This window comes from Cryptomeria japonica, chromosome 9 (assembly GCF_030272615.1).
Source record: "Cryptomeria japonica chromosome 9, Sugi_1.0, whole genome shotgun sequence".
In the NCBI taxonomy this organism is placed as follows: domain Eukaryota; kingdom Viridiplantae; phylum Streptophyta; class Pinopsida; order Cupressales; family Cupressaceae; genus Cryptomeria; species Cryptomeria japonica.
The window spans coordinates 592,714,300-592,786,388 of record NC_081413.1 but is presented as its reverse complement, the minus strand read 5'-3'; the positions used below and the strand labels follow the sequence as shown (position 1 = coordinate 592,786,388).

At 36.4% G+C, this 72,089-nt stretch overlaps 3 protein-coding genes across 4 annotated transcripts; 2 read left to right on the top strand and 1 right to left on the bottom strand.

The window, feature by feature from the left end:
- Window positions 1-11,437: 11,437 nt before the first annotated feature.
- Window positions 11,438-50,040, bottom strand: LOC131030139 (dihydroneopterin aldolase 1). Of its 2 annotated transcripts, none has more exons than XM_057960824.2 (3): window positions 49,733-50,040; window positions 11,932-12,177; window positions 11,438-11,736 (listed from the first exon to the last, which is right to left on the bottom strand). In XM_057960824.2, exons 2-3 carry the CDS (start codon window positions 12,126-12,128, stop codon window positions 11,526-11,528), a joined length of 408 nt encoding a protein of 135 aa, XP_057816807.2. In that variant the 5' UTR covers window positions 12,129-12,177; window positions 49,733-50,040; the 3' UTR covers window positions 11,438-11,525. The 2 variants fall into 2 exon arrangements, with proteins under 2 accessions (XP_057816807.2, XP_057816805.2); XM_057960822.2 differs by having other exon boundaries at window positions 11,932-12,172; window positions 49,733-50,038.
- Window positions 30,522-30,968, top strand: LOC131030131 (uncharacterized). Its single transcript, XM_057960815.2, has one exon. The coding sequence runs from the start codon at window positions 30,522-30,524 to the stop codon at window positions 30,966-30,968; it is 447 nt and encodes a 148-aa protein (XP_057816798.2).
- Window positions 34,414-36,353, top strand: LOC131069109 (uncharacterized). The gene is made up of 4 exons (XM_059211811.1): window positions 34,414-34,888; window positions 34,997-35,332; window positions 35,466-35,538; window positions 35,641-36,353. The coding sequence occupies exons 1-4, from the start codon at window positions 34,496-34,498 to the stop codon at window positions 36,168-36,170; spliced, it is 1,332 nt and encodes a 443-aa protein (XP_059067794.1). The 5' UTR covers window positions 34,414-34,495; the 3' UTR covers window positions 36,171-36,353.
- Window positions 50,041-72,089: the final 22,049 nt, after the last annotated feature.

Sequence of the window (72,089 nt, the reverse complement as noted above, 5' to 3'; positions counted from 1 at the left end):
CTATTGCTATTGATATGTCAAATAATCTGGTATTTCATTCCAAATCAAAACACATTTCTATAAGGTACAATTTCTTGAAGGAAAAGGTTGAAGCAAAGGAATTCAGATTGGTTTATGTGCCTACTAAGGAACATATTGCAGATATTCTAACTAAACCAATTCCTAAAGATACTTTTGAATATCTCAAAAATCAGTTGGAGGTCACCACCCCTCCGAAAGAGACTTAGAGATGCAGGAATGGATCAATTCGGTGAGCCTATCAGACATACTTTCTAATCCAGGTTGATGAGATGATGATGTTGCTCAGAGGGAGTAGTCAGTTGTTTGGTTTAGTGTTTTTTGGTTTGGTATTTGTCCTTTGTCATTGATGTCAAAGGGGGAGATGGTGTTCATGTGAAAAACAATTAATCTTTGGAGGAGATGGCATTCATGTTAATCTAAGGGCAAGAGATATTTCAGATCAATCTTTGGGAGATTGTTGGCATTCCTTGGCACTTGGATGTTTTTAACATTCAGTGTTGTCATCAATACCAAATGGGAAGATTGTTGGCAATATGCTGGATTTGATTAAGTGTTTTCATTGATGTCAACATTGTGGTTGGATATGGTTCTTCTATCCCAGTTAGAATTGGTGTTTATCTTGGTTTTGGCTATGATTCTGATCCGGTATGATCAGATCCCTGGTTTTGGTTTTGGATGGTTATATGCTTGTCATATTGAGTTGGTTCATTATTTTGTGCTCTGGAAGTTATCACTTATGTTCCTAGTTGGTATTTCTTGGTACCAGTTAGTGATACTTGATGATATGATTTGATGTTTCTAGTCTGGCTTATGGGAATGGTTTCTAACGTGCTGAAGGTGTTTTTAGATCGTGTCCCAATTGTTTGGTGGCTTCACATTGGCTAGTGTGCTGATATGGTAGTCCTATTTGGATCCGGTTGGATATTTTGTGTTATTGGACTGAGGGTTTCTACCGGTTGGTGAAATGTGTTGGAGATTGGTCTTAGTGTGATTTCTGACGGATATAATTGTTTGGGCATTTGAATTAGGTCCATTCTCTGTAATGTAAATCATAATATTGGTCTAGTGATATTGTGTGATGTAATTTTTGTAATTATGGGTTTAGGGTTTAGTCGACCTTATCATAAGATTGATGATCTATAATTATAGGTGACTTATTCATATATCAATGGTATGGTATGGGGTCGATGGTTATGTCTACATTTTTAGAGGAATTTTATGTGCGAGCAATGATATATCATTCAGCATAAGGTTTTTTGTGTTGCAGGGCAGATGTATGTGCTTAACCAGAATTGTATCAAGCATTAGGAGATGCTATTTTCACAGTTCATTCTTTCCGGATTGTAGTCTGATACTTTTGTAAGTTATTGAGACTTCTCTTTTGTGATGAGCAGTGAGCTCTAGGCTGTTGGCCTGATTGTAAGTACAATCCCTATTGTAATTATTTCACATACTGCTTCAGAAGTATTATCTAATTATGGGTAGGGTTTCCCACCATGGTTTTTCCCTTTACTGGGTTTTCCACGTCAAAATATTGGTGTGGTGTGTATTGTGCTTTCATGTTTAATCTTTCATTGTGTTGGTTTCTTTGTTATCTAGTATAAAGGTTATAATTTGCAATAGTTCTGATTGTTGATAGAAAATTGTTTCACCTCCCCACTCTCAGTTTTCTCTCGGTATCAGATCTGTATAACAGTAGTCCTCTTTTTTATTGTGTTTTGAGCAGTGTGCTCTAGGTAGTGTGCTTGAATGCATGTGCATTCCCCATTGTAATATTTCATATACTTCTAATAGGGTATCATCATATTGTGGGTAGGTTCCCACTATGGTCTTTCCCTTGATTGGGTTTTTCATGTCTCAAAAATCTTGGTGTTATGTGTGTTATTGATGTGGTGTTGATTTATGCTTTCAATATTGTTAATTATCAGATCTGAAGTTGTGTTTGAGTTAAGTAAAGTTTTCAAGAAAACTGATTCACCCCCTCTCCCCCCCCCCCCCCCTCTTAGTTTTCTGCCTTGTTGCCAACATTCAAATGTTTTCATTGTATTGTCAATTACTCCAACTTGTTTTGATTGAATGACCGGTTGGAGCAATTTCCAAAGAGTGGCCCAAGTTCAAACTCACTTGCCTTGCTACCACATATAATGCAAGATTAAAATCATAGTAGATCCAAATCAAAACATATTTCCTATTATTGTGCCTATTTTTAAAAAAATAAGATTCATTTCATGACAACTATCGTAGTTACAATTTGAAATTTAAAAAAAATAAAAATTAATATATTATTGGAAAAACATACTTCTTTGATTATTTTTATAACTATGTAAAACAACAACTAACATTTTTTTAACACTTGTGATACTGGACCAGTTGTACAATACATATGCGTTTGGTATACAGAACTAATTCTCATTTTTTTATTACATTTGTTCAATTTTTGAATACAATATATTATTTCCTAAGTATTGCATTTCTTTAATTTTTAAATACAATATATTAGTTATCTTTACAATTAAAAAGAAGATATGTTTATTTACAAAAAAAAATGGCTCATGTTGCTGATTTTGATAGCTAAACCAAAGGTAAACAAGAAATCACATCTGACTATGATATTGTTTTGACAAAGGAGAACTTATTTAGACTACAATCATTTTCTTATATTGTTGGTGATTGCTTGTTCAATAGTCTTTAAATTCTGCTTCATTTTCGTTACGTTTCAAATGAATTATGAAATGCTTTAATTGATTATTCCATGTTATCAATATAAAAAAATGATATTGATGCTTTGCAAGCATTTCATTATGAATTGCATCAAAGTATTTTGAATGAAATGCACAGTTTATATGATGTGACAAACTATTTAGAAAAAATGTGAATGTCTACCTCAACTTCTTTACCAAAATTAGAATGAGGACTTTAGGGTAATAAATTTTGCATAGAATGGCTATCAAAATAGTTAAAGATATCGATTGCATCGTGCTCAACAACTAGAAAGAAAAAATATTTAGATTTTAACAACTTACAAAAAACATACATATTCTATTTTATTCGACAATGATAACCCTATTTGTGGTCATTATGAGCCACTAATTTGTAGGAAAACTTGTATATATTATAACAATACAACATCAAATTACCTTTCTAATTTTTGTCAAACATCGGAAAGTTATTGGCAACATATTGAACCAAAATTGACGATTCATGGTCTACAAAAGAAAATAATACTAATAACAAATCGTGGTGAAAGTATGTTTACTGCAATATGCTATTTAATGGGTGGAGAAATTGATATTGAATCTTTAGGAATCTACATTGGACAATCATTTTGTAATGCAGAGAAAACTAATGTCATAAATGTAAACAACTACATAGATGATTACTTAACATAAAATGTGCTTTGAACAATCTCATCTACTCATAATTGAGAAGAATATATTATCAAATTAGAAATGCCTTATTATGAAGGCAAAATTGAAGGAGGTCATTTCTATCTATATTGGATAGAAACCATATTCAAAATTACTATTTATTTATGGTCTTCAAATACTAAACAAGTTAAATAAGTTTTTGAACTTGAAAAAGCCATCAACAAATAATTCAACATTCAAATAGAGAATACGCATATACACTAAGGGATGCTCGTTGTAGCACATATTATGCAACCATTTCAAACAAATTGTTCAAGTTCTACAATTCCATTATGAAAACAATAACAACTAAACAAAGAAAAAGAAAAACCAATACGTTTTCTGAACTAAATAATAAAATAGTACATGAAGACAATATAAATCAAAACAAAAAAATGGCATTCCATGAATTTAAAATAACACTACAAAATTAATAAATAAATAAAACGTTTGATATTATAAATGTTGATAGTGACAACAAATGTAAACAAACCTCTATCTATTTTGTCATCTATATCAAAACTTGAAGAAAGACTTATATCACCACGACTTTCTTTTGCACAAATTAGGCAATGTGAACATAAAAGATCTCAATTGGGTTAACTGGTTCCATTATTAATGTGCCTACGAATATAAGCATAATACAAAGATTGATCCCGCAATCAACAGAAGACACAATCACAATTGTTGTTGCACTAAAATGAAAACTAAAATACAAGAATCCATATCAAGTTAGAATCGTTCATCCTAATCTAATAATGAAGGCATTAAAACTTTTATGGGAAAGACAATTATATAGATAATAAAAAAATTTAAGAGACAATACTTGAAAAAAAAAAGAAGATAATAATGATTTTAGAATACAAAATGCATCTATTGAAATTGATTCAAATAGTGCAGATATCAAATCTAGTCATGAATTAGAAACATGTGGTGATATTCTTGTACATGGATTTACAAGATCTTGATCTATATATGACTTACAAGATAAAATTATTACAAGAGCACCTAGCGAAGGAAATCAACCTCTTCATATTTTCAAGTATACATATGCTGAAGAAATGAACTTTCCTACTCTTTTCTTCATTGATCCACAAGATGTAGACATAACAAAAAAAATTATGTATCAAAAAATTGCAAAATGAGATTTTTTTATACTTAAATGGTGATTTTTCATGTCATACTAATAATCTATTTTTCAAATCAATGCATATAATCATTGACTAAATTATGTCAAGTATATCAATACAAATTTGTAAGAGTCAATTAAAAGGAAATACCCTACTTGCAAAAGTTGTTATACACAAGCCAAACTTAGACTAAATTTTAAAATCAAACAATGGATATATGGATTTTAAGCACATCCTATATCTCTAGATTATCCACATCAAACCAAAATAAACATGTTTGCAATGATAAGATAGTTGGGACCTCCAAAATTCTTTTTGATAGTCTCAAGTGTGGAGCACGTGGTATTAACAATCACTACATTATTAAAAAACCACCAAAAAAATGGGAAATTGAAAAACATGAACCTAACATTGATTATCTCATTTGAAAAGATCCAGTCACTTATACTTGTTATTATAGACATAGAATCAATTGTCTAAAAAAAACTATTATCTAAGGATGACACAATTATATGACATGTCAATGACTTCTTCTTTGTTATTGAATTCCAAAACAAGGGAAAAAAAACATGATCATGCTTTAGTATAGGTTAGTGATGCTCCCATATACGAAAAATCAAATAATTTGCAAATTTAACAATTTATTGACAAGTATATTACATGCAACACAAAATACTAAATCGAAGACTTGGTAACCTACATTGACACTATTATACAAGAAGTTGCAAAAAAAAAAACATTGTAGATATAATATCCCTCTTCCATCTATGAGAAACATAGTAATACTTGAACCAATTGTATCAAGTGATGAGAGTACCATGCTTAATGCAATTAACATATCTAAATTTATAGAAGAGCATTATGAAAAAACACTCACTTCTAAAATTTCTTGAATCAAATTAACATACAAGAACATGATTATATACAAGCAATACAATCAACACTAACAAAAGCAACATTTTTCCTTAAAGAGATCCAACATATATTTGGATAACAATTTTGCAAAAAAAATTACTATACTATGCGAATCAAACAAGGATGCACAATTTATGCTAAATGCATATGTTATTGCAACATATTGTTCATCATACACAACAAAAGTAGAAAAGTCTATGACAACTTTTAGACGTATACGAAAAAAGCATGAGACAACAAAAATTAATGTCAATTCGTAGCCTTGGAATTTCTTTGTTTAACCTACAACTTGCAATACACAATTCTATCACTACCTTAACCAAGTTCATGATCATGTGTATTTATAAATACATCTTCTCATGGAGCACACATTTATAAAGTCAAAATTACTTTTAAGCATTGAACTCAATTAGTCAACTCAAATAATGTGTAGATCAATTATAGATCGCTACACAATTCATCGACAAAAATTGAAAGAAATTTAACTTTCTTGATTTGCTTTAACATTTAAAATGAGTATAGAAAAGATAGTAAAGTGAAATAAATTTACAAGAATTACATTTTTTAAATACAAGAAGCACCTTGACGACAAAAACTATTATTGAGAAATAATGTTATTATATGTTCCTTTTCACAATAATGAAAATATAATAACAAATAGTTTCAAAACAATTCATGATGCATGTAGTTACTATGAAAATAAAAATGAGAGCAACTATACATACAACTTCAATTGAATATGGGAAGATTTAGACAACACAAATGAACAAGTTAAAGTAGACAAAGTTGCAAGTGATAATCAATTCAACAAAGAAACGAACAAAAAACCAATAATGTAAAAACCATATGAACTGATTTCAAATTTGCAATACCTACAACAATAACCTCACATTAGTAAATTTGATATTAGTTTCAATTTGTCCAAACAAAAACCTTCTATAGAATGTTGAATATTATAAACTAATACAAATGCTAAATAAAGAACAACAAACAATTATTAAAGACATTGCAATTAAGAAAATCAACAAAAAGAGACTATTGTACCGTCTACTCAAAAGTGGTACAAAAATGGGTAAAACTTTCATGGAAAAAATGATTTTTCAAATGCTACTTTGTATACACAATTCATGTCCAAATTCCGACCCTCTCAAGCAAAAGGGAATCATTGTGGCTTACACAAAAAAAAACATTCAATGCAAGTGGAATAACATTCTTGCTATGAGGCTATCGGTAACTCTATTGGTCATTTCTTGAAGTTCGATGATGCTACGTCTTCAATGGACCACACTACCTTTGTTCGCATCTTAGTTGATATTGACATCTCCTCGTCTCTTTTGGGAGATGTGGTTCTTATGGTTGGGGATCAACCTTGGACTCAACCGTTGGATTTTGAGGGCCTCCCCTTTCACTGTCGGAAATAATTCTATATGGGTCATCTTGCTTCGAACTGCTCTATATCATGCCACAAAGGTGTTGCTACTTGGTGGAAGGATGCTACTGTTGATCACTTGACCATCCATGTTGTTGATTCTAATTCAGATGGCTCCTCTCAAGATGTTGAGGTGTCTCTTACTACTACTGATGCTACTATCGATTCCACTATTATGGTTCCTCATGTCCTAGTGGATTCAAGCTCTATCGCATCTAACCTACAACTATGCTCTACACCTACTAGATCTATGCATGTTGTTGCTCCTCTGCAACAACCTGTTATTGTTCTATAATAGCCCCTTGTTATTTTGCAGCGGTCGACCACTATCATGCAGCAACACTCTGTAGGATCAACTAATGGTATCCAAGAGGGATCCTTACCCTTGATCATTCCCTTGATGTTCCTAATGTCAGGATCAGCTGGACTGTTGTTTGTTGCAAGCGAAAGGGGAAGTCTTCCCCATCCCCCCAAACCCCTCCTTGTCAAGGCTTGGGTGTCCCTACCCCTCCTTGAGTTGGGTCTGGCTTGTTGGTGGTTAGACAGATTTTCTCTTTCTTGTCTAACTTTGTTTGTTCGAGACTCGCTCCCTTGTTTTTGGTACTTGGGGTATGCCCTTGTTGGTTGCTGCTAAAAGTGTTATGGATAGTCTCTGACTATGTTAAAGGGTCGAGGCCCTAGTTGATGCTACTTTTTAATTAAAAACAATACAATGTGCATTGGTAATGACCTTTAACAAATCCACCTTTGTCTCGCCTAGCAATGAAAGAATAGTTTTTTTGCAAAAACATTATGAACAATTACATGCATTGCTTGTAGATGAGGTGTCTTTAATAGGTAGTCATTTTTTATGTTCAAATAACAAAAGAATGAGAGAAATTAAACAATGCAACAATTTTTTTTGGTGGTGTTGACATAATATTCAACGGAAACAACCAATACAAGTCAACTACATTTTTTAATCTCTTATTTTCAACAACAAAGAGTGTCATACACTTTATGGATAGATATGATGAAATACTATGAATTAGAAACAACCATGCAACAAAATAAATGAAAACTTCATTTCAATTAAACAAAATATGAACCGATTCTCAACTGATAGTGATATAGAATACATCAATAATATTTGCTTCCAGCTAGCCCCAATTGATCTCACATTCCTATATCTTTTCCACACAAACACGTGTGTACAATGGCACATACTAAAATGTAGCCTAAATTGATCACATTCCTATATATTTTCCAAACAAACACTTGTGTACAATTACACTATACTAAAATGTTGTCAATTATACCTGACAAACCAATAATCATATATGCAATATATGAGCTAGATGATAATTATGGTCATATAACAATGTATACAAAAAAAAACTACTACAACAAATAGCATTAAAAATCAACTTGTTGGTTGAATTGTATGTAAAAGAATATGACACAAAAGATAGATTAGTAAATGGTGCTCATGGAATTTTCAAAGCATACACAACTACAAACAAAACATTTATCTTGTGAATTCAATTCAATGACTTAAAAATTAGACAAAGCAAATTAATAAAATTTAGGACATCCATACACTAAAACATTTCAAAGTAATGGGTACCCATACTACAAATCACGAAGCATCTATCATTAAAAAATAAATCCATCAAAGATTACAATTCAAAAGCAATTTCCCATACAACTAGCATGTGCACAAACAATTCACAAATCACAAGGTCTTAAACTAGATAGGCTTGCATTTGACCCATTTAGAATCAATTGGCATAGGTTGGTATACACAACATTATCACGTGTTCGAGATGTTCAATCACTATACTTACTAAGTCCACTTACAAAACACAATTTCAAAGTACAAAATAAATTTTTTAAATGAGATGCATCGATTGCCCACAGAAGCAAAAAGGGAACTATCATTCACCAAATCTATAAGTAATAAAAATAATAGCATAAATATTATGTCACTAAACACAAGAAACTTTAAATCACATATTCATGATATTATCAATGACTATGACTGGTTAGAAGTCGATATACCATACTTACAAGAAACACGCACCTCACTTCCCTTACCAATAATAATTGAAACAGTTTGATTGTATTACTATGTATTGTGCTTATAAGCTCTTGTCTTCTATGAAAACGTATAGAAATTAAATATTCACAAGAATAATCTCCAAAGAATATCAAAATTCTACAAATAAACCTAGTGATTTATAACTTTTCAATATCATTATTTAACTTGTTTTCTCCACCAAATACAAATGTTTCTTCAATTATTGACATACTAATTCTTGGTCACTCCAAGTTCGCTGCCATGATCTATTCTTGTTGGATCTGCTTCTGCTGCTATTTCGCCACAGTCTGTTGTTGCTTTGCAACAACCCCCTGTTGTTGCTCTGCAGCAGCCCCCTGTTGTTCTGTTGCAGCACTATGTTGACACTTCTGAGTGTAACCCTGCGAGGTCCCTCCCATTTGATCTCTCTTTTGATGGTCCTAATGATAGCATCGCCTCGACCAGTGTTTCTCGTAGGCGGAAGGGGAAGTCTTCTCCCCTCTCCCAAGCCCCCCTTGTCCGGATTTGGGTGTCTCCCATTCTTTGATTGGAGTTTTGGGGTGTTTTCCGGTTTGACAGGGTCTTCTTTGCCCTATCCGATTTTGTTTTGTTTTTTGCCTTCGGGCTATGATTCTTGTTGCCAACATCATGACTTTTGATATTTGTTTGTGGTTGATAGTTTTTGACTATGATATGGGTCAGCACCCTAGTTAACGCTGCTTTACTAATCAAAAACATGGAAGCGAACAATAAAATGTTGTATGAACTAGAAGCATTTTTCAACAAAAAAAAATTAAAAAAATCTTGCTTAACAAAAACAACTTATTACAACGATCACTTATTGACCAAGCCTAGTAAAACACTAACAAGACATTTTATAAAATCTACAAAATAAATACATTGGACTGATCATGATTGCATGTCTATTCCTCGATGTGTAAAAAGAGAATACAATCAATGCAAGCACACTTTATTATATCTACTTTTTATAGTTATTACTTTTCTCATATGTTTGTGCACTTCTGTTCTTGTGTATCGGTAATGAAAAGTAACAAAAGGATTGAACGTAGCAAAAATAAATGAAAGGAGAACAAGTGAAGATGTAATTGCTTTGTGATTTTTATTACTTCTCAAAATTTTGAAAAAGTAGTGCTCAAGTTTAATACGTTTTCTAAAATATTATAAAAAAACCTTCTATTTGCTTTTTAGTCCAAAAAAGAAATTACAAAAACAATATCAATTGAGAAACTCAATGCACACAAACTCGGTGATATTTTTGAAAGCAATGTAATTATCACATACAAAAATCACCTTGATAAAACCAAAAAATGCAATTGAAGTTTTTCATGTTATGCTACCTTGACGGGCAACAAAGGAGAAATAACAATTACCCTGAATCTCACAAAATATTTTTTATTCAAATGTTTGAACGAAAAAATATTTCCAAGAGCAAACATTCGTGTTACCAATTTTTGAACTTTCTCCTAAAACAGGTTATGACCATGGGATTCTGACTATATTATGTTACTGATTGAGGCTCTAATGATAGAAAATATATCTTGAATATATAGTAATGACCATGGGATTCTGACTATATTCTGTTGCTGATCGAGGCTCTAATGATAGAAAATATATTTTGAATATGTAGTAAATATTTCTTCAATCCCAAAACTACCATAAGACTTATTCTATAAAGCACAAATCAATATAAAATTGGAACGATAGGTGCTACTATTGTTAGATCAAAAAAGAAACATTAAGAATACATTTTTATCTAAAAGATGAAGAAACAGAATTTGATAATGTATAGGTAAATTTTTAGAATCTCTTCTATTTCCTACATAGTACAAGTTTTATTGATAATACCCTTAAAATTTACAAATCAAATACACAAAAAATACATATACTTTTTTTTACAAATATCTCTTCACTCAAATCTGCTACAACAATTTATAAACATTGAACAACGTGTGCAAATCAAAGACAACCCTTTAGTCATATTAAAAAACATCGTTAGACAAACTGATAAAAAGATATTGCATTTAACACCAGCCAATTATCATCTATTGGACCACTCACAAACAAAGAAACCAAAGATCATCTTCATAAGTTGCTACATTCAACATACGAGGTGAGTTTCCCCAAATCCGTACAAAACTTTTCTATTACAATACATATTTAAAAAAATAATTGTTACTTAATTCAATTCAAGCTGAACAAATTTACAATTTCATTTAACGACACATTTTTACATGGTAATGAGAGTTGCATATGCTTTTTCCATATCACTCTAACCAACTTGTGCAAAATGCAATTACACCGACTCTAACTTTGGCACACTCAGTTACTACAAGTGCAATGAAGACACTATATACACATATACACATTCCCTCAAATGCACTTGAAAGAGTAATAAATATTCACATAATAAAAAAATTCATTGGATATCCCCACAAAAACTATTGCCATTAAAAAATATCATCAAAATAAATCTGCATAAATTTCTTAAATGACTGAAACAGTAAGCAACGTCAAACATTGAATGACGCGTCGCTTCTTAAAACTTAGCTTTGAGTTTGTACAGAGGCTTTAGATGTCCTGTAAATTTCTACTCCTAAATAATCGACAATGCCTAAAACTGCAACATGTGGTTTGCCAACCTTAACACGAATAGAATGAATTTGAGGAAATTTATCAAAAATAACAGATGTAATCAATTCAGCAACTGATTCAAGAAGGACATGAGGGGGACCTTCAATAATTTCTTTGACAAGGCTGTAATAGATCACAAGCAGTTCAAACAAAACCCATCAGTATGGATCTTTAAATGGACTACAACCATTTGAACAAGAGTAATAAGGTTAAAAACCAGTCACAAAGCAGGAAAAAATTTCTACATGTCAAGAAACAAATGAAGATTAATTTATAATCCAACTAAAACTATTTATGACAGGAAAATTTATAGTATACCTATAAATTTCAGCATAGCTAACAGTATCTTCCAGTTTATCTGATCTTCCAGCCTTCTTGAGATCTAACCAGGCATCAACATCCACCAAAAATTTCTGGCCAAGCTTTCTCTCCTCTTCAAGCACTCCATGAAAACCATGAAACCTTAGACCCTGCAATACAAGTTTATCTCCTCTGTATGCTCCATCATTTTCCATCCTCAATTTTCTTTAGTGACTGCTAACAGGATTTTTTCATTTATCTGCACTGAATCAAAACATAAAAATTAATTAGAGTTGTCGTGAAAGTGGGAATGGTGATAGTTATATTGTGAACTTTGCAGTTGCTTCTCTCTGTCCCTATCTGGTGCAAACATCTTGGGAGAATGGGGTTTGGAGATGACAAATGAAAGTTCTATTGTGGCATTTGTGTTGACACATTCTTGTATAACCATACGAACAGTAATTTTCTTGCAAAGGTCTGGTTTTGCACAGAGATAGTCATTGTTTACTTCATCTTCACATTTGCCTCAATTTTGGGCAAACTACAAAATGCTTGATCCAAAGTATTTGGCATAAGGAAGTCCATCTTAGCACAAAAAAGAGAAGATCTACTAATGTATTTAAGGATGCAGCGAAGTTCATGCATTTCCTCAAAAAGGCATGCAAAGTAATCAAGGAACTTAGTGGTGTATGACTTCTTAGTCTAATCTCCACATTGACACGATTAATGAAACTTCATGCATTCATCGTCATAATGTAAATATATAGATGGATGGATAGATGAGAAAGGTAGGCAATGTGAATAATGGATTTTGAAGACTACTTTCTGCAATTAAAAGTTTACTGATCTAGAGCTTTACATTAAGCTTAAATGATGGTCTAACTGCTTGTAATGTAAAGGTTGACAACAAAAACATTTGATTTTGAACACTACTTTCTGCAACTAAAACTTTACTGATCTAAGAATTCTTTATTTTAAACTTATAATCTAAAGCTTTAATAGGATTTCTGTCAAAAGAAAGCCAATTTTATCAGATCATTGACCCGGTATGAGAATACGGTAATTTTTTATTCAAGAAGCCTTAACAGACCATTTGAAAAATAACCACCAACAGTAGCACTGAAAATATGTAAAAATCTTAAAAAAACAGATTAGGGGTCATAAATTTATTGCTAACTGACGTACATACTCAGTGATTTGAATTGAAAATCAAAAAACATATAGTCATATTCTTTTCTTAAGGAGATTTTTCTCCTCCAGCATTGAAAAGTGGCATTCACAGGTTGACCAAATACTCCACTCTAATGGGTATCCAAAAATTGGTGAACCATTAGCTGAACAGAAGAAACACAATATCTGAGATTTTCTTTAACCAATGCACATGATCAGTGATTCCAATACACACACAGGTATAAGCCAATAAATATACAATTGGAATTTTAAGACATAAAAGGTCGCACGCGCAAGCAATTTGTAAAACACCCACCCACATCAGCATGAAACAAAAAATAAAGAATTGACACACCAAAAGACAATTCATAAAATATTTTGCATAACCCACCCACTCGCAATGCATATGAGTGCAAGACAGGTCATGTAAAAATAGGATTGTTAATACAACTGAAAAGTGGTATTCAGGGTCATTTGACATACAGTAAGTGATTAATCTACCTAGAAATGTAAACCATGTATTTACTATTACTAATTTGGGTTCTTCGAATAGATGAGGTTCATCAAACATTCCTAATCGCCACATCTAATGTATTTTGAGTGTGCACTCATAAATTGAAGAAGCCGTGACCGTAAAATATAGGATTTGGTCTAACCTGATTCACTATATAGCAAGAGGGGTGATCATTATACGAGAATAGCCCTTGCAACATTAAAAGGTCCAAGGTATGTGTTGATAGAATGTTCAAGGGAATGCCATCATTATATCCACCTTGCACCCAACCATTATTATCCTCATCCTTAATTCCTTCAAAATTTTCCACATGCCAAAGTATTTGTTTACACAAGAATAACAACCACATGCAACTACAAAATAATTTGACCCCTATAAAGATAGGAACTACAATTTACCATTCAATGTCATTTTGTAATGGAATACAAGAAATACCAAGTCATGTTGACATATACAAATATTACTCACTCACTGATGCAATACGAAAATCTCCCCTCCTGCACTTAATTAAAAATTCAAGAGTGCATAACATAATCGCAGAGACTCTCTTCTTACAATCCAACAAACAGATTGCAATAAGAAACAAAATTACATTCTTTTCAAATTTGCAAACATACAAATCACAATATCTCAAAACAAAACTCTCACTTTTAAACAGAACTGGTCCTCTCGTTGGCCTTTCAAATTCACACCAACTCACTCTCTATCTGCCTGTTAACTCCCTCAGCATACCTGTGCTATAGACTTTGAATCTGCAAACTTTAAAATCCCTTTGTTTAATTCTCATGCCGCCCCATCAAATATTTTGTCTTATATCTGCAGCAAACATTACATTATTTCTTTACACTTTAACAACAAACCTATGCAACCTTCTCTATGTCTCTCATTCATAAACTATACATTCATACTCCACTTTCCCTTTCTAACCTCACACACCCCTCTTCCTGTTCGACGCAGCCCCAACAGCTACTTCTCTCTTCTACAGTGGACCCAACCACTTTACACTTGCGTTGTTTCCTTTCTCCATGCAGACCCACTCACCACCAGTGATGCCTCTTCTTAACTTTATAATTTGCAAACACCTCCGTCTATTTACCTTCCTGGTTGCAGACTCAAGTGTCTTTTGACATTCTTGGGTACGCAGCCCTTTTATCTTTTCCTTGGTCTCATTACCCACATTACTACAGATAGAAGCCATTAAAAAAATTCTAAGTTAACAGTTCGGGTTCGGGATTGGGTTCGGAGACACGAACCCGGTTTGTGGGTTCAGGAAAATTTTGGGTTCGGTTCATCCGTACATGTATATATATATGCAAAAAAATAAAGAAATATTCAAAATTTCAAATCTAAATACATTTAATAGTATGCTACTCCATCATTGATCAATGCCAAATGCCAATTAGCAAGGGTGGATTAGGGTTTTTGGCCCCACAAAGGCAAAAAAAAATAGTTTTGTAATATAAAAATGTTACTTTATGGTGACTTGACTGGCCCAGCCTGTGGGTTCGCCTGGGTCCGCACCTGGGTTTGGCCAGGGTTCACCATTTTGACTGTGGGTTCATCCTGGGTTCGCCTTGGCGAAACCAAAGTCAAAATGGCAAACCCTGGCCGGACCTAGGGTGAACCCAACACGGACCTGGACCCGGTTCGCGTTTGGACCCCAAAACAGGCGAACCCGGTAACTGAGCCAAAATTGAATGCCTTGCGTTGTTTCATTTTATTTTACAATAGCTAGATACCCAAAATAGTCAATGCCTCTCCTAATGACTTGATTGGCAACATGTCATTTTCCTTTCCTTTATTCGAGCCCTCTTCTGCACTATATCGCATTCTCTACAATCTCATTAATGCCTTTTCTTCATTAATATTTGAGCATTGATTTGAAACAGTGCAGGAGATCTTTATTTTTATTTTTGTCAGGTCCCATCATTATCCTTGGTTGCTCCTGTATCACTCATAGAACTTAGAACTATACCTACATCTAGAAAACATGAATATGTCCATTAGTACTTTGACAAGTCATTCCAAGCCACAACTATTTAGATTAATGTCATATTTTCCACTTGTAACATGATACAACAAAAGCAACAAAGCTAACCAAAAAAACAGTCAGACAAGATCGTGTTTTAAAAATCAGCATTTAGATTGGCCCTTTGATTGCTCACCAGTTCTACTAAACTTGCCACATAATGATCAAATATCATCTCAAAATGATTTGGCATTTTAAGCTAAGGCACCTCACCACACTATCATAAAGTTATATATACATTCTAAATATTTGTTAAACTAAAATACGTACTAAAAGTTCCTAAATGTCACAGGAAGAATCATAATCATCTCAACAACTAAGAGGTCAATGATTGTAATGTCCCCTATTAGAACTTACTTTTCCCTAGAATTCCTAATTGAAGCTTGGATTAATGCTTTAATTTAGACCCTGCAACTAGGTTAATCATCAACAGAAAAATATACATATATTTCAACAATGTTCCAAAGGGAGTTCTACTCATCATTATAATACTCTTAATGTACATGAGATCCCTTGGGGCTTTTCCCAACATTCCTTCCACACTATGAAGCACCTAGGAGATCATACAAGGTGCATTGAGCCTATCCATCAAACCCAGGAGCTTGTTAATGGTACCCACCATTCAGCCTCCCAGCCCCACTCAGGGTTACCACTACTTGAATGGACCATTTTGCTAGTTGCCTTCTCCATATGTTCTACATCCCCTCCATAATGGTATGGTGGATTGGCTATAAACTAAAAGGAATCTTATGCACATTAATCATACATTTCTATTATTAACAATACATTTGAAGCAATAGAATCTCTGCAAACATTAATACTTCTTATCAAACCCCCCAATTTTTTTTGCTTTAAATGCAAAAGTTGGGATCATTTCAAAACCTCTTGTCGTTTCCCCTAACGATTAAAAAATAATGGATTCCAAACAACACAAATAGGCAAAGTGCCCAAAGTAGTCTAGGCAACACAGAATTGGGGAGTCACCTGAAATCCCTCAATGTTATCCCAACCCCATAGACGGCCATAATTGAATATGTTGAGAAAGGAAAAGCCAATGCCCAAAATGGTAATGACAACCTGCCAATCAGCCAATCCGCATCTAAACTACTCACCCTCAGCCTCAATTTAGTATATTCCAAGCTAGTTTGCAAAACGAACAAACACAAAAGAGTGAAAGAAGTGCTCAATGGTGATCAGACATCTACCAAAACTTACCTTCTAAGGTCGAAGGAGGGATCCGCTCCCTTGGAGGGCAATGAGGATCCTAAAATGGAATGTTAAGGATCTAAACGCCCCTAACAAGCAGTGTTTGACTAAATGGCATCAAAACAACTCAGTTGACCTTGTTCTACTCCAAGAAACTAAATTAAGTGCAACGGAAGCACGTTTATCAATCAATCGTTAAGGCTCAGAAAGCTTTGAAGCATTGATGTCCTTCATTCATTCATAGTCTTTTGGTATAGAAGGCAATGATTATCATGACACATGGGCTCTCAAAACTGTCACCTCATGCCCTTTTGGACTTTCATCAGTATTGCCACCAATAGATCTTCTAGCAATAGCATTTGTCTTCTTATAACCTACAAGTGACTGTCCTTAGAAACATGATTGAAAAAAACTATCATAAGCTTCTTCTTTATCATGCAAGGACTCATTACTTTTATGAAAAGGCTGTCTTTAATGGGCTGTAATCTGCTTTCTTTCAAAACTGACATTATATTTTGTGCCTTAAAGTCTTTGCATACCATTTGGTCTCTTTGGACTGTCATAAAATAATCCTATTCAATTATTTTGGTCTTGACTGCTAGGTTATTGCATTTGGCTTTTTCCTTTCGACAGGCTTTGATCTCTATCAGACACAAGCTATCCCCTTTTGGCCTCAAAAAATGCCTTGCAAACAAAAGGAGGTGTTCTCTCTTGCCACTGTCACTTATCATGCTAAGACTGTCACTGAAAAATAAACTGTCTATTGTTTCTTTCTACTTCAGCTCTTATTCTTGAGAAATGTGTATTATCTTCAAACTACTATCTCTCATATTTGCCACCTTATCTCTGTTTTCATGAGCATTTGTCCTTCTAATAAAGGTTTAGTAGCTTTGACAGGGATTTTGGTAATCATAAATCTTACTACCATGATCTAGAAAAGTTCTCATCATCTTCTTTGTGAGTTGTTTCCTATATTCAAACCAATGATAGAGTTTCTCTTTTAAGAAAATTTGTAGAAGCCACTCCTTTGTGTAAGCAAGAGGCTCACCGCCAACTTAAACTGCATACTCAATTTGTTCCCATTTGTAAACAAAAGGATGTGTTCTCTCCATTTTGTGCCAAAGTAGATTTTGTCATGAACAACTTTGATGAGTTAATTCTTGCATTAAAAGAGAAGAGAGCCAGACTTGAGGAAGTTCATGGCCAGCAAGTTGAAAGAAGAAGAGTGCAGCAACCTACACCCATCACACCTGAAGAAGCAACCCTGATTCATCAGATGAGAATGAAACAACCAGGCTCACCCCCTCCTCCACCTCATAGAACAGACGGTCTAGTGGAAGATAGACCTAGCTATGTGCCTCCTCCAAGGGGTGGTGTTGTGATAAAAAGGGTAAGAGAAGAAGTAAGTAGTGAAGAGGAGAGTAGCAGTGACAGTGGAAGGTTGGTGAGAAGAAATGGAAAGAAGATAATGAAGATAGAGCCACCCCCAAAGGTCCAAGTAAAACCCTTTAAAGGGATCAAGATCATTGATCTTGAAGGCTCGGACAAAAGTCCCTCACCACCTCATGTACCTTTTTCACCTCCAAGGCAGGTAGAAGAGCAACAGGAAGAAGATACCATTGTAGTGACAAATGTAGAGATGCAGATTGGTATTCCTTCTGTGCCACCCTCTTTAGAATTGGATCTCACTCCTTTGGATATTCAGGGCAGAGCCTTTAGAGATGCCAGGAAGGAGGCATGTGATAAATTTCTTGAAGATGAAGCCTTCGTAAGAAGCCCGGCCTTCCTGCAATTTAATGGAAAACAAAGATAGAAGAATACAAGAGGAGAAGCGACGAGAGAAAGGCCCAAAGACCAAACAGATCTGATCAGGAAAATCAGGAGGTAAAAAATGGAATGATGGAGGAATTTAAAGGAATTACTGCAGATGAAGGCAGGATGATTAATTCTGCTAGAGTGGGATATAGCTGATGCAGTGGCCTTTGATACAATCAGAAAATCGAAAGATCAACAATTCAATTCAGAAGAAGCAAGGTTGGCACTGAAAGGGTCAGAATTTGTAGATGATCATGCAACCTTGGCAATATGGGCACTAGAAAAGGGGCCTAAGAGGCCTAATATCAGTGATATAAATCCAAACTTGAGGAGAAGCCTTATTGTAAAAAGAGCCTCTGATACATCAAATGTTGAGGCCTCAAAGTTAGCTGTTGATGTGGCCAAATTGGCCCATGAAACTTCAAAGAGGGAGGCTAAAGAAAAAGAGGAGCTAATGAAGAAGTTTGAAAAGTTTTTCAATGATTATAATGCAGTTCAATAGAGGTGTGTGGAGCTGCAAACTAAGGTTCAACTTCTTGACCAGAGACAGATAGGAGCATCTTCTTCAGCTCCTACAATTGCACCAGTCCCATCAATGTCTAGGTCTCCACCTGTCTCACATGTAAAGGCAGCAATTCAATTTGACAGTGAGACTAATTTTCCAATTGCACCATTAGCGCCATATGTGGATGAAGAGCTTGAACCCACTAGATCAACTGACCCAACAAGAGTTCAAATTTTGGAGAAAGTAAATGAGTTAGAAAATAAGCTAAAGGAGTCAGATTGACTAGTCTGCCATTAAGCAAAAGGAGATAGTTAGCTCAGTGCTGACTCATTTGAATGAGAAGGTAGATAGTAGACTAAATAGCATAGTTGGACTACTCGCGACTCGGCTCGACTCGCCAAGCCCCTGGGAAAAAAACTCTAGAAAAACTCGGCAAAAACTTGGCGAAAAACTTGGCAACTTACAAACACGCTTAAATTTAATAAAAAATGCATTTTTTTTGCAAAATTTAATGAGAAAATGCATCCAATGAGTCAATAAATGATAACACAAAAGAAACGAGCTGATTCTAGATATATATAAATGCAAAGTGTCTACAAAATCACATCCTCGTGAGTAATGTTGATGGCTGGAAGCCTGGAAGCAAAATAGTAAATAGTTTTTGTAAAACCAAAAGTAAATACATCATTACAAATTACAATTACAACTTCCTCTTCCCGGCTCTAGCAAAAACTAGGGGAGAGGTAAAACTAGAGGGTCTAGTCCTAGAAGTCTGCAGTGGGCGTGACTGTGCCTCCTCGCTCGGTATGGCTGGCTCATCCTCCATCCTGGATGAAGCTATGTCTCCACCTGCTTGTAGCACTGGCAATGACTCCTCATCCTCATCCTCTTCCTCCTCAGTGTCATCCAACATGAAACCAAATCCACCCCCCTCCTCCTCCATAGCCTGCCTCTCCAAATCAGTGATGTCATCCTCAGAAAACAATGGAGGCTGCTCCTATGATGTCCAATCACTGTAAGGATCTATATCATCCAAGTCAAGTGGACCACCTGCTACATCCTATACCTTCCTTACACGCAATCGAAGATTATATTGCACAAAGACAAGATCATTGAGGCATTTTTGAGCTAACTTGCTCCTCTTCTTTGTGTCGATGGCTTCAAACAAGCTCTAATTGTGCTCACAACTGGATGAACTACAAGGTTGACATAAGATTCTTAGAGCAAATTTTTTGAGATTTGGGGTATTTCCACCCCAACTTTGCCACCAAGTATCTACAAATTAAAATTAGGTTAGGAGTAGCACCCCTCGCCGAGGTCTGAGGGTGAGAAAAAGAGGGGTAGAGAGATAGGTCTAGATCTTGGGGGAGAGAGGAGAGAGTGAGATGGAGTGTGGTAGAGAGGGGGATAGAGGAAAAGTGATAGGGAGATAGATAGGTCTAAAATTTGAGGCAGATAAAGTGAGTGAGATAGAGAGAGTGAGAGAATGTTGATAGGAGCATAATGATTACTGAAATTTGATAAGTCTGAAAAATTAAAAGATCTTCTAAAACCTAGAATTTGCATTATAACTCCTAGAGATCTGAAACCACTCTCAAACATCCTGCCAATATATACATGAAATATAACTTAAAGTATAAGAAAGGAAAAAGACATTGAAATGCCACTTATACTTTGAAATTGACTTGAAAAAACAAAAATTGATAATTTTTTGACATGTTTGGGCCTCTTTTTTTAGTCTAGCTAAGTTTTTGCTGCGAGTTAAAGTGGTAAAAACTCGACGAGTTTTTGAAAGCTCTGCGAGTTTTTGAAACTCGCCGAGTACTCTGCGAGTGTTCCATCTATGCTAAATACTATTCATTCTTTATATTCTTTATTGTTTAATGCTATTCAAAGTTTTGATAGAGATAAGGAAGTAGCAATCCCTTTGTTTACAAAATGGTTACAAAGGGGAAATGAACTCAAAGTAATGTCAATGGCTTCCAAATACCATGCTGAGAGGCCGCCCACACTTCAGGCAACCTATTTGTTGGTAAAATCAATGCAGGAGGCTCAAATGCTGCCAAAAAATATAGAAAGAAAAATAAAGGAGTTGATGAGAAGCTTCAGTGAGTTGAATGAAAAACTTCTACCAAGTATTGAAGATGAGAGTGGTGCAATCAAGCCTTTACAATTTTGGAAAGAAGAGGCAGAAAGAGTCATCAACACTCAAGTGGACTTGATTTGTGAGGATTTAGATACTGGCATGCTAGAGGACAACATGGACAAAATAATTTGTACAACAACATTCTTTGAATCTTTTGAGAGAGATGCAAATCAAGTGGCAGTTAAGTATACTCCATACAGAGCAAAAGCTGATGAAATTATGAATTTCAAATGGCCGTCAAATGAGGAATATGGCAAATGGAGTAATACTTACCTAAAGGAAGAGTAAGGACTGAAAACAGTTAGTCAGTTAACTGTTTGATGTAACAGTCTGGCAGGCGGTCTTGTCTCTTTGCAACAATTACTTTTTGGACGTGAGCAACAACAAGGTGGGCCCGTCACAGATCTTCATCAACAACAACAAAAGGAGAAAAGGTGAATAAAGTGCTATGATGAATCAGTTACAGATATTTGATCTTGGTTGTGACATTCCTTAAATGGAATATTTTGTAACTAAATTATGGGTAACCAGTCACTTTTGAATGACAGGGGTCTCCTCTGGCTCATAGCTTGTTTTCTCCCTTATTTTCTATAAAAGGGAATTCAAGGCCAAGAGACAGGGTTCCGAATTTGACCTCTATACTTAGTGTTTCTAAAATTCAGAGTCATAGGTTCCTGTAGCAAGTTTTAGATGGAAATGAGCAATAGTAAAGATTTTACAAAGCAATAGAAAAGAGTCATGTGTCTAGTTTTTTGCAGGTTCTTGAAGGAGTTATATGTAAATTGTTTTATGATAGAAATAGCAAATTTATTCAAATAGAATTAAGGAAAAAATGGCTCTGCGATTTCCTTCGTGAAAACATCCAGACCTCGAACGACAGAAATGGTTTTCGAGAAAACTAAATATGCGGTTTCGGCTTGCAATTCGGGGAACTGGGATCCCTTGCCTCAAGCAAAATCGGAATGGCAGATGGTGAAACCAAGGAGATATCCGAGGGCTGCTATGAAAGGTTTGCCATTTTCTAGAAATGGAGATCATGGCAAACAGAATACCCTTCACCAGGAAGGCTCTATCATGTCATCTATCTCCAACAAGTTCACCCATTTGCAGAATCTTGAGGAAGGTTTTGTAAAACCGGTTCCCCAGATCAAGCCATATAACAATAGAAATAAAGGGAATTTGGATAATTGGAGGTCGGGTGGTAATTATGCCGGACCTAAGATTTATGTGGACGAAGGCAAGAATCCCAAAACTCTGCCTCCTCCCAAACTCATGAAGGTTAAGCCGAATATTTTCCCCGTCAGAGTCTTCATCATCGTCGGATGAGTATTTATTACTTTTCTTCTTCTTTGACGTTTTGTGTTCTCTCTCAAGGTCCATCACCCTATTATAGGCGTCGTCATATGACGTCGGGGGTACAATTTTCATCTTTTTCCGTAGGGAGGATTTCAACCCTTCAACGAACCATCGTTTCTTCAACCCATTTGCGGGTTGGCTTTCCATTTAACCCAGCAGTTCTTTCAGCCTCCGACTGTATGCCCGTACTGTCTACTTGGGACCTTGTTTGGTACTGTATATCTCGGCTACGATTTCATTGTCATCACGGAGCAACCGAAACTCCTCCTTGAATTCCTTCTATAGATTGGCCCATGTGGCCACTTTTTGCTTGTCAACATCGGGGAGTACCAATCTATGGCAACTCCGCGTAATGTGGCTGGGAACTGCTGTACCCACTCATCCTGGTCCGTCACTCCGTTGGCGGACCAAATAGTTTCACATGTACGACAGTGTCGTACGGGGTCTTCCTTGCCGTCCCCTGTGAACTTTGGCAATTTTTGTTTACTTGCCATCCCATCGCTGGGTCTTGCTCCTCTGATGCCTTGTGTGCTTGTACCTGGTGATCCTCTGCCTCCGCCTCTTGCACCGAACCCTCCACTCGTGGGTCCTTCGGAGAAGGTTGGTGACCCCGAACCGAACAAATTGCCTCCCGTACGATACCCTTGTGTTCCCTCGGCACCTTCGGTCATCTCCTTCTGGTTGTCCTCCGAAATGGACAATTTCTTTAGCTATGTATAACATAAAGAGGGATTCTTGTAATATTAACACAGTAAAAGTCATGAATTTTGGTAGTGCAATAGTTGGTAGGGTGTCTTGATTAACAGTTCCCCCTACCCAATGTAACCATGTAGGGTGCCTTAATACAGCAGTTCCCCGCTACCCAATGTATCCATGTAGGGTGCCCTCTAGAGATAGTGTTCAGTAGTAACATAGATCAGATTCATAAACATGAATATATTGCCAAACAAATATGCAGAATGTTATCAGCATCAGTCATAAATATGCAAGGTATTAATATTGTGGATATACAGATATTATCATGCAAAAATTACCATGTAATGCATATATAGTTTGCTATATGTAATTCTTGGAATTCATACCAGTTCGAATATATAGCTGAGTATATTTGTAGCAGGTATTAGGCTTTTGTCTTATTACTTCTTCCTTCATTTCCCTTGATTACCTCTTCTATCATGGTGGTAACACCATCATCAATGGTCACGTCCTTTAGAGGCAGCAACTCCTTTGAAAGGTTTCTGCCTTTCTTTCATCACTTTTCTCAACCACAGCAACCCAGGCTGTGCACTCCAATGATCGATATTGGAATAATCAGCATATATGCTCCATCGAATCCCCCTTTGCTGGAATGATGTCAAACCCTACCTTATACCTTGCCAATTGAAGGGATTAGTTGTGTTCAAAGGAACGTCTTATGCCTTTTCCCAAATCGCATCTCTTACCATATGCAAATCGTGCCATTTCATAATAAACCAATTTGTTATTCAAATCTTGTCTTTTCATAATCAACGGTTTTCTTGTAATTGCTGTTGTTCTTACGGTAATGACTAGTCCTCTCATTTTAACGGTATTATGAGCATATATGAAATTAAGAACGACTGTGATACATATTGTAGTCTATATTAATATTACTATTAAATTCTGCATAAGAACATTATCAGATTTCATATATTAAACATACATATTAAGCGCATCCTCGTGTATACCACCAACAACAAGGAAGTTACTTCCTGTAACTTAATAACAGTTCTGATTTGATCTGATCTGATTGATGGTGATGTCACTAATTGCTTTTGATTTCTTTCCTTTATATCTCTAAGTTTGAGGGAGAGATCACACCTCTTCATAATGTATGCCCTTTGGCAAGAGACACACCCTTTCACCATTAGCACCCTTTGAAAGAGTGCAACTCTTAATTATTTCTGCCCTTTGAAAGGGAGACAACCTTTCGCAATCAGGTCTGCACTTCTATTTAAATCAGATCTGCACCTCTGATTCCCAAATTATTCCCCCCTTCAAATGAGTTCTCTTCTCCCTTTTATACCTCATATTTGGGAGAGTCACAACTTATCATTTCATGCCTTTTGACCATTCGTTAACTTAATTAAATTTTAAGTATATTTAGTTATATTCTTTTATATTTTATTCTTTTGCTTTTTTTTTATTTTATTATTATCATTTAATATTAAATTCTTTTTCGCAGCCAAAATGGAGTTTAATTTAATAAAATGTTTTTAAAATGAATTTTTCTGGAAAGTTCTCAAAATAGGTTATCAAAGGGGTTTGAGAGCTCATTTGGGGATATAATTATGCAGATGATTGATTTTCTCTATGGTGAACTCTTGGGGTTTTAGGAAATCAAACTTGGTTCACTTTAGCCTTTTGGAGGATGCAAACCCTCTTGAGGAAGATTGACTACGGTGGTGAGTGATCCTCTCTGGTTGGTTCGTTGTAGCTCATTCAAAGCTGCAGACTGCGCGAAAGGAGATTTGTGGGATTCAAAGTTTTGTTATTTGTTTAGTTATCCATCTTTGCAAGTTAAGATTTGTGATAGATTTTTTTGAGCTATCTGTGTGTTTGCTGGAGGGTTAAGAATATTTAATAATTTGATTGCAAACCAAGCATTGCATTTATAATACTTGGCCATCTTATTGTTTTGAGCCCAGCATATTTCCTTCTTCTAAATTCATTGCTTCAATCCTTTCTTGGTGTTTTAAGTTATCATTGAACTACTCGATTTGTTGGAAGCCACAAAGATGACCCAAGCACAAAAGACAAACTCATAGAGACAAGTTTTCAAAAAAAGGCAACGGTGACATGGAGATTCAAATAAGACAAAAAAGGGGAATGGAAGGATAATTGTGGCTTTTCCCAGGCCTCTACTTGTGAAGACATGGGATATTAATTATTTTGTGAATTTTACTCAAATATACTGAGACCTTATTGTTAAAAGGTGGGATATATACTAAAAATCTAAGTTATCGATTCGGGTACAGATATGGATACGGAATTTGGTATGGATTCGTGGATTTGGCAAAAACTAAATTTTCCTTGGGTACGGGTATGTTCAAACCAGAGAAACAAAAATCGCCATGAATCGCCTAGACTTAGCGAGTCCGAGTCTCAGCCATGCTCGCCGAGTCTCTGGGACTCGGACTCGGACTCGAACTCGTCCGAGTCTGGCAAGCAAACTCACCAGACTCGCCGAGTTTGGCGAGTTTGGCTCGAACTCGCCAAACTCAGCGAGTCCCGAGCCCCAAACTCGGCCAGCGTCTACCTTCATAAAAGACCCCCAAAAAAAATAGTTTTAACTGCTTTTTCAAATCCGTTTTTTTTGGTTAATTATCTCCTATCCCTAAAAGTGAACTTCATTTCATTCACTTGCAAAAATAGGAGTAAAGTGAGTTGGGAAGAAAAACAAGGGTGCATAGAAGAAAAACCAGCAAGGAGGAAGCTCAAGTTTTCTTCAATTTGTCACATTGGAACTGCATTGTGTTTGGATTTGGTGCATCAAGAGTTGGATAGGAAGAGTTTGCAGCTCATTTCAAGCTTGTTGTAAGAGGTAAGATTGTTTTTTTGAAGATTATTTTGTTTCTTGTATGCAAAAATTTCATTTTCTATTCATTTATTTTGAAAGTTTTACAGTTTCTTCCAAAATCTTTGTATGTTTGTATGTAGCATGTAGTATGTAGTTGTAGTGTTGTACTATGTAGGGTTTGTAAATTTCTTTTTTTTTAAAGTAGGGTTTGACAAATTCTACTTTAGTTTTTTTGAATGTATGTATTAATTTTATTTTGTATTTGTAATGTTTTATTGCAGCAAAGTTCACTTTATTATTTGCCTCAACTTCAAGTTTCATAAAACTATCCTAAAATGTCTACTTCAACTTCTAGACCCCCCATTAGAAAGGACCCTGCTTGGAAATATCATGAGGATTTTCCAGGGCAAGGAAAGGGGCAAACAAAATGTACATTTTGCAAAACAATATTCCATGGAGGTATATATAGACTGAAATACCATATTGCTAGTGTGCGTGGACATGATGTCGAACCATGCCTAAAAGCACTCCCTAAGGCCGTACGTGAATGTTATGTAATGGTTGAGGAAATTGAAAGGAAAAAGAAACAAAAGGAGGATTGAGCGGCCATTGGGAGAGAGGCAAATTTAGGAAGAGGGACACAGTTAGGTTGTGTTGGAGGCCCTTCTTCCTTACCTTCATATCGTCCCACTCAGTTTGCTACTGCTGGTGCTTCTGCTTCTACTTCTATAAGTGGCAATGCCACTGCCACTTCTCATGCTCCTAGCACTACTAGTTGTGGTGGGAGTGTTAGCAATGGACCTAGGATTCGTAAATCTAGGTTGGATTCCTTCTTTGTGCCTCGCGCTACTCTTGGGTCCCAACAGTCGCTTGAGGGCATGGGTTGGAACAAGGAGGTCCATGATCCTGCTAAAATGGCAGTTGGAAAGTTTTGGAACTACAGCACTATTCCATTCTTTGTAGCCAGGTGAATGTTTAATAACTTTTATGTTTGATTGTTTTAATTTTTATACTTAACTTATCTCATTGAGTTTATTTGCGTCAAGTCTCCTTATTGGCAAGAAATGGTTGATGCCCTTACCATATGCGGGGCGGGGTTCAAAGTCCCTATTGAGAGTGATTTGAGGGGACCCATTTTGTCTCAAATGGTGGATGATGTGAAGAAGGATTTAGATGAACAATGCCAGATATGGAGCACTAAAGGTTGCACCATCATGACTGATGGTTGGACGGATAGGCGAAATAGAACTCTCCTTAATTTTCTTGTTTCTTCCGCAGGTGATTGATTAATTTTAGTTTCATATAGTCTTTAATTTTTTATTTTTTATCTAATGGTTTATTGAATGATCATTGACCTAGCTTTATTATTTTATTTCAGGGGGCACCGTTTTCATCAAGTCCATTGATGCCTCCGCCCATTGCAAGAATGCCACCTACCTATGTGAGCAGATAGAGGAGGTGATTGATGAGGTGGGTGAGGAGAACGTGGTACAGGTGGTGACCGACAATGCAGCAAATTATGTTGCTGCGGGTAAACTTTTGATTACAAACTAATTTTGTTTGCAAATTAATTACTATCTTGTAGTTTGTACCTCCATTAATTACAATTTACAATGCAACAAATTATGTTGCTGCAGGTAGACTATTGATGGAGAGGAACCCATCTATAGTTTGGACTCCATGTGCTGCTCATTGCATTGAGCTCATGTTGGAGGATATTGGAAAAATCCCATGGGTCAAGAGATGTGTAGAAAAGGCAAGAAATGTGTGCAAATTTGTATATAATCATTCATGGGTGTTGGCTCTTATGAGACAATACACAAAGCAGAAGGAGTTGCATCATCCAGGAATCACAAAATTTGCCACAAACTTCCTCACATTGCAGTCCATGCTTAGGTCTAAGTCTGCCTTGAGACATATGATTGTTGGTGAGAAGTAGTCTTCCTCATCCTATGCTACCACCCCTGCAGGGAAAGATATGGCGGACTGCATTTTTGATGAGCAACACTTTTGGGTCCCGTGTGATGAGATAGTGAAGGTAATTTTTTTATAAATTATACAATTTAACTTCATGTTTTATAACTTATTATATGTATTCTCTTATTTGCTCATTTTTCTAAATTACACAATATTTTCAATTTGGAGTTTGTTAAGCCCTTGGTGGTTTTGTTGCGAGTTGTGGATGGAGATAAGCCTGCAATGGGCTATATATATGAGGGCATGGATAGGGCAAAGGAGGGCATCAAATTCGTCTATGGAGGAGATGAGAGCAAGTATGGTCCCATTTGGGAGATCATTGATAGGAGATGGCATCATCAGCTTCATAGGCCCATCCATGCAGCAGCGTATTATCTGAATCCGACATTCCGTTATATCCCTTCTTTCAAGGCTGATGTGGAGGTCCTTAATGGGCTATACTCAATCATGGAGAAGATGGGACCTGCTGGTACTTCTCAGATAGAGCTTATTCAAGAGCTACAGTTGTTCTCAGATGCACAAGGGGAGACCTTCTCTCGTCCTGTCGCCAAAGACGATAGGACAACTATGATGCTAGGTAAAAATAAATTGTAAGGCTTAATTTTACTTTTATTGTATATTGTAACTTGTTAAATGAGTTCATGAGTGAGACTGATTTTATTTATTTTTCTCATTTCAAACTCAAATCATTGGTGGAGCTTTTTTGGCCCAACGACACCAAATATTCAGAAGTTGGCCATTCGCATCTTGAGCCAACCATGCAACGCATTAGGTTGTGAGCGCAATTGGAGTATGTTTGAGCACATACACTCCAAGAGGCGCAATAGATTATCTATGGAGAAGATGAATGATCTCGTCTTTGTTCACTACAACCTCCGCCTAAGAATGAGAAAGAATGCATCAGTTGACATCTCTCCTATCATTCTAGATGAGGTTGATCTCGAAGCAGAGTGGGCAAATGAGAGTCACATAGATCCTAAGATTCTTGCAGCTGTCTTTAGTGATGATGACACTGATTGGATCGACCAGGTAGATATAGAGGTTGAGGCTGTAGCCATGGCAGAGGAGTAGAGAGCACAAGCAGAGACAAAAAATATTGAGAGTGACACAGTTGTTCCTGATGTTGGTGAGCATGGCATGGTGTCACGAGGAGTGATTATGGCTGCTAAATCATCCAGGACCTACCTTAAACACCTTCGCAGGGGGCCAGGGCGAGAGGGTGCACGCTCCTCTGAGCCATAGGCTTGCAATTGTATTTACCTTTGGTATTTGTATGAAACATTTGATGATCATATGATGACATGGATTTTTTATTCCATGAGTTTTGTAATATTGTATACATTTGACAATATTTATATATCTATGTTTTTTATTTTCTTCAGCTACAATTTGCATTTATGCTTATGTGATTGATGTATACTTGTGTATGTAATCAAATGAGTTGAGTTTGATGATGTTATTGTGTCTTTAAGGTGTATTCAATAAAGGGTGTCTGAAACAAGTTTTAAATCTTTAAAAATCTCTAAATTTCTTGAGTTTTTCACTTTCCCGTGTCCAGCCGAGTCTGACGCCGAGTCCGAGTCCGATTCAGCCTTGCCGAGTTCGAGCCGAGTCCGAGTCCCATTTCTTTGGGAAAAACAAATGCTCCAAGACATCCTTAATAAGAGAATGGTCACTTTCAACAGGGGGTCAGATACTCTTGTCTAGGATGGATTGAAATCGGGACAGTACACCTCAAAAGATGGTTATAATCTTCTCCTTAGTCAGCAACTTTCCTCAAGCACTTTTGTCCCCTGAGTCCTATGTTGGGATAAGATGTGTTTTCCAAAGGCATGACTGTTTTCATGGTTTGCTCTCCAAAATAAGATTCTAACGGCAAACAGATTTAGGAAAATGGGCTTTGAGGGACCCATTAGATGCCCTTTATGTGAAAAGGCAGAAGAGGATAAGGATCATATCCTCCTCAATTGCAATTATGCCTCCAATTGTTGGCTCTGGTTATGTAACAAATTAGGATAGAGCTCAGCTCTCCCTAATTCCATTCTTGGAATGTTTCAAGCATGGCCCATTCTACATCAACGCTCCCTCTTTGGAGGGCTACGGAAACTGACCCCATCTTTGGTTCTTTGGGAACTTTGGAAGGAATGCAATAGGAGACTCTTTAAGGATAAGAAATTGGATTGGCTCCAACTTGTGAATAAAATTGAAGCCTCAGTAGTAGAACCCCTTAATAGCAGGACTTCTAAATTTCCTAGCAAACTTTCTGAGATGACATACTGAGATGAGAAAATGAGAGGCAGATGGTTAGCTCTGAAGATCCCTCCCTTTGTAGGAATAAGCAATTCTAATAAAATGGAGTTAAGAGAAGCCTACAAATGGAAGGTCCCAAAAAAAGGGTGGGCTAAGCTTAACTTCGGTGGTGCTTCTCGTGGGAATCTAGGTCCTGCAGGGATCGAGTGTTATCTGCATGATGATGATGGCAAAGAATTAGCTAAGTTGGCCAAACCTATAGGGATTGAATCCAATAATAAAGCAGATATTTTAGCCTTAGTTGAAGGCCTCCTCTTATGTCAAAATAGGGGCATTAGTAAGCTCGCCATTGAAGGAGATTCGTCTATTATTATCAATGGCCTTAGAAAAGGTTTTCTTCCTAACTGGAAGCTGAATGCGATCTTGTCAAGAGCTCTAAGCCTCCTCAAGGATTTCAAGAAAACAACCTTCAATCATATTTATAGAGAAGGTAACTCCAGGGCGGATGAATTAGCCAATGCAGGAGCTAATGGACGGTTCATAAGTTAAGATAGAGTCCTCCCTCTTGCCCTAAGAATCTGCTGCAAGGTTTAGACTCTTAGGCTTTTGTTCTCTATTAGTTAGGTTTTGGTATCTCCCCGGGGATTCGTCCCTTGACCTAGCCACCCCTTTAAGAGGTAGTAGGTTTCGTCAGTGACAGATGGTTAAGACTAGGTCAAAGGTTGTAGAGAAATTTTATCTTGCATTTCTTAAATCCCGAGTATTCTAAGACATGTTGGATATCAGAGCACGGTCCTCTTCCTTATCACTCTGATTATAAATATCAAAGGTATCCGAGATAAATTCACAGTGTATCATTTGTATATGTGCTTATATTCAAATATATACATATATATACATACATATATATAGAAATATATATATATATATATGTGCGTATATTTACTTATACAATTTTAATATACTCGGAGCCATCTATTGCAAGAACTTATGTTTATAGGTATATATATGTATATATGGATATGCATATATATAAGCATATATACATATATATATGTATGGATGTATATATATTAATATACATATATAAATATTATATACAGATATGCATAAAGGATAATGAGGTTGTTAGATTCGTATATATATTAATAGGTCTATATGTAAATGTATGGATGTATTTATATAGAATTTTATATATATGGTAACACTCATCTACATACATATTACTAGTTTAAAGGGGCAATTAGATGCCTTTAAACATATTTATTATGTCATCATCTTGTCAGCACATTATCTCAAGTATTACCTTCTTTGGCGGCATACTTAGAATTGATGATGTGACTTCCCTTGCCGTATGAGCCAGCTAATACTAAGGAGCTCACTCAACTAGCGGCGGCAGTATTTATTACTTTGATCCCGGAGATTGTCTAACCTGCATCATGACCCTTCATCCCCGCTCCTCTGACACTCTTTAGCGATCAAATCGGTCCTTTATCGAGAAAGATGAGTTGTATTTCTCGGCGCCTTTCAAAACTCAATAAAGATGAGTTGTTTTGAGCAGATGGTTATCTGTGATACTCGAAGCTCATTGTGGATATTCCGCTAAGGCTTATAGGGCTCAAGCGTCAAATGGCTTTTACAAGGGAAATTAAGGAAGAAAGATTGAAAGACATTCTGGTCTTCCCGAATGTCCTGGTTATCAAGGCGGTCATGAAAATTCTTGGGGAGGAATATATCACGAATGAAGACCGCACTAGGGCTAATTCTAATATTGTTGCTATGTTCTTAGCGGTGGCTATGCATTATGAGAAGGACGGGGACATGGTGATAAAATTATGCAGAAGTGTCTTCAAGAAAGAATTGTTGGGTGAACTTGAGAGGGTGGTTGTCAATATTGACGAGGAGTTAACTGCACCAAAGCCTCGCAATTATGATATACTCATACGGATGAATAACCCGGTGCCTAGATTTCCAATCCGGGAAATTGAGGATATGGATGCCTTTGCGGCCTATAATCTAACTAGGCGAAGGAATTTTTTCTTTCTTATGTGGCTTTTGCATATTAGGAAACCGTCATGTAACAGGTGGCTAACCAACTATCTAGAAGCTGAAAACATTGACGTTGTCTCGGATGACATGGTCATCCCTCCCATCCCTGCCTCTAACCCATATAATTCTTTGGCTAGCTCAGGAAAGAAGGTAACAGAGGTGCGGGCGAGAAGGTGTCAAGCATGATAGTTGGTCTGTTGTCCCGGGTTTATCTTATCGTTACTTTTGATCCTTAAAGGGTTTACCGTAATACTTTTACTTTTTTTTTCAGACTTAACTTTTAAAGACTTATGGATGTTAAGGTTAATACTTGCTCTAGCTTTAGATATGCTTTTTTCTATCTTTAGTTCGATGGCTTTCCTTTCTCAATCTACCCTAAAATGTTTCTTCTGAATTTTGTTGTGACTTTTATGGGTCGTGCTTGTGGGTTTAACAGATTATGTCTGAAAACTAAGCTTCCTATAGTATTTTCAGTTCTTGGCTTTGTGTGATGAACCAAAGCTCTCATCTTTTATATTCATATATATATATATCATAGTTTTAAAACTCTTTGACTCGCCTCGGACTCGCCACGGACTCGCGAGTCCTTTGGCGAGCCGAGTCGACTCGCCTAGAACTCGCGTGGCGAGTCCAGGCGAGTCCCTGCAAAAGACTCGCGCGTCTTTCGCAAAGACTCGCGAGTCTTTCACAGGGACTCGCGGGCCCAGAAAAAACGCGCCCGTGGGGGTTAAAACCACTTTTTTTTTTCATTTTTTGACTTCAATTTGGGTTTTTTTTGGCTGGAGCAGGTTAGAAGGGTTTGGAGGAGTAGAGGGAAGAAGGAAAAATCAGCAAGAGAGATCTAGGTAAGGATTTTTCTTTCTTTTTTTTTTTCATTTGAATCATTTCATTGTTTTGAAACTGAAAAAAATCTTGAAAAACAAGGAGATATGCTGCCAAATTTTTTTCTATTTTCTTTCCTAAGTTATTTCCTCTTTTTTTTTTCTTGTTTTTGAATGCTATTTTTCCCAAATGATTCATTGTCATTTTTTTTGTTGATTTTCCATAAAACCCTGCTGATTTTTTTTTTTCATGTTAAATCAGCAATGGCAAGTTCAACTCCAAGGGCAACCCCAAGGTCAGGAAGACAAAGAGATAAAGCTTGGAAATATGGGATTGCAGGAAGCAAAAAGGGGGAGGTCACTTGCACCGAATGCACAAGATGGATGACTGGTGGAATCAATAGATTAAAATACCACCTTGCACAAATACCTGGATATGGTGTGGAGGCATGCCCCAAATCAACTCCTGAAATTATTAGAGAGATGAAGGCCATTCTTGCTGAGAATGATATGCATAAGGAAGAAAGGCAAAAAACAAGAGAAGCCATAGCAGCTGCAATGAATCCCACATTGTCCACTTCGGGTCCCATTGGTCATAGTCGGGGTCGTCTGTCACTTTCATCTTTTGGTGACAATAAGGGTGAGGCTAGTGGCACTCCTGTTAGATCAGACCCTAATTTTTTTGTACCACGCAATGTTCCAGGTGCACAACCTTCACTTGAAGGTACAGGATGGAATAAAGAGAAGCATGAACAAGCACGGATAGCAGCTTCAAACTTTTGGTTTTACAATAATCTATCTTTCAATGCAGCAAACAATGTGTATTGGGAAAGTTTTGTTAATGCATGTACAGTGGCGGGTAAGGGGTTTAAGGCCCCAACAGGTCATGACTTCAGTGGGCCATTGCTAGAGAAAGCTGTGAAAAATACAGAAGGTGTGGTTGATGATCAGAAAAGGTATTGGAAGAGAAAAGGATGCAGCATTTTATCTGATGGATGGACAGATGGACGGAATAGGACTCTTCTCAACTTCTTGGTGGCTTCAAATGGTGCAATGGTATTCATAAAGTCTGTTGATGCCTCAAATGAAATAAAAAATGCAGAGACTTTGAGTAATCTGTTGGATGGTGTGGTTCGAGAAGTTGGAGTTGAGAATGTTGTCCAAATTATCACGGACAACGCAGCTGCATATGTATCTGCAGGTAGAATGCTTATGCAGAGGCATCCTTCGATTACATGGAGTCCTTGTGCTGCACATTGCTTGGACTTGGTGCTAGAGGACATTGGGAAGATTGGATGGGTGAAGAAGGTGGTTGAAGATGCAAAAAGTGTCACCAAATTCATCTACAACCATACTTGGGTGCTTGCTTTGATGAGAAAATACACAAATGGCAAGGACCTTGTGCGACCTGGAGTGACACGATTTGCTAGCCACTTCATCACTTTGCAGAGCATTCTTAGTGCCATTCCTCATCTTAAGCAGATGTTTGTGTCAGATGCTTGGTTGGGGTCTGCATACTCCAAAAGACCTGAAGCAGAGAAGATTGTGACCATTGTTTTTGATGATGGGTTCAATAAAAGTGGAGAGGAGTTGACTGCGGTAAGTAACAAACACAAAAGTAAAGTTTATACAATCTTGTCTATTTGCTGATTTTATTTTTTAGGGGTTGATTTTGTATTAATTTAAAATTTGTTTTAATTTTTTTAGGTGACAGAACCTTTGGTGAGGGTTCTTCGTATGGTGGATGGAGAGGGCATGCCAATGGGTTTCATTTATGAGGCCATGGATAGGGCCAAAGAGGCCATTTCACATTACTATCGTGGAAATGCAAGAAAATGTGAAATCTTTTGGCGCATCATTGATCATAGGTGGACAAACCAACTCCACCAACCGATACATGCCTTCGCCTACTTTTTGAACCCGAAATTCTACTTCTCTGATTCATTTAGGGCTGATGAGGAGGTCATGGCAGGTGTTATTACATGCATTGATAAGATGACACCTGATCCTGAGTTGAGAGACAAGGTTCTTGATGAGTTGGAGGTGAGATTTGACATTTGCAATTGCTCTATCTTTATTTATGAATTCGGAAATGTTCATTATTGAATTTGAGTTTGACACTTTGACTATCTAGTATCTATTTCTGAATTTGGAAATGTTCATTCCATTGTTCAAGATCTACAAAAGTGCAGAGGGGAGACTCTTCTCATCACAACTAGCAATTGATAGGAGAGGAAAACAACAACCAGGTAAAACATTTAGTAACTTAGTTCAATAGTGCAAGAAAAAACCTACAAACTTGATTGTTACATTTTTTTCTCAATTCTAATATTTCTAAATGTTTTTTGTAGATTTATGGTGGGAGAATTATGGTGCCGGCACGCCTAATCTTCAAAAGATAGCTATCCGTGTTTTGTCTCAGCCATGCAGTGCTTCTGGGTGTGAACGAAATTGGAGTGTCTTTGAAAGCATTCACACAAAGAAGAGAAATAGATTGTCACAAAAGCGGCTCAATGATCTAGTATTTGTTCGGTACAACCTTCGCCTTCGAGTTAGACAGGTGGAGGGTGTTTCACATGAGGCCATTGACTTGGATGAAATTGATCCATATGGTGATTGGACCATGAATGAACAAAATGATGGTGATGATGTCCTCCTTACCGAAGAAGAAATTGCAGAAATAGAGAGAGGAGCAGCACAAGATGCAGAAGGAGCAAGATTGGATGAAGATGAGGACGAAGATGAGGATGATGATGAGGACTATGACTTTGAAGAAGAATCATCTCACCATTTAGATACCACAACACCCACTGCTACTACTTCTAGCTCAAGGCCTGAAAAATTGAGCTATATTAGGAAAAATACAAAGAGGAAGATGTAGTCTTCTCTTTGGTTTGTTCATTCACATTGTTGTTTTTCACATTTGCAGTTGGACTTGGACATATCATTATATGTAATTTTGTGAACATTTATATACTTATGCTGCCATTATAGTATTATACATTTTAGAGTTGAAACTTGAAACTTGAATATGCTGCCATGAATGATGAAATTTCAAATATTGCGTGTTTGTACTTTGTAGATCATATGACATGTGTAATGTTTCAATTATGGCACTTATGTTCTCTAAATGCATTAATTTCTTTATGTTTTTTTGTAAAACTACGGTTTTTTTTTTTTGCCGAGTCTTTCACGAGTCTTTCACGAGTCCGAGTCCGAGTCCAAAATTTTGGTTTGCCGAGTCCGAGGCGGGTCCGAGATTTTCAACTATGATATATATATATATATATATATTTTTAAGACTCATGGACTCGCCATGGACTCGCGAGTCCATGGGAGCCACGAGTCAACTCGCCAAGGACTCGCGCGAGTCTTTTCCACGGAGTCGTGAGTCTTTCAAATGGACTCGCACGACCCAGAAAAAAAAGTCATGCAAGCTTTAAAAGTGAGTCTTTTTTTAATTTTTTGCCTTCATTTGGCATAATTGAGGGAGTGAAAAATAAAAGAAATATAACATCTGACGCCTTTATAAAATAATAAAAGTATTTTTGGCCTCGTGGGGCACTGCCCCTCAACCCCGCCTTGTATTGTGACAGGGAGCACGCAAGGGGCGCTGCCCCCAAACCCCCATCGAAAAAAATAGGGGGAGACTGCGCTGATGGAAGTAGGGAAAATTTAACCTCCAAGTCTAATTAGGCTCCATATAACAACATAATTAGCATTGAAGAAATCTTGGTATTATACATTTTAGAGTTGAGAATTTGAAACAGAGTATGAATGATGAAATTTCAAATATTGTGCGTTTGTAGATCATATGACATGTGTAATGTTTCAATTATGGCTCTTATGTTATCTAAATGCATTAATTTCTTTATGTTTTTTTGTAAAACTATGGGTTTTTTTTTTTGCCGAGTCTTTCGCGAGTCTTTCACGAGTTCGAGTTCGAGTCCGAGTCCAAATTTTTGGTTTGCCGAGTCCGTGGCGAGTCCGAGTTTTAAAAATTTGGTTAGGCATTTAGATTCAAAGGCATAGATGATATATTCTTTTGTAGCTTTAGGTCTTGACAGAGATGGGGAGGTTGACCGCTTCTATTTTATTTTTTTGAAAGAGAACTGTGAAGCATGGAAAGGATACTCTTTGTTAATTCTCTCCTGGAATTTTGGATATCTCCCCTCATTCTTTTCCTTCCTGCTTTCAGTTTTGCTTGGTTCTGATATTAAGGGGGATAATTGGTTTTTAAAATTCTCTTTCGTGACTCAAACAAGCTGACTTTCTTTAAGGAATTGGTCTTTGAAAATCAAATATGATTAAGTCTTTCTGAAAGGAGTAGGTTTCTAAATATCAAATATGAATAGGACTTTCTGAAAGAGGTGATGTGAATTTAAGATCTTTTTGGGCGATAGATTCTCTATGTTATTTCTATGTCTGTCTTAATTATGATCAAGATGAAGGTAGTGTTAAGGATTTGGGTTTTTTCTCAATACTTCTATGCTTTTTCAGTACTAAAGATCTATGGTTGCAACAACAGCTGTGGAATATGCTTGGCAACCTAGATATGGGATTGTATATTGGCTAACAATTCATGAAGTGGTCTGTTGTAGGGTAGGTTTGAGGGTTTTTGCAGGTATCTAAGATTTCATTTAGTCCGAGTGTCTTGACAGCAGTGGAAAGGCATTTACAGTCTATTGATAAGAAGCGGTCCCCGAAGGCAGACCTTTGCCTCAATTTGAGAGAAGGGATAGTAAATCTTCTGGGCCTGTAGGTGAATGTTCAGTATAGGATGACAAATTGTATTGATTACGCTGTAATCTCATAATACTACTAAGTTGTAATGTTGTAATCATAACTGGTCTTTTGTAACTGGACTTAATGTCCCAGACAAGGCCGAAGGTTTCTCCTCTCTGCTCTTTCCTACCGGCGTGCACACTGAGTGGAGATTGTAATGCAATGTAATGAATTTTTAATCTAATAAAATTTTATGGCTTCGGCCTTTTACCGATCAAAAAATAAAAATAAAAATAATTATTCAAATAGAAATACAATTCTGATTTATTTCTCTCCATTGTGCAATTCCATCATCTTTTGAATGAAATGTAATCAAGGATTTCTTTCATTCAGTGCATTGTTGTGATGTATGTAGTTTTTGTTTATGCTTTGATCTAAGGGATCAATTAAATGCTAAAACAAAATTGCAGAGTGATAGGGCTTGTTCAGGGATTTGATAAGTAGTCTAGGTTGGGATTGCAGATAAGAGATATTGTAAGGCAATATTATCTTTAGATCTGAATGCTATTAGATAAATTTTGTTATAATTCATTTATGTCTTTTGAATTCAAGCACCCAACGGAATAAGGCACTGGTCACAGCTTGTTTGAAGTCTTTTCAGTCAGTATTATGCTTTGTCCATCTGTATTTGTTACACAATTGTTGATTATCAGAATACATTTCAATTTTATGTATGTCGTTTCATGTTTTATCTATCTCATGCTCCAATAGGTTGAGGATCATTGAAGAATTCAACATTCTTGCCCTCTTTGTTGAGCTTTCATATGAGATTATCTGCTTAGTTTTGGTGAAAATTGTGAGTATGGCGAAGAGATTACAAATTCACCAAGGGATCACCCTCCTGGGTCTTGCAGAGCCCAAAGTGTAAAAGGATTAGCAGAATCCTTGTCATATGTTGGTCCAAGTTCTTAAAGATATTGATAGTCAAAGTTGGCTTCTCCATAGATAATCTGAAGAATCAACTTGGTTTCTACCCTCCTGCAGTGTAAACCCAGTTTTGGGGAACCTACAAGGTACTGTCATGCATAAATTTGGGGGTTCAGGCTAGCTTTACACTGCAAGATGCAAAAAGTATGAACCATGGAAATTCATCAAACACCATTACATTCTCCATTGAAATCAAAGCACTTTATTTAACAACTGAGAAAATAAAATTCTACTCTAAGTAAGGAAGGTGAAACCATGCAAATTTTGAAAAAATAACTTAAGTGGACACCATCAGAGAACAATGTTTCACTATTATTATCTCAAAAACTTATCGCAACAATTTCATACAAATCTCCCTCTCTTTACAAATGAGGGGGTCACCCCTTTATATAGGCTTCAAGCCTTGGTTACATGCAAAACCCTAATTAGGGTTTTCCCCTAAAAGATTCCCCACACATGATGCAACGAGGTGGGAATCAACAATTAATGTCCCATCATGCCCATATATAATTAATTTTAGGTGCCCAAAATGGCATCCATTGTGCATTAAATGCACCACTTCTTTCAAATTCGCTCAATGTGTAATAAATGCACCATCACCTCCAAATTCGGTTACATGCAAAAGATGCTCCACCATTGCATTAAGTACGACAATTGCCATGCAATGAATAAGCCGCCACCTTGGTCAAATATTCCAGCAATGAATGCGCCACTATGCCTTTAAGCGATAGTTGCATACAAAAAGATGCTACATTGACTCAACACATGTTGACCAGATTGCCACATGGCGAGAAGCCCCTAGAGAGAAAAATTTGATCCATGAAGAATTTTCTTGAAGTTTTGACCTTTTCACACCTTGGAGGAGATTTTCAACACTTTTCCATCATCTCCTATTTTTTAGGAACTTTCCTAACATTTAGGAGCCGGGTCCATGAGAGAGAATTCTCTCGCGAATCCAAATCTGTAAAAATTTTCAAATTCTGATGAGGTTTGATGTCTAAAAATGGATTTCTTGAAAATTTTCCCAAGGGGAAATCTTTTCTTTTCTATCAATTCCCGACCCTCATTTTGCCCTTTGCCTTGGAAAAAACTTATCCTGGACTTAGGTGTGGATTTCACTGGATGATGGAAATTCATTATTTCCATGCCTTAGTCATTTTGGAACTGGATTTCTTCCTTGAGCGCTATTCTTCTCTAGGCAAATTTTACATTTTTTCATTTTCCAAGACTTTGCCATTCTTGCGCCCTCCTCTAAGCGTGGGCACTATTTTGCTTGTGCCATGGAATTTTGATGATTGTGACTTTTCCGTTAAGACTTCTCCCTAGCGCCCTTGCTAACTCCTAGGCGCAAATTTGGTGTCAAGGAGGAATTTTGTATTTTTCACATTTTTCTTCATCTCCTTTGTTTGGTGCCTTACTTCATCATTGGGTGCTATTGACTCCTAGGTAAGGAATTCTTCCTTTTTCATGTTTTCATGAGCATGAAGTTTTAGTGCCCAACCTTCCTCTAGGGCACTAATTTAATGTGATCATGGAATTTCACCTTTGGGAATTTTCTACACCCTCCTCATAGTGGCGCATTCATTGATGGCAATATACAAAAATATCTCTCTGCTTCACATCTTCTCCCCCTTTGACAACAATGCCAAAGTGGAGGCACAAACATCCATGTTCCACTCTGCTGCTCCCCCTGAGGAGTAGCATCCTTCAACACACCAATCCTGGAAAAGATTTGACAATGCAATAACTGACTGATGTGGAGCACATACCTTTAGTTCACCTCTTGAAGGGGCAGCACCCCTGATTCACCTCTTAAATAGGTAAATGCAGCCTTCGATAGAGGCTTGGTGAATATGTCTGCTAACTGCTCCTTACTGGAAACATGTTCCAATACAACCTCTTCGTTCTGAACTTTCTCCCTCAAGAAATGATACTTGAGCTCAAAGTGCTTGGTTCTAGCATGAAAAACCGGATTCTTGGAAATATTAATTGCACTTGTGTTGTCACAAAAGATACTCACCGGTTCAGATACAGGGGCTTTGAAACCACTTAGTACATGCTTCATCCAAATTGTCTGAGTGCAGTTCATAAATGCTGCTACATATTCTGCTTCTGCTGTAGACTGAGAGATACAAATGTGCTTCTTACTCATCCATGAGACTAGTCTACCACCAAGAAAGAATGCACCACCAGTTGTGCTCTTCCGGTCGTCCACATTACCAGCCCAATCGGCATCTGTAAACACTTTAAGGTTGAAATCATTACTGTATGGATACCACAATCCATAGTCTATAGTTCCCTTCATATATCTAAGAATCCGTTTGACTACTACCAAGTGGGATTCCCTTAGACTTTTCTGGAAACGTGCAGCAATGCCCACTGCATGTGCAATGTCCGATCTGCTGTGTACTACATAGTGCAACTTACCAATCATTGATCGGTATTCCTTCTCATTCACCAACGCTGAGTCATCTTCTTTTGACAATTTACAACCAGTCACCATCGGTGTACCAACCGGTTTGCTGTCTTCCATAGCAAAGGTCTTCAACACCTCCTTGACATACTTGGACTGAGTGATAAAGATACCATCTTTCATTTGTTGTATTTGTAGTCTAATGAAGAACTTAATCTCTTCGATTAGTGACATCTCAAATTCCTTCTTCATCTCATCTACAAATGCATGGCTCATCTTGTCATCTCCACCAAAAATTATGTCATCAACAAATACTTCACAGATCATAATCTGACCTCCTTCTGACTTCAGATAGATATTGCTATCTTCACTTGTTCTTTCAAATCCAATCTTCACAAGATGGGAGTGTAGACGTTCATACCATGCTCTAGGTGCTTGCTTTAATCCATACAAGGCTTTATGTAGCCTACACACCATATCACTGTCTTCTGATAGGGCAAACCCATCTGGCTGCTCTATATACACTTCCTCTTCAAGTATTCCATTCAGGAATGCAAATTTTACATCCATCTGATACACTTTGAATCCCTTGAAGGCTGCATATGCAAGAAACATTCGAACTCCTTCCAATCTAGCTACTGGAGCAAAGGTTTCTCCATAGTCTTCTCCTTCTTCTTGAGCATATCCCTTACACACCAGTCTGGCTTTGTTTCTTACCACTGTGCCATCTTCATTCAACTTGTTTCTGAAAAACCCATTTGGTGCCAATAACATTTTTATGCTCAGGTTTGGGTACCAAAGACCATGTACCATTCTTTTCTATCTGGTCAAGTTCCTCTTCCATAGCCTTGATCCAGTCTTCATCTTTATGTGCCTCTTTAAATGTTTTAGGCTCAAATTCAGAGATCATGCAAGAGTTTTCCCTAACCTTTCTTCTTGTAAGAATTCCTGCATCCTTATCTCCTATGATCTGCTTTGGATCATGATTCAGCTTTACATACCTAGGAATGATCTTAACAGATTCCTCTTGCTTTTCTTCTTCATCCTCATCTTCATCAGCATCAGCATCTATCGATGTAGGAGCACTGTTACTGGTACTTGGTTGTTTTGCAACCAGTTCCCAAAAGGTTACAACCGGTTCATCTACCACTTGCTCACTGTCGGTTTCCTCAGGTTTCTCAGAGGTTTCATCAACTCTAACATTGATACTTTCAACAATTCTCTGAGTCCTATTGTTGAAACACTTGAGAGCTTTGCTCTTGGTGGAATATCCTAGGAATATTCCCTCATCACATTTTGCATCAAACTTGCTTTGGTGTTCACTCCTCTTGATATAACTCTTGCTACCAAACACTCTAAAGTAGCTTACTACAGGAGTCTTACTGATCCAATACTCATAAGGTGTTTTATCCTTACCTTTCTTGATGAGTACCCGGTTCATAGTGTAGACTGCAGTGCTCACCGCTTCTCTCCAAAAGGTGTGAGCAACCTTTCCTTGGATCAGCATTGTTCTGGCTGCTTCAACTACAGTCTGGTTATTTCTTTCTGCTAGGACATTCTTCTATGGAATCCGGGGGGCAGACAGTTGCCTCTTGATGCCATTTTCTTCATAGTACTTATTGAACTCACTAGAAGTGAACTCACCTCCTTGTTCACTTCTAAGGCATTTGATTCTCTTACCACTTTCTTTTTCAACCAGTGCTCTGAAGGCTTTTAACTTTCCAAAAGCTTCAGACTTGTCTTTCAAGAATGTGACCCACACCATTCTTGAGCAATCATCAGTAAGAACCATAAAGTACCTATCTCCTTGAACACTCCTAGTTTTCATAGGACCACACAAATCAGTATGCACAAGATCAAGTAAATTTTATGTTGTGAAAGATTTACCTTTGAAGGTTGAGGAAGACATTTTCCCCCATTGACATTCTCTGCACAGAGGATTCTCCGGTTTGTTCAGCACAGGCAATCCTCTAACTGCCTTGATCTTACTGGCCTTCACAATATTATCAAAATTTACATGGCAAAGTCTCCTATGCCATATCCAACTATCATCAAACTTAGCCATCAGACATTGACTGATATTTGCATTTAACTGAAACAGGTTACCTTTGGTCTGCATACCGGTGGCCATCAGTTCACCACTCTTTCCTTTTATTTTGCACACTCCATCTTTGGATTCCAAAGTGAGTCCATTATCATTCAGCTGAGCAACACTCAGAAGGTTATGCCTGAGACCTTCTACCCAATACACATTATCAGCACGGTTTTTTCCATTTAGAGAGATGGACCCTCTTCCTTTTACCATACAAGGTGCATCATTACCAAATCGGACTACACCTCCATCATATTCTTCCAAAGACAGAAACTTTCTCCGGTCACCAGTCATGTGGTTAGAACAACCACTGCCAATAATCCATTCATTAGAATTATCAAAGCGGGAGACAAGAGCCTTCTTGTCTGACACCTCTTCCTTGACAGCTACAAACACTATGTCTTCACTTTCTTCATCTTCTGATTCATCATCAGTGACACCTTCATCAACTGCAACAAGACAGTTTCTCCTATTTCCTCCTTTTAACTTTTTGAACCTCTCCGGTTTGTCCTTATTATCACCATTAGGACAGTTAATAGTAATGTGTCCAATCCTATTGCAAGAAAAGCATTTCAAAGGGAGCTTACCTCTGTATTTACCAGTTCCCTTGGGAAGTCTCTTGGCCAGAAGAGCTTCAAATTCCATCAGGATCTCCTCATCATCCATATCTCTGCTTTGTCTAAGTTCACAACTGGTACTAACTTCTTTACCCTTTCTAGATAGTGCAGCAGATGCTTTAAAGGCTGACTCAGTCTTCCGAACACTGCCATCATAACTATTTAGCTCATAAGCGGTCAACTTAGCAATGATGGAATCAAGGGACACCTTTGTCTTGTCAATAGATCTCAACTCCTAAATAGCAGCAACCCTTATTGCATAGACCGGTAATAAGGTTCTCAAAACTTTGCTAACAATGGTGGAATCATCCATTGTACCTCTTGCACTCTTGATGTCTCCAACAACAGTTTTAATCCTTATCCCATATTGTTGAATGGTCTCTCCTTCAACCATCCGCATATCTTCAAACTTCCCTCTAAGGCTTTCTTCCTTAGCTTGCTTCACATGCTCATCACCGCCATAGATAGACTCCAAAGTATCCCATACATCTTTGGGATTTTCTTTTTCCTGAACATCAATAAACTCAACATCAGATAGGCTGCTGATAGGAGCTTCCATTACTTGCTCATTCTCTTGGATTTCTCTTCTTTGATCATCGGTGAGAGTACCGGTAGGGACAACATAAGTATTCTCAACATGGCTCCAGTGTTGAACACCCATGCTTTTAATGTATATCTTCATTTTGTCCTTCCATATCTTAAAGTTGTCTCTATTAAACTTAGGACCTTCCCTCTTCATCATTAGAATAGGATCTTTTCCTCAAGCGGTTAAGCTTACAACACTGAGGACTTGGAAGACGCTCTGATACCAATTGATGAATAATGATGAATACTGAGAGGGGGGGGTGAATCAATATAGACAAAAACTTCCTTAAACCACTTTAACTGCAAAGACTGAACTTACTGGTAAACAGAATCACCGATCTAAGACAGGGCACTACCGGTAAAACACAGTGAGACTGTGAAACACATAAACCAGTAACACTTAGATCTTCACCACACCTAACATCTCTTTTCCACTTCACCCATATGCATAAACAAGTAATAGATCAGAAATATAAAGACCACTGAATCAGCATGCATTACCACTTAACAGAAAGTACTTATCATCACATGAAAAGGCATAGCACATAAAACGCTGATTTTCACGTGGAAACCCAACTAGGAAAAACAACGGTGGGGATGAATACCCACAAGTTGTTATTTGAACTCTTCTGAAGTCCGCTCTGTTAGGAGCCTAATCCAGTTAAGGACTTTACAATAGGTTCTGCTAGGAACCGATCTTGCTAGGGATCACCCGGTTAAGGGATGGCTAAATACCCAGTTAAAGGTTAGAACCCTGTTAAAGGTTACCTCGCAAGAGGATTTGAAGAACTCATTGATTTGAGTCACCCTATTAAAGCTACCCGATTAAGGGATTTTCCAATTGCTGAAATGGTTAGAAGTCAGCAGGTAATACACTGATCTGATAACAACTCTCAATGCCAAGGCAGATCCACTTTAGTTCCTTTCCTTCTGCAATCACACTCTGCAGGTATCAACACACTTCTCCAGTCTGGCAAGAATCAAGTATCTCTTCACTTGGATACACACACATAACATTTGCCAACAACTTCACAATACAAATCATCGTCAACCTTATAGGGAATAGATATTTCGGTAGCATAAACCCTAAACCCTAAACATTTAGGTTATCTATACAGTCGGTCCAATCCTGATCATTCAATCATATTGCATTAAATAAAACAATCTTGAACAAATCTCAAGACGTTCTCCATCATTCGTTCTTTGCCGCTTCTGGAAGCTGATAACCCATCACACGTTCTCTACCGTTTACTAAGACTTCGTACATTCCAGAGGTAGATAGGATCAATCATCTTCATGCAAGATCCTCAAGGAAATCCTTCACGCGCACAAGGCTGACGTGGCAACACGATCTGATCTTCATTTCAATGCTAACCCATCACAGGATGTCGTCGATCGAATCTCATAGACTTGAAATGCATCAACCGGAAACCCTGAAGCTGAGACTACCAACTGGTAGTCATAACAAATGAAACCCTGATACAAAACTGTCCATATACCGGTTCTCATTCCAACATACCGCTCCACCTTTTCACATATACAGTTCACATTTTCACATATACCGGTTCACATCATCATACCGATTCTCTTGCCAATTCACTTACTTCAATATTTCGGTTCATACTACAACATATTGACATCAATGACAACATACAATATCATCATGTCATCAAACTCTGCACATATGCCAACAATTATAGTCATGTCTCACAAGACTTGTGACAATGGTATATTCAGTATATGCTCCTAAGGAATACAATACGTGTTTCCTCGGTATTGGATAAATGTGTCCACATGCTGCATCCTCTAGTGCTCTATTCCTTAAACTTTAAATTATATTTATCTGTCAAGAAAGCTGACTTTAGATGAGGCTAATCAGGAATGCTTGACTCCACAGATTTGATAAAAGGCAAGGCTGCATTGTTTCCATATACATTTGAGATCCTCAACTTCTACTTTGCATATCTTTCCTTTAGATGCAGTCCAATCGAACAAATAGAGGAACTTTGTAATTCAGAAACTACATTGCCCTAGCAATGACATAAACCTATACAGACTCTTCATGAAATCTTATTGCCTTCCAATCACTGTCAATCAGCTTTGCCTCTTTTGCTTCTCATTTTTAGGTCCACTGACATCTGGGGACCTTTGGCTCTGAAGCCATATAGTCATGTCTCACAAGACTTGTGACAATGGTATATTCAGTATATGCTCCTAAGGAATACAATACGTGTTTCCGCGGTATTGGACAAATGTGTCCACACACTGCATCCTCTAGTGCTCTATTCCTTAAACTTTAAATTATATTTATCTGTCAAGAAAGCTGACTTTAGATGAGGCTAATCAGGAATGCTTGACTCCACAGATTTGATAAAAGGCAAGGCTGCATTGTTTCCATATACATTTGAGATCCTCAACTTCTACTTTGCATATCTTTCCTTTAGATGCAATCCAATTGAACAAATAGAGGAACTTTGTAATTCAGAAACTACATTGCCCTAGCAATGACATAAGCCTATACAGTTGGCAATCAGGCTGCAACATTCCAAATGGCAATATGAATAAATGATATTATCAGGCCGTGGTTAGGGTTGAAAAACATGCCATGAACTATCCACCAAATGTTGGAGCCTCAAATGGTGACTAAAAATGCAGATCATAACAATGAACAATGACAAATTGCCCCAAAAAGTGTATGACTTCTCTTCAAACTGTTGTATGATGGTACAACACTTCAGATCAGCAAGGTCACAATATCAAACAATATTGACCAACCACCACAAACCCTCTAAAACCTTTTTCACCCCAGTATGAATGATATCAACAAGTAATGATGTGGTATGGCTCTGTCCTTTTGAAGTTTTTTGTTGTAGAAGATACAAACTCTACTATAGTCTATACTAATGTAGTTTCTTCCCTTTGAAAGAGAAGAAACTAAATACATGCAGGCCCCTTGGAAATAAATTTACATATACTAATAACGCAAATACCTCCAACGATGAGCATTCATGAGGCCTATGTCTATTTGTCAAGGGCTCCCAAAAAACAGAGCATACCTGGAATATTAAAAGGTTGCCACCACAAGACTTCAACATGGAAAAGCTTGGCATGTTGAGGAAAATCAGGTAACACTCAAAAATATCTTCCTCTCCGTGACAGGCACCATGAATGCTTCTACTAGATCTGCAAGGTGCATCTTTTATTCTTTCAATGTGGGTACTTCCTAAAGGGGGATCCCCGCCACGGAATACTAAAACAACAGATACCCTAAACCCCTTTGCAATGCATTCAAGACTCAACGTCGGAGGAATATTGATAATTTTTCCCTTTTCTTCACTTTTGCCTTCAACCTTGGCGCCTGAAACCATTTGACTTGCGTAAGCAAAGGCTTCTAATTTCCCTCAAGAGGCATAAAACCAAAGATCATTCTAATACCTTTTTACCATATACTTTCATAGTAAAACATTTGGACTTAAGGGAGAAATTGTAACTACAGCTCCAGGATGGTACTAACAAGTAACAACGATGCTGAATTCTCTGCACTTGTAGAAGGACTAAAGTTGTGTCTCAAAGAAAAAATTTCCCTGATAAACATTGAAGGTGACTCTTTATTTGTAATCGAAGGCATCCTCATAGGCAAGGCGCTTGGGTGGAAGACCTTGATGTGGATTGATCAGACTTACAAATATCTAAATCAACTAAATGATTTTACTCGCTCGCATATCTTTAGAGAGGCAAATAAAGTTATTGGCTGTCTGTCAAACCAAGGCATCGAACAATCAGAAAGGAAAAAACTTTCGAACTGTGTAGATAGTTGGAATTGCCTGGCTGCCATCATTACAAAAGAAAATTGTTTACGGGAGATTTAAAGGACAGCTGGAATATCGCCTCACTTGTAAAGAACTCGAAATTGTCGATCGACTTGACTTCCAACTGGCACCAAACATTTCAAATCTTCTCCTCAATTGATGCACATATTTCTCCTGCTCCTTTGGACTCTCCTGAACCGTTGGATTAATACTGTCACATGCAAGTAAGGACAAAAGGAATACATGGTCGATCTGTTTATTCTGTAATCACTGGATTCCAGCATGTTCTAAAACCTCATGCCTAGGCTTTAAATTGGTCTGACTTGAATGTTCGTCTCACTATCACCACGGCGGAACAACTTCATTTCCCAAGTTGCATTTGCACCTCTGAACAGGCAAACAGGCCAGTACTGAGGCTCAATTGGAGGGTTTTTATCATTCCTTTTGCTATCATAGAGAAGGCAAATAAAATTAAGACAATCATTGGAGAGCACAATCTGAACAAAGCACACATTCACGAATCATCTCTACTGGGGAAATTCGTCTAAAACATTTTGAGACCTATGGGAGATACCATTTGGGCTTTCCCGATGATCCATAAGCTACTTATCCCACGTCTCAGACAGGTGGTGGTATCGGCCATCTCCAACATGGACGAGAAGCCTACCAGTGGCCTTTTTGCGGATGCAATCTATTGCAATTGCCAAGAGAAACGAAGACTTGAGGCAAGCGGTCACACTTTTCAGGGATTGCATCTAAAGTAATAACATGGAAACATGCGCCTTCTTTATAGGCCATAATGTAAATATGCTTACTAGTTCTCATATTGAACAGATGCAAGAAACTGCATCTGGAATGAGAACATTGTTCCACTCCAAAGACTAAGGCTATCAAAGGCCGAATACCTAATGTAATCTTTTTCTATTTTTAATGAAATTGGAGCAACGGCTAGGTAGCAATTTGCCTTAAAAAAAAAAATTAAAATCATTTGACAGTTCAAAATATCTCAGTGAAGAAACAAAGAGGGATCTAACACCAGGTATCACAATAATACCATATGTGAAAACAACCATAGATAAACCCATAGAACCCATGCCACAATTTACCAGTTATTAACATAAAAAAAATTTAGAATGAAATAAAACACAACAAAAAAATGATCCCGCGGTGTATAGATCCCAAAAGAATTCATTGAAACCATTGCAAGTGACTTACCTCTAGAGTCTACACAAATTGTGTCGTGATGTCAATGATGCCGATGAGAAAAATGGACAGAATTTGGAGGAAAAATAGCACGAAACCCTACAAAAAAGAAACTTATACACCGACGATGTTCCCTCTACCAGACGAATCGAGCCAACTTCGGCCATCAACAATGAAGGTTTCCTTCAAAAAATTCAGGACGATTCAAACGAAGCGTCTCCATTCGTTCTGCCCTTTCATTTGCATCTTACACGTCAGCCATTCCTGGTATATTTATGCAGACATTATTTAATTCTAATTTGTTGTATTCGAGATGTTTTTTTATTATGTTGAATGTATTTCTATATGGCAACACAAATTTGCATAATATAATTATTTTTATCAATTTTTTTATATTTTTAAAGTATTGAGAAAAAGTAAGATTATAGAATTAATTTCAGTGACTTAAATTTATATTAATTTTAAAAAAGAAATTTTTATAATAAAAATATATATATATATTTTAATATTATTGATTAAAAATAGAATATGAAAAAAAAATCTATTTTTATTATTATTATTTTATCACAATATCTCTTAAGATTAAATATTCTAATAAAAGAAACAATGTTAAAAAATATTCTTATATAAAAATTATTAAAAAATAACATTATTTGTGTAATCAATAATATTAAAAAATATTTATTTTTTATTTTTTATCATAGAAAATTTGTCTAAAATTAATATAATATTCAATTATTTCAAAAAAGGAGGTTGTCCACTTCATATGCCAAATGCTAATTATTTGTGAACTAGCTTCATTCCAATTCTTCTTTTTAAGGATTATTTTTTCAATAAATTCAAAATTTATTTTAATTGTTTATGTTTTTTAATGAAATTACAAATAATAGTTAAAATTATTAAAATTAATTTAATTTAGAATTATTTGTATTATTGAAATTTTAATTATTGTAAAATAATTATATTTTGAATTAAAATCTTTCTTTTATTACTAGCTTTTTTATAAGAATATCTTTTAGTGTTGTCTTTTCTTTTATTAGATATTTTTTTTTATAATTTATTCTAATTCTTCTACTTCTTTTTTTAAGGGTTAACTTTTATTAAGTTATAATTTTTATTTTAATTATTTGTTTTCTTATGAAATTACAAATAATAATTAAAAGATATTAGAATTAATTTATTTATACTTTTTATTTTATTAAAATTTTATCTATTGTATAATTATATTTGAATTTCATTTAAATTTTTAAAATAAAATAAATTCAACTTAAAACCTAAATTAAGTATTGAGAGTGAGAGAGAGAGAGAGAACAATTAATTTTTGATTACTTATTTCATGTCAATAATTTAAGGATAGCATGTGTCCTTGGGGAGTTATGCTAAGGGTAGCATGTCTTTTGATTATTAACTCTTTCTCTATTTCTCCCCTATCTATATTTCCTTACCTCTCCCTATATTTCTCTCTTTTCTCATTCTATCCTTCCCACTCTCTCTATCTATCTCTTCATCTCTCTCCCCAAGTCTCTCTATCTTACTCCCTCTTTTTATATCTCTATTTCTATATCCTCTCTCTCTGTCTATCTATCTCCCCCTCTCTGTCTATTTATATATATTTCTTCCTCTTTATATCTATCTTCATATCTCTTTCACCCACACACAAATTCCCTATTTCTCCATCCTTAACTTTGTCTCTATATCTCTCTTACTCACATAGACACACTCCCTATTTCTCTCTCCTTATCTCTATCTCTCTATCTCTAGATCTTATACACTCTTCTTCCTTCATTTCTTCTACTTTCTCTCTATGCCTATGTATCCTCCATATTTATTTTTCTATCCCTATCTCCCAATCGCTCATTGTCTCTCTCTCTCTGTCTATCTCTATTTCTCCCTCTCCCTGTTTTTCTCTCCTTCTATCTCTCCCTCTCTCCCACCCATTATATTTTACAAGCTATATCTACTTTCTCTTCTTTCTATCCCTATCTCTCTCTTCGATCCCTATATATCCCTCTCTCTCCCTCTCTCCCCATCACTTCCTCTTTATATCTCTCTACTTCTACTCTCTCTAATGTCTATACACACAATCCCTATTTCTCTCAAGTCCTATCTCTATCTCTATTTCCCTATCTTTCCCCCTCTCTATCTCTCTCCCTCTCTCTAAAGTCTAAACCTTTCTCTCTATCACTTGTCTTTGTCACATTCTTTCTCTCACTCTTTCCCCCTCTATCTCTATCTCCATATATCTTTTTCCCCCTCCCTCTCTCTCTCTCTCATTCACTCCATCTCTCTTGTACAATATCTCTTTGTTACAAAGACTCTGAGTGATGAGGAGCAGCTATATATGTTGCTGAATGATTTGAAGGATTATTTTTCCTTACTTGGAAGCAACAATTTTGAAGGATGTTGAAAAGAGAACAAAAGCAAAGAGATTAGAGAATTAGTGAATAAATGTGCAATTGCACATTGCAGGTTGCAAGAAGGAATAATAATTTTTGACAAGAGTGCAAAAGATGTTGTGGCAGCATATTAGTTTTGTCATTAGTGACATGTATCTACCGAAGATATTCAAGGTCAAATAGACACTTTGGAAGAACAAATTGTATAGTTGTCTTGTATTGTAGATTTGAAGAAGGATGTAGATGGAAGTGGTAGAGTGCAGATAGAGAATTTGTATATGTAATTAAAACTACTAACTAATCAGAAGGAGAATATTAAAGCACAATTTGGTCATATAAGAGATGTTGTAGATTTACAGCTCCCCACCATGGTGAGACTTTTTGTGGACTCTTAAAAGTTGGATCAGTTAGTGAAGGTTCTGAGTAGTTGCAGTGAGGCAGGGGATCTTCTTTTGAAGATGGAGCATCAACACATCATTTTGACCTCTGCAGAGAATGATTGAAAGACTACTTGGTCTCATCACAAGTTTTTTCAGAAGGGCATTATGCCCCCAACTATGCAGAAGCCTTAGTTTTGTCGATAAGATAAATTTTGTTCCTATAGACACATATATGGTTAAGTAGAAGGTTGGTGAAATACAACTTTGGTTTTTAATTTTGATCATACCCCAAGGGAGAGTTGTACACAATTATTGAGTTTGTGCTACGGAGAGACCCTCTATCCTTGTGTCAAAGGGGGAGAGAATTCATTGTGTAGTGATATGATAATAGTTTGGAGTTGGTCGAAGTGTTGTCATCAATGACAAAGGGGGTTATTGTTGAAAATATGATTTTGTGTTGTCATTGATGTCAAACTGATTTCATTGATGATAAATAGGGTCTGAAAGATTGAGCAGTTGTGTTTCAAAGTATTGTAGTATTTGAGGGCAGTATTGTAGTATTTGAGGATTGCTTCTGAGTTCACATTGTAGTATCTGAGGATTGGTCATGAGTTCATGTGGATGTGTGGATATTGATTTAGATAGTATTTTCAATTTTCTTATGAACTTTCCAGAACTTTAGAGATGTATTTTGTGTTACATAGTTGAAGATAGCTTAAGGCCACTGTTCTGATGAATATTCTATCAAACTAGATATAGTTTTATGGTCTGCATTATGACACATTGCTTCATCATTTCTTGTGGTTGTAATATGATGTTGGTGGATATAAATTCTTGATAAATCTTAGTTTTTATGTTCTCATTTGATCTACAGGCTTGAATTTGTGATTGTTTGAGTATCAGCTTGTACAGTGACAGTGTGACAGTTTGTAGGAATGCATTGTGTTCATCTGCCTTTAGTTATTTTGGTGATGCAGCTTAGTGATTTCGCTAAGTTGGTGTCAATTGATACTATGTTGATCATCTGCAAGAGTCTTGGTGGTCCTCATCATTTTTTGAGTAAGATTGGTTGGTTTTCTTTAATGGTTCTATCCTTTAGAGCCAACCTATGTAGTTTTTGGTTCATGTGGTAGCATGCAAAGTTGTAGGAGTTGATTTGGGATGGATAGAAAGGTTTGTTGACATGGTGTGATCCTTCACACATTTCATTCTTCCTTTTACATTTCCTTGGAGATTGTTTTTGGTCCTATTATTTTTATCCTCCATGTAAAATCTAATTTGGTCGACCTAATTGATGTCTCTTTGGTTGTGAATGATATTTAAAGATGAAATCTATTTTGAGGATGTAAGAGGTAGTATATGTGAGATGTGAAGTCATGTATGGTGTATCTTAAGAGTGCAGAGGTTTGTAAGTGTAGTTGAGTAGTAATGAGGTTAGTTTCAAATGTGTGTTAATAGTGAATTGTAATCAACATTTCAGAGGATGTGTTCTTCCATAGTTCAACTATATTTATCCATTGTATTTAGATCTATTGTATCTTGTCCTAAAGAAGTGATCTTAATTTTTTGAAAGTTAAGTGTACATTTCCCTAAGGTTGTGTGCCTTAGTCAAGCAAGTCAAAATCAAGAGAAATGAAATTCCTTGTCCTTGAGCCTAAAATGTTGTATAATGTGTGACAGTTCTCAGTGTTTTTTTTTTCTCATTGGGTATTCCACGTAAAATATTGGTGTTCATGTGTGATTGATCTTTTGTGTTTCAATTATTTACATCTACACATATGGTAATTGGAATGAATGGTTAAATTAATTAAGTGTTAATATATATTGATTCACCCTCCCTCTCAACATCTAAAGGTGCTCAACACTCTTTTTCTCTATTTCTCTCTATCTCTTCTTGCTCCTCTGTCTATCTCTTTTTATACATATATATCTCTCTCATTCCTCCCTCTCTCTATCTTACCCTCCTCTCTATTTATCCCCATCTCTCCCTCCCTTATTACCCCCTATCTATCTCCTCATCTCTCTCTCCATTTTTATTTTTGTATATCGGTACATATCTCTCTTTCTCTTCCAGAACATATCTATCTCTCCCTCTATCTCCCCCTACTCATCTCACCCTCTCTCCATCTATATTTGTCTCTCTAGTTCTCTCTAGTTTTCCATTTCTTTATCTCTCTCCCTCCCACCCTCTCTCTATATATCCATCTCTCTAACTCTATCCCACTATATGTATGCATATATGTATATATGTATATATACATATAGATATATATAAATATGTATACATACATATGCATATACATATACATATATCTATGTGTGTATGTGTGTGTATATACACACACATACATATATGTATGTATGTATGTGTGTTTATACACACATATATACATACATACATACATACATACACACACACATGTATCTATGTATGTGTGTATGTATGTATGTATGTATGTATGTATGTATTTGTATGTATATGTATATGTAGTGTGTGTCTGTGTGTGTGTGTATATATATATATACATATACATATATATATACATGTACATGTATATGTATATGTACATGTACATGTATATGTATATGTACATGTACATGTATATGTATATGTACATGTACATGTATATGTATATGTACATGTACATGTATATGTATATGTACATGTACATGTACATGTACATGTATATGTATATGTATATGTATATGTATATATGTGTATATGTTTATGTGTTGGTTAATAGATTTTTTTCTTGTAATAATTAAAATAATGTCACTCTATTTCCCAAAATATTAACCAACAGTTGGGTAAACTTGTGAAAGTTTCCCTCTGAATTTTTTTGAGGAACAACTCCCTCTTTAGATTTTCAATGAATGAAAGAAAGAAAATAATTTCACATATACTTTTAACCAGAAAGTACAAAAGGCATTTTCATATCTACACATCACTATGCTGTAAATGCAAATCTTTTTTTATAAATCAATTTCTAAAATGACAAAGTTCACAGACTTTGTTGTATTTTGCACTTTTCATTCAACAAAACTTTCAGACTTAATTCCTTTGCAAGCACATAATTTATTCCATCATAAATAAAAGACTATTTCAGTTGAAATGAACTCCAACAGAAGTCCAAATCCTTCATCAACCACACAGATTTGAATCTCCCAAAATAATCATTTCCATTCATTCACAGATAAATGCATATTTCAGTTTTCATAATATCAGATAGTGCAAGACAAAATATATCAAGTCTAAAAGCTAGCAAAAACTCGAACCTTCACAAAGTCTTTTAAAAACATATAAATAGCCACACATCGGCTAACCAAAATTTAAGGAAACACAGAGTTTACATAACTCTGCCCCTGAGTCAAGATTTAGTTTTGAAAATGTAACTAGAAAACTAACTAAAAGAAAATTGTCCTATAGTTCATCACTAAACATTTTCAATGGTCTGCATGGCCGAGATTGCAGCTACGAGGCAGGATCTTTGGAGTGTTTTTGCATTGTGCTGGAGACACATTTTCACTCCACATGAGCAGCTGAGAAGCTCTGTATAACAATGAAGCTAGGGATTCTAATATGTGCAATCTTCTGGTGCCACATTTCCTTATCTTGCCGAACCTGGGTGATAGGGAGATTGAGTGAGAAGTTACTCAATAAGCCTAAATTGGCCTAATTTGACAAGTGGACCCAAGGATGTGCTTTTCTAATGCATTCAATTAGTGTTTGGCAACATCAAACTCCAGCCCCCACAATTCTCCTCAAACAACCACCCTGTTGTGTGTTATGCAACATTGTTCTAGTTTGCTTCCTCAAGTTACTCAAGTCCTCCACCAGGGTTCCAAACTCCCAAATCATGTCTTGACTATCTAAACTGATGGGAATAGGTCCATATAGCATGTCTTTCAACTGTTTTAGACAAGCTTGGAAGGTTCATACATCATTTGGACAATCGGATTCAACTTTTGTGAAAATAGGGCTAAAAAGGGCTACTAGCCTGTGGAGGGCTAATTGAGTGAAATTTGCTTACATAGGATGACGATGACCCTAACCATCATAAAACCTGACATGGATGGTGTAAAATCAAATATTTTCCTAGTTTTAGCCCCTGAGAAGTTGGTATGGTGACTGTCCACATTTTTAGGCAAATAAGTAGGGTTTTGAGAGGGTTTCATCCAAGTTACAAAGGAAGTCAATTCTAAACTGCAAACCAAGCCCCCAAATTCATGTAGGACCTCTACCACAACATTTGAATCAACTCTCCATCCCTGCCTTGCATGACATTATGACAAACACTTGCCACGCAAACATTTATTTGACTGTTTTATGCATTATGATTGCACTTTCACTATTTTACTGCGCTTTCAAGGTTAGCATAGCATGGAAACCTTCACCAAGGTCTGTGGTAACTTCAAAACACCTTTCCAACACCCACCACAAGATTCCAAGGCATGGATATATACACAAAGCAAGTTTAGACCCAAAAATTCATTAAATCCCCAAAACTGGGTACTTGCTACCAGCTAGAATTAACACACACTTTGCAAGATTAAAAGTACATTTTTTGGAGTTCCAATTACATCCACAACTCCTTGAATGCTAGTGCAGACCTCTACCTCTAGTTTTCTCACTCAAATTGGTCTTTGAGCACAAACAAGTTTGGTTTTACTCACATTGCCAGCTAAATCCATTTCCAATTTGCCTAGCATATGCTCAAAAACTCTTCTTTCTCACAACCCTGGCCAAAATGTGAAATATTTACACTATACATTTTCCATACAACTTGTTTAAGTCCATCCATGGGAGCCCAAACCTGGATTTAGACAAGTTGATACATTTTTTAGGCCCAAACCCTTGACAGGGCAGTCAAAAGCCAAAAATGAAACTAATTTGTACAATCAATTTCCAAATGCGTAACCAATGAAACTAATACATCAAATGCCTTGAATTTACACTAAGAAAAATCTCCAGCAAGTATGGTACAGAAAGGAACTGTCTAGTACGGACTGTCACAAGAAAAAGAGTTCAAAAACCATTAAAAAGCCAGAATTCTTGATATTTCCAATTGAGAATGTATTCAAATACAATTGCCAACCCTATACAAAGAAGAGGGAGGAATATTTATAGAACCATGAATCAATTATGAGGTCCTGTATGGACAAGCAGCTGTAGGAGGTTCTCTTTTACAATCTTGTCTTAAAAATGACAACTTTTCCAAACAAGAAAGCAACTTTTGTTGCTCCAAATGACATTTTTGAGCAACCTAACCTATCTATCCCTCCTAGACACTTAGGAATTATTAAAATCACTCACAAAACATGTTCCAAAACTTTCCCAACCATTTCTAGGCCTATAAGGCAATTTCTCACTTTTTAGCCCTTTTTGACCTAGAAGCACAAAATTGACAATTCAAGCCCTAAGAAGCAAAACTTGATCTCTTGAGCACAAAATGAGATCAAAAACTTATGAAATGACTAAAAAAAAACCTATGAATTTTTTTTAAAAATCACCATACACTTAAGCATGAAAAATACCAAAAATGGAGAGTATAAGCAAAACTAGGTGCTCCTGCACCACTGGGCCACGATATCTGCATGATTCCCCAAGTGTCCTATGCACAAGAAAATGAGGGATTCAATATTTTCCACCATTGAGAAGTCATTTGTTGTTAGAGCCTTTGTTTCTCTAACATAGTTAATTTTTCTCTCAAATGATTGAGTTGTGACTTCTAAGCTCTCTATGGTTTTTCCATCTTCCTTCAGGCATTTAATCCCCATGCATTTCAAATCATTTTGCATTGATAAAATGAGTTGAGATAACTCATCTCACAACTTAGCAGATTCATTGCATCCCTATTCCACTACAGAATTCCACCATTCAATATTTCTCCTGCACACATAAAGAACATTGTCATCCAGGCCATGTACTGGTTTCTTCGATAGAAATTTCATGATGCCATATTTCTATACATCAGCCATCTGAACTACCACAACTTTCCATTTGGTTTTCTCTTTCTTCCAATTGGTAATTTCTATCTCAAGTTATTTAAAGTGACGACATTCTCATATACCTTGCTCAGATTTTTGAAATATTTTGTGCCAGATTGTGCGATCCCATCTAACCCTTCAAGGAAAATCTCGGTCACCATCTTGCTCTTGTGGATTTGTCCCAGAAGATTTTGATTAACATGAGAATTAGGATAAAACGACATAGTCAATTGAGAAATTGGCTGAGCATTTGGATTATGAATGGCATCTATATACTCTGCCATATGCCTCGGCATTTCTTTGAGGTTCTTCTTATCCTTCTCATCTTTCCATGTCATGTTAATTATTCTTTTAGTGGAGGCTTCCAAATGGTGCACATCTTCAACATGGGATCCAACACCTAAGTTAAATCCTTTACTGACGGATTCTCTATTTCTTTGTCTAAAACAAGGCGTGCTATTTCAGCAGTCCAACTTCTTGTATCCTGATCAAAATCAATTTTGGAAACCATTTTTAGCCTTTAGATTTCATAGTTTTTCCCACGCACTTGCCAACCATGTCCTCAATTGGAACTGACACAAGAACCACATTCCTTTTCTTGCTACTGAGAGTGGTGTCCAACCAATGGGGAGTACTGGGACCTGCATCTTTCTTTACTTGAGATTGGTCAACATTAGCTAAAATCAATGCACCTCCAATGCCTTCCTCTTCTTTCTTGGGTTCTTCAACATCCCCAACCTCTAAAGTGGGTACTTCGATGTTTAGTTATGCCATTTTTTCCTCAGCTTCATGGGACCCCTCCAAATCAACCACCATTGAACTCTCTAGCAACTTTTTGTCTTTACTCTTGGTTCTCGATCTAGTAATGTGAATTGGAAGTTGTCTGACAAGGAACTTATTTGAACTTTTGACAGTATTTGCTTCAATTTTAATCTTGGTACCACCTGCATCATAAGTTTTAACAGACTTATTAGATGAAACCTTTTGGACAGGAGAATCTTTGATAACAAGCTTTCCCTATCTCTATTTTCGTAGCCACTGCTCGGTCCTATGGATAATAGGGAAAGTCCTCATTTGAATCTGATCTTACTCTTTCTTATGCCACTATCTTGGGAATTGGGGTGCCCTATACTTTTTATGTATATTTTGGGTCAATCAAATATTCTTTGTCATCCACAATTCCTGTTATATTCATTATGAGATGGAAAGAAATAATCTGTTCTAAGTTGTGAACCTGGAGAATGTTCTTCTTCTGACTTCAAACTCATCTCCACAATCCTCCCAAAAATATTCAAGTTGTGAAACATGTGAGAAATTATCTTTAAGAGCTAAATGTGTATGAGCATAACCTTTGCTGTCGAAATTTGATTGAGCAGCATAATGTTAAAGATTCAACTTATTGAAATCAACTTCCAGGTTCAAGGCATCCGAGACAGAATGACGAATATAGTAACCCAACTCAATCGGGAAAGAGATACCCGAATCTTTCCTCGTCAGAGTTTTCTTGTCAATATGGGCAAGTTGCCTGCACAATTCAATTAGCACAAAGCGATCAAGGGTAAACCTCAACAATTTAAATGGTTCTCCTTCGAACCCTCCAACCCTAATATAGGTGAACCGAGGATACTGAATGAAATAGCTCCCATAGGTGCTCACTAGTTGCATTGCCTCATCAAATAATCTCTTATTCATAGTTCCTCGTAGTTCATAAATTAGCCTCCCTGCAAATACATCATGAACTCTTCTGAAATCCTCACGGCATTTCTATAACTGGAGGTGTGAGTGGTAATCATAGATTTTCATTCCATCAAACCATTTGGCATGATGCAGTCCTGACCAAGGTCTATGCTAAGTAGTAGAACAAGTATGAGGACATATAAAAATTCTTGTTCCCGAGACAATTACTTAGCCCTTCATGCAATCTCCCAGCAATTAATTCAGCCCAATCAATAGATCTCTTCGCATCCAATATGACTTGGATGTAAAAATACATCCAGTCTTCCCAATAAAATTCATGTTGAGTCCCTTTAACTTTATGCAACAAAATGACGATAGCTCTTACCTCCTTAATAAAATGCTCCCTAGTCAAGGGTTTAGGCAATCTAGAACCACCCTTTTGGAACTTTAGGAGCCAATTCCTGACTATAACACTTCTATATTGGGCTTTCTTTTCTAAGAAAACCCATACGAGGTGGTTATTGTCCAGTCTTCATAAGGTTATTTAGCGAGAATTTTAAAGACTAACATAATGGTTTCCCTAAATTCACATTCAACAAAACGCCCCCATTTGCATTTCTGAAGCACCTATGTACAGGGTCGTACTTGTTCATACACTCAAGCACTAATTCAGGGCACTGTATGGCAGAAGGGAAAACTGAAGCTTCTATTAACCCACTGTCTACAATTCTCTCCATCATAGGTGAACTAGAGGGATTTTTAGATCTTTCCATAAATTCATCTAAGTTTGCATGAGCTAGGGACGTATCCCCAAATTTTGGAAGAGAACAACCTAGACCAGATTCCGGCCTTGGTTTTGGTGGTACGGGTCTCATTTTCAAAACCAAAACAAGCAACAATAGCACCCACTATAGTTACTATAATAAAATTAATAGTTTCTTCCTTGTAGGACGAAAATGATAGAGATGACAAAGATTTTCAACTCACCTTTCATATAACTGTGTGTCTGCTAATTATGAGAAAATTACCTCTAGCGTCGAACATCTATCTTTCTTAATTAAGCTTTTTCAGGAAGATACAAATCTTTTTGTACAAAAATAATATAAATGGCTAAAAATCCGGTTTCATGATGACCACAACTCATTCACTCATGTTGAGTGACGATGGAGATGATCACTTCTGACACCCGTTTTTATTACATAACACTCTACGCGATCTCTCATCAACAAAATGATTACCACCTTGTAAAAAACTTTTTCAAATAAATCACCGGGATTCCTAGAATATTCCTTACATGATGTCGGTCTTTTCTCTTTCTCAGCCTCTGCCATGCAAAGTGCCCGCTTTAAATGTAGAATGGTTGAACCATTGAACCAATGAACTCTCAAACCAAGGAAGGTTCAATGGTTCAATTTCACTTCCCGCTTGAGCTTTTTGCACATGTTAAACTTGACAAAGCCAAGACATAGTATATGCATAAGACTCATTGAACCAATGAACTCATGAATCAATGAACCAAGGAAGGTTCGAACAAAAAGGTTCAGAGACACAAATATTTTTAGACACAAAGATGTCTTGGTTGAGACACACCGACTATGCTAAAATTAGCACCCACACTATCACGACATGAATATTCCAATACAAAGTAGAATCAATGAATGCAAGAATAAGGGGGTAACAATATATATATATATATATATATATATATATATATATATATATATATATATATATATATATATATATATATATATATATATATATATATATATATATATATATATATATGTATCTGTGTGTGTGTGTATGTATGTATGTATGTATGTATGCATGCATATCTATAAATGTATATGTGTGTGTGTGTGTGTGTGTGTGTGTGTGTGTGTGTGTGTGTGTGTGCATATGCATATACATGTTATATATATGTATTGATGCATGGAAAAGAGGACAAGCCAAAAACAAGGTTCAAATGTTAGTATGTTAGTTTCCAATCATAAAACCCAAAACAAATGAACTAAACCATTCCAATACATACCAAAGGAGATTAAAAAAATAAATGAAGCATGAACAAAATAAAAGAAAGTAGAAGAGCCTCCCTAAGATGCTTCCATGATGCCTTTGGTTGCTCCTCCCTTGTTTCTCTCCTCTCCAAGATCCAAATGAGTGTAGCTCTTAGTTCTTAGAACTAACCATGGATTCCCAATGGAGATACAAGATGGTTGAAAATGAAACACAAATGCTTATGCAAATGCAAAGAGTAATGCTATGAGAAATCTCAAATATCTATGCTAATTCCAGTATAGTAAAAATGCTCTAATGCTTCCTCTCTTGCTTGAGGAATGAGACTCTATTTATAGAAGAAATGGGCAATTGGATGGTTAAGATTGAGTAATCTTAACAAGGGCTAGGATTGCATGACTCTAAAATCCATGTGACACTTTCAAACCAATCCCATGTTGATAAGTGCCAATATGAGAGAGCTTGAGAGATTGTTGATGATATTATTTTTGGTGGAAATGATGGTTTGTGCAAGAAGTTTGCTGATGATATACAAAATGAATTTGAGATGTCTGTGATTAGTGAGATGAAATCCTTTTTGTGATTGCAAATTGCTCAGTTGGATAAAGGTATTTTTATATCTCAATCTAAGTATGTGAAGGAATTGTTGAAGAAGTTTGGTTTGGATGATGCAAAGCCAGTTGGTACTCCTATGGAGACCGGATGTAAGTTGACAAAGGATGATGATTCTTCGAAAGCAAATCAGACTAGATATAGATCTATGATTGGTGGATTGTTGTATTTGACTCAAACTAGACAAGATATTATGAATTTTATATGTCTTGTTGCTAGATTTCAAGTTGATCCTAAGGAATCTCATATTGTTGATGTCAAGATAATATTCAAATATTTAAAAGGGGTAGTTGATTTTGGTTTGTGGTATCCTAGAGATGATGAATTTACTTTGAGTACTTTTACTAATGCTGATTGAGCAGGTGATGTTGATGACCAAAAGAGTACTAGTGGTGGTGCATTTTTATTGGGTAAGAAATTGGTTTCATGGATGAGTAAGAAGAAAAATGTTATCTCTTTGTCTACTACAGAAGTTGAATACATTATTGTTACTAGCAATTGTACTCACGTGATATGGATAAAGTATATGTTGAAAGATATCAGAGTTATTTTTGATGAGCCTACTGCTATATACTGTGACAATTCAAGTGCTATCAATATTTCTAAGAATCTGATGCTATATTCTAAGACCAAGATATATCAATCAAGTTTCATTTCTTGAGAGAGAAGGTGAATGAGGCGAAGGTTGGATTGGAGTATGTATCTACAAAGGAATAGATTGCAGATATATTCACGAGGCCTCTGCCTAAAGATACATTTGAGTATCTCAAAGAGAAGCTAGGGGTGATTGCCCCTCCTACTAAGAAGTAAGATGAATGGATTTGTACCAGCCTAATGGACTTTGCAAAGATATCTTGGTGCAACCACCTGTTAGGAGGGACCTCAAAGAGATCAATTCAGACCGGTCAGCAAGAGTAAACACAACAAAAACACAAGGATATGATGGAGGCAATGTAGAACAAAATGAATTATATCATGAAAATTGTTTACAATCAACCGGTAACATTTGAGTTACATAAATCAACTCACTGGCCTACTAAAACATGTTTAATTACAAAACAGGTCACAATCGGGATCTCAAATCTTAAAATCTATCTTATATGTTCTATATATTCACTGATATGTATTCTAATACTCAATTAAAATTATTTATACGATCCAAGGGTATTCGGTCAGCCCAAAAAGGGATCAAATACCGAAGAACAAGACCTAACGTGTAAAAACAACAAGGTCAGCCTCCGCTAGAGACATTCCTTTGGAAAATCCAAAGGATGAAGTACGGATCAAAGGGAAGGTTGGCCAAATTCCAAGGAACATCATAATCAAGATTTAGGGCTCCATAATCTACAGAAGGGATTCAGTAGATTTCGATAGATTACAAATGCAAATAGGTTCAGGCAACCAGTACCAAAAAACTGTCTCGAAAACCGGTAGCGATAACTTGTCAGAAAATGATCCAAATGCTCTACGGGTTAGGAATAAGGTAGATTCAATCAAGTCCTCAAGAAAAAATCCAACTCCTCAAGATCCGGTGAGCCAATGCCAGAAAAATACAGAATGAAATGTTGAAACTGCAAAACAGAAAGGAAATATTTGGGTTGATGCAAGATTGCCAAGAATCGAGGACGTTCCTGCATCAGACATCTGAGGTTGTTGAAAAAGTGAGTCTCTCACTTTGCTGGGGTCAGAGGAAAACCAAGGCAATTCACCTTTGCCTGAGAAATCCAAGATGAATCTTCAATTGGTCTGTCCTTCCACTTTACAAGATGCTCCAAATATTGACTACTCTGGGTACTACGCTCAATCCTATTGTCCAAAATGTCTTCAATCTAATCTGGTTCCTTCTGGGGCAACTATTTCTCCAAGTCTGCAATATTGTCCTTACTGAATTCTGATTCATGACACTGATGTAGATCTGCAATGTTAAATACAAGTGAAATACTCAGACTATCTAGTAACTCCACTTTATATGCATTTTCGGAACTGAACTTTCTCAAAATCTTGCAAGGTCAAAACTTCTTCATCTGCAACTTGTTATAAGTTCCAACCGGGAATCTTTATTTTCTCAGATACACCATCACTTCATCGCCAACTTCAAATTCCTTATGTCTTCTCTTCTCATCTGCTTTCTCCTTATACTTTATGTTCATGTCCTCCAAATGTTGCTTAGCTTGGATATGTAAGTCCTTTATGTGATCTACAAATTCTTCTGCTTCTAAACTTCTCTGGTCCTCACTACTAATATCTCTTAATTTTGACATACCTCTAGGGTGTGCTCCGGTAACAATCTCAAAAGGTGTCCTTTTGGTACTCCCGTTTACTGAATTATTGTAGGCACACTCTGTTTGTGCAAGAATCAAATCCCAACTTTCGGTTTTGTCTCCAACTAAGCATCTTAACAAATTTCCCAAGCTTCGGTTAACTACTTCTATCTATCCATCAGTCTGTGGGTAAAAATTAGAACTGAACTTCAAATATGTCTTCATCTTCTTCCAAAGTGTACTCCAAAAATAACTGATAAACTTAGTATCATTGTTTGAAACTATGCTCTTAGACAATCCATGCAATCTCACCACTTCCTTGAAAAATAGGTCACCTATATGCATTGCATCTGATGTCTTCTTACAAGGTATAAAATGAGCCATCTTCGAGAATCTATCCACTACCACAAATATAGAATCATTCCCTCTCCATGTTTTAGGCAATCCAAGTATGAAATCCATGCTTATATCTTCCCAAGGTCTCTCCAGTATTGTCAAAGGTTTATACAATCCCACATTTGGACTACTACCCTTTGCAACTTGACAAACTCTACAACCTTGCACATATTTCCTAACATCCTTATGAATCTGGGGACAAAAGTAATGCTCACTCACCAATGATACTGTTTTGTCAACACCAAAGTGTCTGGCTAATCCTCCACTACGCTTCTCCTTTATCAGATTCTTCCTCATAGAACTCTTAGGTATGCACAACTGAACTCCTATGAACAACATCTCATCCTGAATGAGGTAATCCAACCACTTGCTTCTGTCTACCATAACCGGTTCTCTACATGCTCTCCAAGGTTCTGCAAAATTTGGGTCATTATCATACAAGGCCTTTAACTCCTCAAATCCTAATACTGTCACTCTCATCTCTGTCAACAAATTCCTCCTTCTATTCAATGCATCAACAACTTTGTTAGATTTCCCACTTCTATGCTTCAACACAAAGGTGTAACTCTGCAAACATTTTACCCATCTCATATGTCTCTAATCCAACTTACTCTGACTATTCAGATACTACAAGGCTTGATGATCAGTATACAACTCAAACCCCTTAGGCAACAGGTAATGTCTCCACTTTTTCAAGGCTTGAACTATGGCATAAAATTCTTGATCATACACTGAATATCTCCTCCAGGCATCATTCAATTTCTCACTGAAATAAGCTACTACTCTCTGTTGGCATTCCAAACTTTTATGGGAATAGTTGATGTTGTCATTGATGACAACTAACTAGCAATCATCTGTCAACCCACTGATAGTTACCGGCACTAGAAATAGACTTTTACATACACCGATAGGCACTTCACTGGCAGCGGCAACAATGCATACCGACGCCCCAGCCGACAGGGAATAAACTTTTGTTTATTGTATTTTAATGTAATTATCTTTTGTAAAAGTCGACATGGTACATTGTAAAAGACTCATATATGTATGAGATCTTTTAAGTCAAATGAATTTTTAAAAAAAGAATGTAAGGTATAGAGGAGAGAGAAAATTTTGTATAAGGATTTGGTTATAGACTGAGCTTAAACCGATACTGAACCTGGCATAGTTGATGCTGATTTGAAGCAATACATTGTATTGGATTTCATAATCCACTTTTGTAGTCAGTGAGACTCTTATTGAGCAGTGAGCTCTAGGCAGTTGGCCTTCCTGCATGTGCAAGCCCTCATTGTAAGTAATATTTATTCATTGGTCAGTGAGTGAATATTTTGGGTCACAAATCCCACTGAGGTTTTTCCCACACCGGGTTTCCTCATTAAAAATCTTGTATTATGGTGTGTTTTCTATGTTGTCTCTATTGTTCCTGTTTACTGTATTAATTCTTATTTACCGATACATTGTTTTGGGATGCAAAGTACTTAATAAGGTTAAATCTTTTGCAAACCGGTTAGACACTAATTCACCCCCCCTCTTAGTGTCTTTGGGACTGTCATTGATTCTAACACTCTCCCTTCCTGACTCAAGACTGCTCCTATTGTTGTTCCACTTGTATCACAATCTACTTGAAATACTTTGTTTAAATCCAGTAAAGATAACACAGGCTGCTCAGTCACTTTCCGCTTCAACAATTCAAAACTTTTGTTTTCTCCAGTGGTCCACTTGAATTCCTTCCTATCTCCCCTCATTGTCTCAGTCATAGGATTACAAACAGAACTGAAATTTTTGATGAAGTTCTGGTAGAAACTAGCCAATCCATGAAATGATCTTACCTCTCCAATGCTTTCTAGTGTAGGCCATTCAACAATTGTTTTTACTTTCTTAGGGTCCATCTTCAAACCATCCTCAGATCTAACAAATCCCAAATAGACTAACTCTTCCTTCATGAAAGTACACTTCTTAATATTTATCAACAACTTTTCTTCTCTCAACCTCTACAAAACTTGTCTTAAATGCAACAAATGCTCCTCTTTTGTCTTACTGAAAATCAAAATGTCATCCAAATATATAATAACAAACTTACCCAATAATTTCTTCAATACCTCATTCATCAACCTCATGAAAGTTCTCAGTGCATTAGTCAATCCAAAAGGCATCACCAACCACTCATACAGTCCTTCATTTGTCTTGAATGTTGTCTTCCACTCATCTCCTTCTTTGATGCTGATTTGATGATAGCCACTCTTCAAGTCTATCTTTGTGAAGTATTTGGCTCCACTCAAATAGTCCATTATGGCATCCATCCAAGGCAAAAGAAATTGATATTTAACCGTGAACTTGTTTATTGCTCTGGAATCAGTACACATCCTCCATTCTCCATTCTTCTTAGGTGCTAATACTATTGGTATTGCACAAGAACTCAAACTTTCTCTGATCAAACCTTTCTTCAATAGCTCCTGCACTTGTCTATTCAACTCTTCATTCTCTGTCAGTGTCATCCTGTGTGCAACTTTGTTAGGCAAACTAGCTCTGGGAACTAGGTCCATGCAATGACTGATTCTTCTCATAGGTTGTAATCCATCACGCACATTATCTGAAATGATGTTTTCATACTCTGTCAACAAATCTTTTATCTCTTCTGGTTGTTCTTCCTCATGCTCTGAATTCTTAGCCTTCTTAGGAACTAAGGCAAAACACACATTTTCATGTTTCATTCCATCCACCAAACAAATTCTAGCATTCCTACAAACTTCACTCTTCAAAGGCTCCTCCAAGGGCAACAAGGTTTGCTTCATCCCATCAGCCACAATAGTGTATATGTTCTTTCTCCCATCATGTATTGCCTATCTATCAAACTGCCAAGGTCTACCCAACAAAAGGTGACAAATATCGATAGGCACAATATCACATGAGACTTCATCATGATAATTCCCAATTCTCAATTTCACCAAACATTGCTCACTTACTAACAACTTACGATAATCCTGAATCCATGCTATCTGATAAGGCTTAGGGTGTTTCAATCTTTCCAAATTCAACTTGTAGTCACATAAATCTATCCATTTTAATTAAATGAATATTTCGTATTTATTTGATTAAAAATCCACTAGCCATCATTTAATTAAATTAATATTTAATTATTTCATCTTCAAACATTCTTCTATTAATTAAATAAATTATTCAATTTATTTTAATTAATTTAAACCAAAATCATAATCAAATAAATGAATAAATACTATTTATTCAATTTAATCCTCTTTCCTCTTTTAAATAAATTAAATAAAACATTTATTTAAATCGTTATTCCCCCCCACTTGCATTTTCCTACAAATGCAAGTTGCAACCACAAGTTGAAATAAATTAATTTTATTTTAATTAAAATCCTATTTTCCCCCACCCACCAAATCTACTTGCACTCCTAAAACCCCTTCTAGATTCTTCTAAACCCTTCCTAATTAACCTAATCCATCCCCTAATTATTGTCACATTCCTAAGCAACCTGGAGTCACTTCTCAAACACTTCAAAGTCTTTGAAAAACAATTAATGCTTTGTGTGTTCAACAATTTTCCAAACCATTAATGGCTCTTACATGACCATTTATGGTTAACCCCTAACTCAACCCTCATGTGACTCATGTGTCTCCTCAAGCATTTATTGCTTTGACCATGGTTATCTTTTTTACCTTTGCACAAGAGTTTATCCATTGGATAAAAGCTTTATTCTTTGAATAAAGAATTTATTCACTCAACCCAACCTTGACCTTAACTCCCAAGTTAACCTTCAGGTCATGTCAAACATTTAATGCTTATTCCCTCTCCTCTCAACCTATCTCATATTGACACTTGGCATCCTAGGATTGGGTTGAAAGTCATCATATGGATTGAATATCATTCAATCTCAACCATTCATTGTTCCATTTTTCCTATAAATAGAGCCCATTTCTTCATAATCCAGATCCTGAAAACTTGTATGCATCTAAGTTATAGAGAATTTTAGAGAGCTTTTAGCATATCTTACTCATATTCCCTCTTTTGGATTGAAATCAACACTAGATTAGATAATAATCTCATTTCTAGCTTATTCATACTTGCATAGCATTTAGAGCAATCATCTATAATCGTGAACCTCCATAAGCATCCATAGTGAAAATAGCTATTGAGAGCTACGCTAATTTGGAACTTGGAGAAAAGAGGAACAAAGGAGAAGGAGCTAAGAACATGTTAGAAGGTATTTGGAGATGCCTTGTGATATTTGTTTCCATAGTTAAATATTCTAGCATGTTTTTAGTGTCTCTTTTGATATGCCTGCTTAGATTAATTTTTGGTTGAATAACACTAACTTTGATCATTGTTTCTTGTTGTTTTTGTGTGTTATACGACCACAGGTTTTAATCTAACACTTGTCCATTTTGCAGAGCATCACAACTTATTCACCATCTCTTCTGAAACAAGGTTATCTGAACTGCCACTATCAATAACAACTTTACAACACTTCCCAGATACCTTACATCTGGTTTTGAACAAATTTGTCCCTTGCAAGGGCTCTTCATCTCCTTCGGTATGAAACAAAGCTCTCCTCATCATCAACAGTTCTTCATCTTCCAGTTTGTTAGCTGATTCGGTGGGGCTTTCTTCCACCACTGTTGTTCTTTCGGTATTCTATGTCTTATTACATTTGAAAGCACGATGTCCTTCTCCTCCACAATTATAGCAAGTTCCTCTAAACACTCTCTTGTCTTTTCTACCATCATCTTTTACAAAATTCTCATTTCGGTAGCCATTGGTTCTCTCCTCTGGTAGAAATTTTTATCATCCTTTCAGTATGAATTGCCTTCTTTGCTCACTTCCTTGTCCTTGTTTTGATCCGTACATGTTCCTCTACCTCCGGTATATCCTCTTCCTCCTTGAAATCTTCCTCTGGAAAACCTTCCACCTCTACCTCTCTATCTCTGCTCATGTCTTTTGTTCAACTTCTCTTCTGATTTCAAGGCATACTGATAAGCTTCTTCAACACTCTGCAATTTGATCAAACTGATTTTATCTTGTATAGACATCCTCAATCCATTCAAATATCTTGCAACTTGTTCAAATTCATCATCAACATGTCCGGATCTGATATTCAACTTGTAAAATGCTTCGGTGTACTCCTTCACACTAGATTCCTTCTACCTCAAATTCTGCAACTTCCAGAACAGATTCACTTGGTAGTCAACTGGCATAAATTTTGATTTCAACTTAGCAACCATTTGATCCCATGTCTTGATCTTCTCTTTACCTCTTATTTGTCTATCAACCTACAAATTCTCCCACGAAAGAGATGCATGTCCTTTCAATCGAGTACAGGCATATTTCACCTTCCTTTCCTCTGCAATGTTCTCAAAATCAAAATATTTCTCCATCTCCAAGATCCAATCCATCAATTCATCTAAATCCAACTTTCCATCATATTCCGGTGGGGTAAAATATGATTTAGTATTCGCCCTACTCAAAACCCTCAAAAACCTTTATTCGTCTGGATCAATCATTGGTGGGTTTACTTGTTCTACCAAGGCTTCTTCTCCTTCATCTTCACTCACATCTTCAATATGTCGGCCTCTTCTCCGTGTTGTCTCAACGACTTCCAACCAGGCTGCAATTCCTAACAACATTTCCATTATAGCAGGGTTTGCATTCCCACACGCTCCACCATTCCTATTTCCTCTTTGCACCATCTTCACACCAATCCTCTGTAGCTACAAGTTGGATCCACTGTTCGCCACCCTACAACAAAATTTCTTAGGACAACGCAATCTCTGGAATGAAAGCTTGCTCTTATACCACTTGGTGCAATCATCAGTTAGGAGGGACCTCAAAGAGATCAATCCGGACTGGTCAACAAGAGTAAACACAACAGAAACACAAGGATATGATGGAGGCAATGCAAAATTGAATGATTTATATCATGAAAACTATTTACAATCAACCGATAACATCCGGGTTATAGAAATCAGCTCACTGGCCTTCTAAAACATGCTTAATTACCGAACAAGTCATAATCGGGACCTCAAATCTTAAAATCTATCTTCTATGTTCTATATCTTAATTTATCTATATTCTAATGCTCAGTTAAAATGATTTATATGATCCAAGGGGATCCGAACGGTCCAAAAAGGGATAAAATGCCAAAGAACAAGACCTAAAGTTTAAAAACAACAAGGTCGATCTCCGCCAAAGAAATTCCTTCGGAAAATCCAAACGATGAAGTGCGGATCAAAGGGAAGGTCAGCCACATGGCAAGGAACATAAGAATCAATGATCATGGCTCCACAAGCTACGGAAGGGACCGATAGATTCTGATAGATTACAAATGCAAATAGGTCCAGGCAACCGGTACCAAAAAACTATCTCGGAAACCGGTAGCGATAACTTGCCGAAAAATGATCCAAATGTTCAGCGTGTTAGGAATAAGGTAGATGATCAAGTCCTCAAGCAAAAATCCAACTCCTCAAGATTCAGTGAGACAATACCAGAAAAATGCAGAATGAAATGCTAAAACTACAAAACAGAAAGCAAACAAAAAGGAAATATTTTGGTTGATGCAAGATTGCCAAGAATTGGGGATGCTCCTGCATCATATCTTGTGATCTAGATTGATGAGTGAAGCTAT

Coding starts and splice junctions, on each gene's coding strand:
- LOC131030139 (XM_057960824.2), bottom strand. CDS start 12,128: ATGGAAAATGATGGAGCATACAGAGGAGATAAACTTGTATTGCAGGGT. Junction 11,737..11,931: donor AGCTATGCTGAAATTTATAG/GTATACTATAAA, acceptor GATCTATTACAG/CCTTGTCAAAGAAATTATTG.
- LOC131030131 (XM_057960815.2), top strand. CDS start 30,522: ATGGAGTTAAGAGAAGCCTACAAATGGAAGGTCCCAAAAAAAGGGTGG.
- LOC131069109 (XM_059211811.1), top strand. CDS start 34,496: ATGCTTATGCAGAGGCATCCTTCGATTACATGGAGTCCTTGTGCTGCA. Junction 34,889..34,996: donor GTGGAGAGGAGTTGACTGCG/GTAAGTAACAAA, acceptor TAATTTTTTTAG/GTGACAGAACCTTTGGTGAG. Junction 35,539..35,640: donor GAGAGGAAAACAACAACCAG/GTAAAACATTTA, acceptor TGTTTTTTGTAG/ATTTATGGTGGGAGAATTAT.